The sequence below is a fragment of the Coregonus clupeaformis genome, unplaced genomic scaffold (assembly GCF_020615455.1).
Source record: "Coregonus clupeaformis isolate EN_2021a unplaced genomic scaffold, ASM2061545v1 scaf0997, whole genome shotgun sequence".
NCBI classification, from domain to species: domain Eukaryota; kingdom Metazoa; phylum Chordata; class Actinopteri; order Salmoniformes; family Salmonidae; genus Coregonus; species Coregonus clupeaformis.
The window spans coordinates 108,998-181,086 of NW_025534451.1; the positions used below are offsets into that span (position 1 = coordinate 108,998).

Here is a 72,089-nt window from a genome sequence, read left to right on the forward strand (position 1 = left end):
AACAAGACAGGTGATCAACGTCAGTGTATAACACCTCACCATCTCCACGGGAATGAACCGTCCTCTGGCTTTGGTGAAAAACCGGTAAGTATTCTGAGCCGGGAACAGGAGGACAGCCCAGTGGCCCCAGCCCCAGTCTCTCTGGGTCTGACCTGTGATCAGATCCTGTGTGTAAGAGCCTGTGTGTTACAGTTAAAGTCTCAGTGTCCGTCTCTGACTTGAGGGACAGCGTTTGGCGTTCCAATGACCTCTGTGATGCTGTGTCGGGAATACTGGACTGCGCTGGGGCGGTGTCCTCCGTGGCTACAGGGGGCGCTCCAACCGGTCCAGTCTGGATGTCTCTGCTTTGCTGTGGGTCCTCCTCTCCTTCAGTCCTCTCCTGCTTGACCCCAGGACGTGCAGCCTCTGCATCTGCAGACTGACACAAGAAGAGAGGAGGTTGTAACCAGTACATGGGTAGAATTGGATAAATGTTGTAGGGAAGTTTCACAAGCTCCCTTATGGCAGATAAATAAGGATGTACATGTAAGCAAGTGAATAGCGGAGGAGAGCCTTTCTGAAATAAAAACAGGCCACATTTGATTTACAAAGTAACTAATTTTTTTATGTAACATTATTACACTAACCTCTATCACGATAACGTGCTGGGTTGAGGTTCCACTCCTCATCAACAGTGATTGGTTGGTCATCTCTCCATGTATTGTGTCCCACTGGCTTCACAAAGCTCCTGTGGCCTCCAGTGAGATGTCCTTCACCTGAGAGTGTGATTGGGGAAAAGAGGTGGTTAGGTTAACTACTGTCAATGCTCAACGCTATATTGTACACTATTGACCGTTTTGAAACTGGCTATAATTGGCAGGTTGTAAGGTAACACTTCTCATAACTTATTGACATACTATTTATTGATAAATGTATTGTGGTCGATGCATCACATTGTTTTCATTGCGTTAATAATAGGAAATGCAGTAAATATGAACGGCGACAGACCGCGCAAGCTCGGCCTTCTGCAACATGTACAGTACCTCTTGCCATTCCTCTGTAGCGGTCGAGGATCTTGACACTACTTGGACGACTGGTGAGGACGCGCTCCCGTGCTACCTTCAGTTCCAGTAGCTGTAGTTTCCTCTGCAATGCCCTGTTTTCTTTCTGGCTTTGAGATATTTCCAAACGAAACACTGCATAGTCGTCGTCTACGAGTTTGCAGATGTCTGCCACGGCTGATTTGCTAGCACCTCCATGATGGAGGCTATTTGAGTGTGAAAAACCATACTGTTAGCCATTGTTAGTTAACGTTAGCCGCTGGCTAGCGTTACCTCGATAACATTTGTCAACGAAGTCCTGTAAGTATGTGATGCTGTGCAGTTAAATTAGTCATATTTTAAGTTCCATTATGTTAATAAACGTCTAAATAACAACAATAAAAACGCTAACGTGGAAATTGTTCTTGGTCACTGTTCATTTCCGTTTACGCTTCTTCTTCTTTGGGTTTTATGGCGAACTACATGCAAAAATGTGTATTGTCGCCACCAACTGTGCGGAATTATATAAAAGATCCCAAAAGACTAAATTGATGTGGATAAAAATACTCATACTGACTAGCCGAAAATCACTCATCAACATCCTCCTTGCTTCATCTGTTTAAATCAATAATTCATTGAATTCCTGAAAACACAGATACTTTCCTGCCGCAGCCACAATGCGTTCCAATTTCTTAGATTTCCTTTCTACTTTAGCTGTGCAGTTTAACACAGTTGCAATGAACGCCACAAAATCCACTTTCTTTACATACAGCATGTCCGGTTCTCTTGGTTGACAAATAGGCCGATTGACTATGGCCATTGGTGCATCAACTACCATTTCGTCAACTTCACTTGTTTACTCAATTATTTTGATTGCCTCCGCATAGGAGATCTGATGGACCGCCCTAACGTTTGCCACCTAAACCTCCTTCACCCTTAAAGGGCACTCCATGAACTCTGGGGCATGATCCCCACCACAATTGCAACAAGGCCATTCTTCACTCCAATCTGTATACTCCACCCGTCTGCACACACTTGAAACATGGCCAAATCCTTTACAATTTTTACACTGGCGACAAAAGCTCTTAGTGTGTAACTCATATACCCCAGCTTCACATGCGTATGGAGGTGCTCATGATCAAAAAACAATAGAACCGACAAACTTTCTTCCTTCCACCATGCGGGTCAAGCGACGGGCACTAACCACACCTGGGATTCCTGTCACAAGGTTTTCCTCCTTACCTTCCATCGACACCCTACTTCGGAGTTCAAAGCACGATACTTTGGGTGACTCGATTCTTGTGAGGCCCACTGTCCTCTTCCTCTGTTCCTCAGACACAAAATTAATTAAGCCCACTCCTGGTCACTCTGATTTATTTAACTTTTCCCAACATACGATTCACCCTCTTCGAGACCCCAAAAGGATTTCCCAGATAAACATCCTCATAAAAAAATTGCATCCCAACAATAAACAAATCCTTGTCCGATATACTATCATCTCCTTCAATTATTGACACTTTTCTTTTTCATTACATTCTTCGACACTACTGTTGTCAATTCCTCTTCTCCAACTCCACTCGACACGCTTTTCATTTCAAACTCGGCATTCACTTCTGCCATTATCGACGGCTACCTCTGTTTACTTCTTCTTCTTTGGGATTGGGTTCTTCTTCTATGATATAATGGCGGTCCGCAAACAAACATTAAAGGTGCATGCCGCCACCTACTGTGCTGATGTGTGAGGTCAATCATGGTTTACAACATTAGCTCCACATTTCTAAATCTCTACCTAACTCAGTACTTCTGAGAAAATAAAAAGAGCCTTACTAACTTCTAATAGATCCTCCCCCATCCCCCCAAATCCCTTCCAAACCCCTCCAACCCATCCAGCCTCAAGACCCTACACTTCAATCTTCCCTCTCTTCAACATACTTACAACAATATAACATCACATGCTCCATCGTTTCATTGACCATACACTCCAGACACAAACCATTCACATTCTTGCCAACCAGATGTAATGTACAATGTCCTAGGCGCAATCGAGCAAACACCACCTCTTGCTTCCTAATCTGACATTTGATTCATGGTTCACCGACCTTTCTTTGGAGGGCATATAAATGCCGCCCATCTCTTCTGCCACACATCTATCAAAATGGCTCTGATCTTACATTTGGCCTCACCTCTACCAGTGGAACATTAATATAAACTTTATCTTGTTTTAAAGCTCTTTTGGCTATCTGGTCTACAATTTCATTACCTTCCACAACCGAATGGGCCGGGACCCAGCAGAATCTCACTACTATACCCTGTCTCTCAAATCTCCATAATAATATGAATGCTCCAAATAGTAGATTACTCCTATTCGATTTGCCAGATGATAAACTATTCAATACAGACAGGAAATCTGAGCATACTATAATTCTAACAGGTTGTATGTCCTCCACCCACTGGAGGGCAACTACTATCACCAGCAGTTCTAACTGAGAATACGGACAGTTCATCTGTTAATCTTCTACATATCTGCACATCAAATTCAGGAACGTAAACGCCTGCTCCTGTGTGCCCACTATCTGGGTCCTTGGATCCATCTGTGAAAAGCGGTAAAATGCATAAAAACGTATACTAATGTAATTGTCAACTAGTTTCCTATATCACTGACTTCTGACCAATCTTTTCTTTTCCCGACCAAGGTTAGATCAACAACAGGATCTAGGAGTAACCACGGAGGAACATCACCACAGAAGGGCCAACCTCCAACTCCCTCAGACCACTCTCATCAGCAAGCTTTCCAACTGTCCAACCAACCTCACAGCCTTTCAGCCTAACACAATAATCTAATGACAGTTTTTTAAGTCATACAGTTGAAGTCGGAAGTTTACATACACCTTAGCCAAATACATTTAAACTCAGTTTTTCACAATTCCTGACATTTAATCCTTGTAAAAATTCCCTGTCTTAGGTCAGTTAGGATCACCACTTTATTTTAAGAATGTGAAATGTCAGAATAATTCTTTCATCACATTCCCAGTGGGTCAGAAGTTTACATACACTCAATTAGTATTTGGTAGCATTGCCTTTAAATTGTTTAACTTGGGTCAAATGTTTCGGGTAACCTTCCACAAGCTTCCCACAATAAGTTGGGTGAAATTTGGCCCATTCCTCCTGACAGAGCTGGTGTAACTGTGTCAGGTTTGTAGGCCTCCTTGCTCGCGCACGCTTTTTCAGTTCTGACCACAAACTTTCTATAGCATTGAAGTCAGGGCTTTGTGATGGCCACTCCAATACCTTGACTTTGTTGTCCTTAAGCCATTTTGCCACAACTTTGGAAGTATGCTTGGGGTCATTGTCCATTGGAAGACCCATTTGCAACCAAGCTTTAACTTCCTGACTGATGTCTTGAGATGTTGCTTCAATATATCCACATAATTTTCCTTCCGCATGATGCCATCTATTTTGTGAAGTGCACCAGTCCTCCTGCAACAAAGCACCCCACAGCATGATGCTGCCACGCCCGTGCTTCACGGTTGGGATAGTGTTCTTCGGCTTGCAAGTACCCCCTTTTTCCTCCAAACATAACAATGGTCATTATGGCCAAACAGTTCTATATTTGTTTCATCAGACCAGAGGACATTTCTCCAAAAAGAATGATCTTTGTCCCCATGTGCAGTTGCAAACCGTAATCTGTCTTTTTTATGGCGGTTTTGGAGCAGTGGCTTCTTCCTTGCTGGCGGCCTTTCAGGTTATGTCGATATAGGACTCGTTTTACTGTGGATATAGATACCTTTGTACCTGTTTCCTCCAGCATCTTCACAAGGTCCTTTGCTGTTGTTCTGGGATTGATTTGCACTTTTTGCACCAAAGTACATTCATCTCTAGGAGACAGAAAGCGTCTCCTTCCTGAGCGGTATGACGGCTGCGTGGTCTCATAGTGTTTATACTTGCTTACTATTGTTTGTACAGATTAACGTGATACCTTCAGGCATTTGGAAATTGCTCCCAAGGATGAACCAGACTTGTGGAGGTCTACAATTTTTTTTCTGGCGTCTTGGCTGATTTCTTTTGATTTTCCCATGATGTCATGCAAAGAGGCACTGACTTTGAAGGTAGGCCTTGAAATACATCCACAGGCACACCTCCAATTGACTCAAATGATGTCAATTAGCCTATCAGAAGCTTCTAAAGCCATGACATCATTTTCTGGAATTTTCCAAACTGTTTAAAGGCACAGTCAACATAGTGTAGGTAAACTTCTGACCCACTGGAATTGTGATACAGTGAATTATAAGTGAAATAATCTGTCTGGAAACAATTGTTGGAAAAATTACTTGGTGTCATGCACAAAGTAGACGTCCTAACCGACTTGCCAAACTATAGATTGTTAACAAGAAATGTGTGGAGTGGTTGAAAAACAAGTTTTAATGACTCCAACCTAAGTGTATGTAAACTTCCGACTTCAACTGTATATCCAAAGGCATCTCACCTGCCTCCACAAGTAAGAAACATACAGATGTTGATTTAAATGCACCAATACATATCCTTAAAGCTATATACTGGATTCTGTCCAGGCTCTGAAGCCAAGTGTTCTCCGCAGTTCCATAAACTATACACCCGTAATCAATTGTCATCCTGATCAGAGCTCTATATATATCCATCAACGATTGTCTGTCAGCACCACATTCATAACCAGAGACCGAGCGCATAAGATTCACCACCTTCTTACAGTTCGTTTCAACATCTATGACATTTCCATGTATATCGGTCATTGAACCATAGGCACACATATTTGTACTTAGAAACCCTCCTCATGGGCTGTCCATACAGAAACAACTGTATATTATCAGCAGCATTCTTCTTTGAGAAGAACATACAGCAAGACTTCGCCACTGACAATTTAAAACCCCAGTCAATCGACCATCTTTAAAAATCCACTATAGCTTGTTGAATAGATTTGGTCACGAGAGACATTCTTTCCCCTCTTCCAAATAGCTCCATCATCAGAATATAGGGAAGCCTCAATACCTCACGTACATTCGGAAACACATCGTTAATCAAATATTGAACAAAATAGGACTGATAGCACTGCCTTGAGGAATATCATTGTCAACTCCAAAGGCATCAGATAAAATTGATCCTATTTTAACTTCGAAAAGAGCGATTAAATAAGAAGGCCAAAACCCAGTTATATAATCTCCCACCAATATCTTTCCATCTTAATCAGTAGGCCTTCTCTCCACATAGTGTCGTATGCCTTTTCAATGTCAAAAAAGACAATAGCCATTACTTCATAACGAGAGTTTCTTCCAATTTCATTGCTCACCTTTACTAATGCTTCCAAAGTAGATCTACCTTTATGGAATCACTTTGACATTAACTCAATAAACCTCCATGTTCCAGGAAATATAGATATATATGATAATATTAATTATCATCGTTTCCATCAGTTTACACAAGTTAGAGGTCAGTGCTATTGGCTGTAACTATCAGCTACATGAAGGGTCCTTACCAGGCTTTTGACAAAAGGTAATACTGACGTTTCCACTAGAAGGAATAACCCCTCACTCCAAATCTTATTAAATAATCCTAGAAAAACATGATGACATCCTCAGGTAGATGTTTAAACATTACATAGCACAACTGATCATGACCTGGGGCTGTATATCCACAGCCTATTAAGGCTGAACGCATCTCATGTGCTGGTAAAAACTGCATCCAAAAATAGCCCTTTTCTATACACATTAACATGAACATTTAAAATCTCACACCTCGTTGCTTATATACTTCATCCAAAGTAACCCCACTGTATACCCTAGCAAATATCTTCCCAACAAGTCAGCTTTGTCTTTATCAGTTCTGGTCATTTTTGGACCCACAAACCAAAACTGGAATTTGAGGGACTTGCTTCTTCCAGTCATCTTCTTCAACATAGACCTATATCCTAATACCTAATTTCTACCAGCATGTTAAAATGTGCAACCAGAGGAAAAACTCTAGACCACCTTTACTCCACACAGAGACGCATACAAAGCTCTCCCTCGCCCTCCATTTGGCAAATCTGACCATAACTCTATCCTCCTGATTCTGCTTATAAGCAAAAACTAAAGCAGGAAGCACCAGTGACTCGGTTAATAAAAAAGTGGTCAGATGACGCAGATGCTAAGCTACAGGACTGTTTTGTTAGCACAGACTGGAACATGTTCCGGGATTCTTCAGATAGCATTGAGGAGTACACCACATGGCTTCAGCTTCAATAAGTGCATCGATGATGTCGTCCCCACAGTGACCGTAACGTACATACCCCAACCAGAAGCCATGGATTACAGGGAAACATCCGCACTGAGCTAAAGGGTAGAGCTGCCGCTCAAGGAGCGGACTCTAACCCGGACGCATAAGAAATCCCGCTATGCCCATGAACCATCAAACAGGCAAAGAATCAATACAGGACTAAGATTGAATCGTACTACACTGGCTCTGACGCTCGTCGGATGTGGCAGGGCTTGAAAACTATTACAGACTACAAAGGGAAGCACAGTGCGAGCTTCCCAGTGACACAAGCCTATCAGACGAGCTAAACCACTTCTATGCTCACTTGGAGGCAAGTAACACTGAAGCATGCATGAGAGCACCAGCTGTTTCAGATGACTATGTGATCACACTCTCCGTAGGCGATGTGAGTAAGACTTTTAAGCGAGGTCAACATTCACCAAGGCCGCAGGGCCAGACGGATTACCAGGACGTGTACTCTGAGCATGTGCTGACCAACTGGCAAGTGTCTTCACTGACATTTTCAACATGTCCCTGACTGAGTCTGTAATACCAACATGTTTCAAGCAGACCACCATAGTCCCCGTGCCCAAGGACACTAAGATAACCTCTAAATGACTACCAACCCGTAGCACTGACGTCTGTAGCCATGAAGTGCTTTGAAAGGCTGGTCATGGCTCACATCAACACCATATCCCAGAAACCCTAGACCCCACTCCAATTTGCATACCGCCCCAACAGATCCACACAGATGATGCAATCTCTATTGCACTCCACACTGCCCTTTTCCACCTGGACAAGAGGAACACCTACGTGAGAATGCTATTCATTGACTACAGCTCAGCATTCAACACCATAGTGCCCTCAAAGCTCATCACTAAGCTAAGGATCCTGGACTAAACACCTCCTCTGCAACTGGATCCTGGACTTCCTGACGGGCCGCCCCAGGTGGTAAGGGTAGGTAACAACACATCTGCCACACTGATCCTCAACACGTGGGGCCCCTCAGGGTGCGTGCTCAGTCCCCCCCTGTACTCCCTGTTCACCCATGACTGCATGGCCAGGCACGACTCCAACACCATCATTAAGTTTGGCGACGACACAACAGTGGTAGGCCTGATCCCCGACAACGATGAGACAGCCTATAGGAGGAGGTCAGAGACCTGGCCGTGTGGTGCCAGGATAACAACCTCTCCTCAACGTGACCAAGACAAAGGAGATGATTGTGGACTACAGGAAAAAAAAGAGGACTGAGCACGCCCCATTCTCATCGACGGGGCTGTAGTGGAACAGGTTGAGAGCTTCAAGTCCTTGGTGTCCACATCACCAACGAACTATCATGGTCCAAACACACCAAGACAGTCGTGAAGAGGGCACGACAAAGCCTATTCCCCTCAGGAGACGGAAAAGATTTGGCATGGGCCTCAGATCCTCAAAAAATTCTACAGCTGCACCATCGAGAGCATCCTGACTGGTTGCATCACCGCCTGGTATGGCAACTGCTTGGCTCCAACCGCAGAGGCACTACAGAGGGAGGCGTACGGCCCAGTACATCATGGGGCCAAGCTTCTGCATCCAGGACCTCTATACCAGGCGGTGTCAGAGGAAGGCCTCAAAATTGTCAAAGACTCCAGCCACCTAGTCAAAGACCTGTTCTCTCTGCTACCGCACGGCAACGTACCGTGCCAAGTCTAGATCCAAAAGACTTCTCAACAGCTTCTACCCCAAATCCATAAGACCTCCTGAACAATTTAACTCTACCCACATGTACATATTACTTCAACTACCTCAACTAGCCAGTGCCCCCGCACATTGACTCTGCACCGGTACCCCTGTATATATAGCCTCCCTACTGTTATTTTATTTTACTTCTGCTCTTTTTTTCTCAACACTTTTTTGTTGTTGTTTTATTTTACTTTTTTATTAAAAATAAATGCACTGTTGGTTAAGGGCTGTAAGTAAGCATTTCACTGTAATGTCTGACCTGTTTGTATTGTGCATGTGGCCAATAAAATTTGATTTGATTTGATTTGACATCCCTAGCTCAGTACCCCTGCCTATTGTAGAGCAGAACTGTCTCCATACATTTCTCCGACAGACTTACGTACTAAAGCTATTTTCCTTTGGAAATCAACTAGATTCTCAGGAGTCATATTCTACGCAACACTCGTAAGCCCTATTTCTTTCGAATAGCCGCAGTGCATCTTCAGTCCACCAATGAATCATCTTCCTTTCTCACCCACTTCGCTCACTGGTACATATACATTTGTAGCACTCAAAATCAGTGATGTCACAGAGGTAGCACATACATCAACCGGCCTCTCTAACTCTCCAACAGACTTTAAGCAATGATCAGCAAACTTTTCTCAGTCTGCTTTATGAAAGCACCATCTTCTGAATGGTATCCTCTAGAAGTAGTAACATCAAAGTTCATGGTACACGAAATCAAGAAATGATCACTTCCAACAGTAGAATCATTAATTCCATTCCATTCACACATAGATGCAATAGAGTTAGAAGCCAGTGTGAGGTCCAGGCAGGATGTAACCTCTAATAACATCAACTATTGTACCACATCCATTGTTAAGACATACTAATGCTCTTGTTCCCATCATATCTTCCAAAATAGTACCATAAGAATCTGTATGTGTGCTTCCCCATAAACTATTATGTGCATTAAAGACGCCATACCCTATCTCTCTAGAGCCCAATTCTCCTGATATTTCATCAAACATCGCAGATAGTTGACAACAAGGGTTGTAAAACAATGTGTAACTTCATAGTACTACCGCACTGTAGATTTCCACCATCACACATTCATATTCAGATGGGACAGGGACAGGGACAGTGCATTCGGAAAATATTCAGACAACTTCCCTTTTCCACATTTTGTTACGTTATAGCCTTTATTCTAAAATGGATTAACTTATTTTGTTTTCCTCATCAATCACACACAATACCCCATAATGACAAAGTGAAAACAGGTTTTTAGAAATGTTTGCAAATGTATTACATATAAAAACAGAAATACCTTATTTACATAAGTATTCAGACCCTTTGCTATGAGGCTCGTCAAATTGAGCTCAGGTGCATCCTGTTTCCATTGATCATCCTTGAGATGTTTCTACAACTTGATTCGAGTTCACCTGTGGTAAATTCAATTGATTGCACATGATTTGGAAAGGCACACACCTGTCTATATAAGGTTCCACAGTTGACAGTGCATGTCAGAGCAAAACCAAGCCATGAGGTTGAAGGAATTGTTCGTAGAACTCAGAGACAGGATTGTGTTGAGGCACAGATCTGGGGAAGGGTACCCAAAAATGTCTGCAGTATTGAAGGTCCCCAAGAACATAGTGGCCTCCATCATTCCTAAATGGAAGAAGTTTGGAACCACCAAGACCCTTCCTATGAGCTGGCCGCCCGGCCAAACAGATCGGGGGAGAAGGGGGCCTTGGTCAGGGGAGGTGACCAAGAACCTGATGGTCACTCTGACAGAGCTCCAGAGTTCCTCTGTGGAGATGGGGAGAACCTTCCAGAAGGACAACCATCTCTGCAGCACTCCACCAATCAGGCCTTTATGGTAGAGTGGACAGACGGGAAGCCACTCCTCAGTAAAAGGCACATGACAGCCCCCTGGAGTTTGCCAAAAGGCACCTGAAGGACTCCAGACCATGAGAAACAAGATTCTCTGGTCTGATGAAACCAATATTGAACTCTTTGGCCTGAATGCCAAGTGTCACATCTGGAAGAAACCTGGCACCATCCCCTATGGTGGAGCATGGTGGTGGCAGCATCATGCTGTGGGGATGTTTTTCAGTGGCAGGGACTGGGAGACTAGTCAGGATCGAGGGAAAGATGAACGGAGCTAAGTACAGAGAGGTCCTTGATGAAAACCTGCTCCAAAGCTCAGGAACTCAGACTTGGGGTGAAGGTTCACCTTCCAACAGGACAACAGACAACTAAGTACACAGCCAAGAACAATGCAGGTGTGGCTTCGGACAAGTCTCTGAATGTCCTTGAGTGGCCCAGCCAGAGTCCGACTTCAATCCGATCTAACATCTCTGGAGAGACCTGAATATAGCTGTGCAGCGTTACTCCCCATCCAACCTGACAGAGCTTGAAATAGAAATAGACCCTCTGAACCAATCACCTGTTACTACCTGTCAGGGCAAGACATTGAGGTTGCAACTTCATATAAATATTTGAATTTAATTGATGACGGCTCTCTTTTAAATTGCATATTCAACAACTTACAAAAAAATTGAAGCTGAAATTGGGATTTTATTTTAGAATAAGTACTGTTTTTTTTTTTGAAATAGAAGGAGCTAGTATCAGCTACATTTATGCCTTTTACTAGACTATGGGGATATTTTATATATGAATGCTTCCGCCTCAGTGTTTGAGATCACCTGACACTCTTTATCATGGTACTTTTGAGATTTATTTTAAACTGCAAAACCCTTACGCACCACTGTACTTTGTATACCAGGCTGGCTGGCCTCTCTCTAGTCACTCGTAGGCTCAGTCACTGGTATACCCTTATTTACAAAGCCAATTTGGGTTTAATACCTTTTTATTTGGGCATTTTTATTGTTCAGAAATGTAGGTGGATCTCTGCTCACTGGACTTTATCCTTATAACTGTTCCAAATGTCCGAACTGAATTTGGTAAAAGGTCTTATGTACTCTGCGCCATCGTCTTGGAACACCTTACAAAACAATTTTAAACTGGAAGAACTTGTCCCATTGGTGGTTTTTAAATCTCTGATGAAGGATTTTGAGGCTGATTCTTGACCTGTCAATGTCTTTAATTTGCTGTTTTTGATATTGTTATACTCTTGTGAATTCATGAATGGTTTTTATTAGATTACTTGTAGTTTTTCATGTTGTCTGTCTGTAAATTTTTGTAATGGACATGGTGTTGCCTATCTTGGCCAGGACGCTTCTTGGAAAGAGATTTTAAATTCAATGAGCCCTTCCTGGTTAAATAAAGGTTAAATAAAAATAAATAAATAAATTGAGAGGATCTACAGAGAAGAATGGAGAAACTCCCAAATACAGGTGTAACAAGTTTGTAAAGGCCATACCTAAGACGACAAGAGGCTGTAATCGCTGCCAAAGGTGCTTCAACAAAGTACTGAATAAAGGGTCTGAATACTTATGTAAATGTATATTTCAGTTTTTATTTTTGTAATAAATTTACTAGCATTTATTAAACCGGTTTGTTGTATTATGGGGTATTATGTAGATTGATGAGGGGAAAACAATTTAATCAATTTTAGAATAAGGCTGTAATGTAACAAAATGTAGAAAAAAGTAATGGGTTGAATATTTCCGACGCACTGTAGCTTAGTGTTCTCTTATATCTATTCCTGTGTGTGGTTTCCTTGATTTTATAGTACTATGGATATTGATTACTGCATTGTTGGGAAAGAGCTTGCAAGAAAGGCATTTCACAAAACTTAAACTTTAAACAATAAAGGAAATATTGATTAAATAAAATAAATGAATACAATTAATTAATTAATAAAATGAGCAGTGTAAACTTTGTGGATTTGGAAACTAGAAGTGCTCCTGAGTAGAATAGAACCCTCTTTACTTGCGATACATCGTACATAAAATGTGTACAGTGCAATAAATTATAGGAGTACACACACAATTTTAGTTATTTATCATATCTTATAGAAATAATGTACATTATTTGTATTATAACAAGTAAATTATAAAGTACACAGGTCAGGAACTTATTTGGAAGGATTTTACAAATCTGTGACCTGTAAGTACTTAGTTATTCTTGCCTGCTTCTACAGCGCTAAGAGACATTTTAAATAACCCAACCTTTCCTAACCTTAACCGATTCTCCTAACCTGCTACGCTGGCCTTCCTAACATGCTGCGTAAATTCTCCTAACCTGGGTTATGTCTAGAATGGGATACAGCTGTAATTGATGTCAAAAGTAGATTATTTTGTATTTTTTGCTAACCCTAAACCTTTCCCTAACAAGTTCTCAAAATATAATTTAAAAGTAATTTTGACAAAAGCTGTATCCCTTTCTAGACAAAAACCCCTAACCTGCTAGTGTTCCAAACAGTATACACCTGTAACATGAAAAGAGTATGCGTGTTTGGTGTATGGGGAACACGCTGTTTTTGAAACACAGTACTGTCATTAATAAATATCCCAAGTTAGCAAGAACAGAGTATAATAGAATAGAATATAATACAATATGACTTTATTCATCTACATCACCTCAGTAAGGTAAATATTAAACTGTCCTTTATCACGCCAAGGATTAATTTCTCTCTAAAAAACAGGTATTTCCAAGCACATGTTTCAAATGACAAGTTAACAAAGGGTTAATGAGGGTATGTGGTTAAATAACCTCCTAAACAGAAGTAAACAGGCTGTACACTTGACCCAGTTTGTAGAGGCCAACAGTTGGAATATCAAGTACATGTGCACTTTAGTTCATGTTTAATAGCTTAACCTCAGTCATCAAGGACTTATAGACCAGTGGTTACTAACCGTTTCTGAGTCAAGACTGCCTTTCTATAAGGTGCGGATCTAGCTCAGAATATTTTTTCAAACATGACTTAAAAAAATGCAACCTTAACTTTATTAAAAACTGTTCTGTAGGAATGAGGTTGTGCAATAGGCTTAAATATCACAGCATATTGCTATATGTCGGCTCACAATATTGTTTTATCAGACAATATCATATTTCAAAACTTGAGCTTTGATAACAAAACAGATCAGTTCTCGCAGTACTTGCTGAGCATAAATTGAAATAATTTGTAAATAATTAGCATTTTTTTATTTTACTGATGATGGTCCTAGGGAAAAAACTAGAAATAGGTAGTTTATGGAGTTAGAAAGATGATGAGTTTCCCAGTTGTCTTGGACGCACTGAAGTCTGAGATTTTCCGGAGTTCAGTTGTTTTGAAAATATTGGTGCATTAGTTGAGCGGAGGGAAGGAGAAAGCAGCAGAGGGTCTGCCTTGATCCTGCCTCTCCACTGACCAGAGAGGGGACACCGCCCTCCACCTGATGGCGAAACTCGAGTCGCACCGCATCCTACTTCTTATATATTGTTACAATATTACTTCTACAAGTAAAATTGTGTCCACCCTTTAGCCTTGTAAAGATGGCCTCTCTTCTGTCTCTTCCTGCTGTCCTCCTCCCCTCACCAACTTTACTCTGTAGCCTACTTGGAATAGATGCCTCTCCTTAGTGTCTCTGGGCAGTTCATCAGATTCTGCCATCTCTGCACCACCACTGTCCATATCATTCCCTTAGCCGCTGCCTTGCTCATGGGCACTTCACTTTCCTAACAGTAGTAGACATACTATTACCCCACATGGGCTGTGGGACACAAGCCAAACTTATTTTGTAAACCAATCTGGCTCACCTGGAATGAATCTGGAGTACCTCAGTATGGGCCCTTGTCTCCCTCCTCCGTGGGATTCAAAGGACTTCACACATCACTACTGCACACGAGTCAGAACACACAACAACCCTGCATGGCTTAATTTTCTCCACCCACTGCAAGGCCAACAGTACTGCCATCAGCTCTCCTGTGTATACAGGCAGTTGGTCTCTGTGATACGTCTGCAGATTGCCACCTAATGCTTCTTTCACTACAAGTTTGGTGGGAAAGATTGGTAAATGACCTGCAAAGCGCTTCCCACACGGGGCAGGCGTATCGGCTTGGTCGCGCCTCATTGCCTCAATGCTCGCTACGTTGTGACATCGACACCAGAGGAGGTAGAAGCAGGATTTGAGCTCCCTTCTGACCTTCCCAGCCATTGTTTGGGCATGTTGGATTGTGTGCTGTGTTATAGGCCAGGTAATTCTTGTGGTGAACGCCTCATCCTGACCTCTTAAGTCTGTATTGGTGGGAACCCGAGGCAGCTGAGGAAGGCTAGACCCAGGCCTTCTATGAACCCATTTACCAGGCATTGAGACGAGATCCTGATAGACTACTACCAGGGGGTTGCCCACCACTCCCTCTGTGAAGGCTGAAGCCCAGGTGAACTGCTCTGTTCATCATGGATACTGTGGTGTTTGTATCATAGGAACAGGAGGGTCTATTCTACCAGCCCTCAGGCCCTGCTTCATCCCTGCACTGAGACTGTGAAGAGAAGGGTCTGGGCTGCAGACTGGATCCTGACTGGAAACTCTGTCCTCTTATGACCATTTGAAGATCATGTTGTTAGCCGCACCTGTCCACTGTTTGTGTTCCCCCAGTGGTGGTGGAGTTTGTCCCGTGGTTGGGTCCGGGTTCCGACTTGGGAAGGAAGCGACCATCCGATTCAGAGGTAGTTTCCTCTCCAGCAACACCGGATATCAGTAGGTCCTCATGGACTCATAGATCAAAATACAAATTGAACAGGAAAAGCATAAAGGTTTATATATAAGAAAGTCTTTGTTGTACACACAGAAACATGACATTATAAAATGCCAACTACAGTCAAGGCCATCTCTATAACTGGCATCAAGTACTACCAATATGAGCACGATATATTATAAAAACACTTTGATAACATACATTTTAGAATATTTGAAAAGGTTTAAGATTACAAACATCTTAATGTTCTTATCTTATCTTTCTTTATCTTAACTTCATGTCATGTAAACATGAATTGTGCACATCATTTCCTCATTATAAAACACCAGCATCAAACAAACAGGACAAGGTGTACTTTTATCAGTGGGAAGCAATTTTACAGACACCATCACACCAACATCACCATATAATCTACTCTGCTTCATCATATCATTCTTTCCTCAGTTACCTCATCCAGTTCCCTACTACATCCAAAACCAACAGAATTAATCTGCTAAACCAATCCAGTACTACATTACGCTACTATAGTCTATACATGATTTGTGCATTTTCTGTTGGTGTATCCTGAGGTAGCTCCATCTCTATAGAGCGTTATGCTGTCTGACAAAATCACAATCTTAGCAGTTTTAAAGTAAATAAGGCATACTTTCTCATGACTGATGAATACTAAATATCAATCTTAGATCATGTATTTACAATTACTGTATTTGTAATGGGGTCAGTAGCCATTTAGTGTTGAGGCACTGGCATTGTCTGAGGTCTGGTTTCATATTAGGAGAGTGTGAGGAGGACGAAGGCCAGGTAGTGTCTGTGTTGTCGAGGGTCATGTTCCAGCTGATAGATCCCTACAGAAGGCAGGCTGAAGGCAGCAACTGTTAAAGACGAGTGCATAGGAATCACAACGATAGGAGCAGGAGGAGCATTAGCGAGTTATGTGTTCTCGCAAGGACACCTCCACATAGACCAAATTCACACTTCACCCTGGTCTCAGCCAGTCTGCTGCCGGGAGGACTCAAGTTTGGTTGTTGTTTTGGTAGTCAAATTGTCTGTTTCTTGGTTGTGATTAAGAGTGTTGTGGACACTGTCCCATCCACTGACCTCCGCTCATGTCGCCCGGTCCTGGCCTGCTCAGTGATGCCGCCTCGGGGTCTCTTGGCTTCACCCTCGGTCTGGGTCTGGGAATCCAAGTATGGGGGCCTGGTCTCTGTGTTAGCCTCCCAGCCAACCACCTGTAGGAAGAGTGTTGTAAACAGACTTTACAAACATGGCAGAGAAAATTGGATATGGAGATTTTTGGTTTATGTACGGTGAAAGTTCATACATTATAATGTGGGTTTTATATGTAAACATAAGTTGTATTGATTTATTTTATGAATTAAGAAAAAAAATAGCCAGGTGTATCTATATTCATTCAGATCTACTATGTATGTAGGCTTTATGTATTACCTCCCATCTTTAGTCCAGCACCAGCATCAATGATCTCTGGTCATCTTCTATAGTTTCCTTTGACTATAACAGATCAGGCTTCCCGTGCACCATGTCTACTGACTGTAAGAGATGGCAGAGGAGAGGATGTTGGAATGTGAAGAAATCTGATATAAGCAACTTGCTATGGAACACCTGTGATTGGGCAATGAGGGATTAAAAGAATATATGTAAACATGTTAGTTATTTGATAAGCCATAAAAATGTGTACATTGATTTGACTATTCTACACTCTTAAAATGGTTTGATAAATGTGCCACATAAGATCACAAAAAGAAATGCCCTTTTTGGTTTTGCTGGAATACTATGGCTAGAACAGGTTGTCCCTGTACAATAGGGGGGCGGCATTGTCCTCTCTCAAGACCTGCCTGTTTTCACACTTCGAGCAGGGGAGCATGATCTAGGATTTCATGACAATTTATTCATTATGGGATCAAAAAGGCTAAACTGATCCATAAAAATTCTACTCTGAGAGGCTATGATGGGCCCTGACCTAATACCATTCAGACAGTAGTTTATATTGGGCTCACTCCCAGTGAGACTGTGTGTGGTCCCAGGTGGTGCCCAGCTGGTTCCTCTGTGGGTTCAGGAGGAGGTGTAGTCTGGTTGTCCTCCCAAGTGAGACTATGGTCCCCTGTGCCCCCAGAACCTCCTTCACCAGCAGCACCTCTGACCCCTCCTCCTCCCGGGGTGAGACAGGTGATACAGATTACAGGGTGACATACACTTGTCGATAAATAACAGATAATAAAATACACTTTCAACATGGAGTGTTTAACCATCCCAACTACATTTGAGCTCCCATAATTGTAGTTACAGAATATTTATTGTTATGGAATAATAAGATGTGGGTGAAAATAAGTAGCTAACATAAGTAAAAGTATACTAGACAAACCTGACTAAACCAACAGACAATAGGTGTGTTAGTGTGTGGGTATGTAGTATTTAGTAAGAGTATAATGGTTATAAAGTGTGGTTGAGTGGATAGGGTTAGATGATGTATACTAAAGACAGTTTCACGAAATCTTAGAATATGTCCATTAAAGTATTAAACACAAACAAGTGTTAAATACACCATATGAAAACCACACATACACATGTCTCAACTAAAAATCTGCATGAACTTGATAAACTTAATTAATTTTCTCATTAAAAGTGTTGGGATAGAATTAAGTAATTTAATGGAAGTAATGAAATAGGCATTTGTGAAACATCATATAGCCTACACAGTACAAACACAGTAAATATTTTAAATATATATATAATAACAATGTTGGATGCAATATTCTACCCAGAATATTTACACTGAAATCTGTTACTCTCAAGAAATTCCAAAGTATCTGTGGATCTTTCAAGAAACAATGTAATTATTCTTTTCTCAATGTATAGTTTGATCTAAACCTCAGAAGCTATGGATTGGAATGGTTACTTTATATGTTGGTAGAGTGGAATGGGTTTTCTGCTGGTATCTCCTGAGGTAGCTCCTCCAGAACTCTTCCTGGCAGTGCGTACAGGCGAATGGCTCTCGGGATCTTCAGATGCATCTTCAGCTTGTCCTGGCGGGAGAACCTCTTCTCACACTGGGGGGCAGCTGTAGGGTTTCTCCTGTTCGGCTTCTTCAGTCACTGGGCCTGGGCGGCGCATGTGACGGTACAGCTGAAGGGTTTTACCCTGGTGGAACCTCTGGTGAATCTCCACCTCTGGAGGCAGCTGAATCCTTTGTTACAGAACATGCAGAGGAACCGCTTTCTTACTATGTGATGTGGTCCTCTTTCCTGAGCCTGGGCTTCCATCGCTAAGCCGTTGGAGTTCAACACTTGATCGAAAAGGCTGTGTGAAACTAGAAGGTTTCCATGATGTGGGACACTATGTATCCCTGAGCAGGAGTGGGGTTACAAGATATTTGATTTGTCTCTAAGCTTTTCCTGTAATCTAAGAAATCTCTGCCTTGTGAGTGTCCTTCTCCTAGTGACTATCTGTATTCCATGGGAGGAGATCACCCTCCACTTTCACAGTACCCCATCATCACTATAACCCCCCCTTTCTCATCTAGGGCACCTTCAGAGTATACACTACTACTGTAACGTTCAGTCCCTCTAGACAGATCAGTCTGTGTTCTAAACCTAAGGCATGTTGCCAGGGTCATCTCTGTAGTAGAACAAGAAGGATCACTAACACCAGTGTCTAACGATACCATCACCATCTCCACGAAATGAACTGGCCCTCTGGCTCTAGTGAACATCAACTAATATCTGAGCCGGAGCAGGAGGACAGCGGAGGGCTCCCAGCCCCAGTCTCTCTGGGTCTGATCTGGTGGTCAGATCCTGTGTAAGAGCTCAGTGTTTCAGTCAATGTGGTTGGTTCTGAATTGAGGGCGGAGTTGGCTGCCCACTGAATTCTCCGTGATGCTGTGTGGGTCCTGGGCTGTGCTGGGGGTAGGGTCCTCCGCTACAGGGGGCGCTCCATCCGCTGCTCCAGTCTGGATGTCTCTGTTGTGTGCCGTGGGTCCCTCTCTCCTTCAGACCTCTCCTGCTTGACCAGAGACGCTCTCCAGGACCTGCAGCCTCTGCATCTTCAGACTGACACACATGAAGTGAGGAGTCGAACACCGTATATGAGTTGAATTGGATAACAACGGCCCGTAGGGAATGCTCTCAAACCTCTATCACGATAACGTGCTGGGTTGAGGTTCACTTCCCTCATCAACAGTGATTGGTTGGTATACCATGGTGTGTCCTGCTGGTTCACAAAGCTGCTGTGGCCTCCAGTGAGATGTCTTCACCTGAGAGAGGGATTGGGGGAAAAGAGATGGTGAGGTTAGCTACTGTCAATGCTCAGCTGTATATTTATTGACACTGTCTAGAATTGGTGACGAAGTAAACTTCTAACTTCTCTGATATATAATTAAATCGAGTAAGTTATGCATACATTGTTTTCATTGAGTAGGGAATAGAAAATGCAGTAAATCAATCTGTTTAGAATATGATATTTGGTTTTTTTGCGCAAGATAGTAAGTAATCCAGGGAATTATTTCATATATAAAACTGACCAAGACTCCACCCTTCTGGGTAAATAATCTGAACACATGTGCAGAGGGGAACTTAGCAATGCTGCATTCACATCGTGACGAATTTTATTAGCCGTACGCCATCCTCACGCAATCTCATTTCGCCAATGGACGGAGACGAAGGCCTTTCTCACGATTTCTCGTCATCTCTCCTCCGTCCTCCGCCTCCTTTTGAAATGTGGCAGATCAAAGGCAATTTCCATAGGCAGCCACATAGAGAAGTCAGATTTGAAACTCCTAATAAGACACTTTAGTCCTCATCTTTGTGCACAAAACATCCATTGAATTATATTTGGAAAAATTATAATAATCACTCACAGCCAAAGATATTAACATTTTATATTCAGCCAATGTCTAGCCATGTTTTGGATGACGTGATCACGTACAAATTAAGTCGCTGCTGCAGCGCTGCTACCTGTTCGCATTGAGTGCTAAACGCATGTGATGTTAGTCTGTATAAACCGGATGCAAAACCTGGATAGACGGGGTCCCTTGAATCGGCGTATGCGGAACAGAGTTGATTACCTTAAACTACGGTCTGACATTTTAGATGCAGTCGGCAGTTCTTATTATACGTCCAGTGAATGACACGCTCCTACCACTTATCGGTTTCTGGATCACGGAAGAGACAAAGATTATGTATATACTGACAAGATACACGTCTCGCCGCCCTAACAAGGGAGTCATTGTCAACAAAGCGGCCTACGGAGGGCTGTCTAGCTCCCGCCTATCCTTTCTTTGGATTGGTGGATAAGTCTCATTATTGTAATCCATTTTTGAATATTCGATGAGGGTTGTTGACGTGAAAACCACTATTCAAATGGGAGAGAGATGCTATGCTACTAGCCTCATGTAATGAATATGCATAGCATCTCGAGAACGACTCCGGATATAAAGTGTTGCTGGGATGTCACGGGTCCTACTTACATCAGTACACTCATAACGTAAGCATTACAAAACTTGTATTGATCAAATACATTTCAACGTACCAAGTAAGCCCATAACATTTTTTTTTGTTGACCAAATTCAACACTCTCTCATTGACCCTCCCTACAAAAACTCCTTGCTTGGTGGGCGAAACAATGATAAAAAACGCCCACCTGCTGGAGGGAGACAGATTTTCCTCCGGTTGGCCTCACTCTTCCTCTTCGGGTCAGATGCCAAGCAGTTACAGTCAAGATGCTCTCAATAGTGCAGCTGTAAAACTTTGAGGATCCGAGGGCCCATGCCAAATCTTCCAGCCTCCCGAGGGGAAGAGGCGGTCGTGCCTTCTTCACGACGTGTTGGTGATGTGGACACCTGAGGTAACCCGAAGCTCTCGATCCGATCACACAGCCCTCTCCAATGGATGGGGGCGTTCTCTCCATTTCCTGTAGTCCCACGATCAGGTCTTTGCTCTTGCTGACGTTGGAGGGAGAGGTTTCCAGGTCCCGTTTTGAGGACCCATGCCAAATATTTTCAGTCTCCTGAGGGGGAGGGAAGGTGTTGTCGTGCCCTGTTCACGACTGTCTTGGTGTGTTTGGACAATGATAGTTTGTTGGTGATGTGGACACCAAGGAACTTGAAACTCTCGACCGGGTCCACTACAGCCCCGTCGATGTGAATGGGGGCATGTTCGGCCCTCCTTTTTCCTGTAGTCCACGATCATCTCCTTTGTCTTGCTCACGTTGGAGGGAGAGGTTGTTGTCCTGGCACCACACTGCCAGGTCTCTGACCTCCCCTATAGGCTGTCTCATCGTTGTCGGTGATCAGGCATACCACTGTTGTGGTCAGCAAACTTAATGATGGCGTTGGAGTCGTGCTTGGTCACGCAGTCGTGGGTGAACAGGAGTACAGGAGGACTAACACCCACCCCTGAACGGTCCCCGTGTTGAGGGTCACGTGGCGGATGTGTTGTTGCTACCTCGGATCCAGTTCAGGTCCAGTTGCAAAGGGGAGGTAATCAGTCCCCAGGGTCCTGAGCAGTGATGAGCTTGGAGGACACTATGGTGTTGAACGCAGAGGTTAGTCAATGAACAGTATTCTCACGTAGGTGTTCCTCTTGTCCAGGTGTGGGAGAGGGCAGTGGAGTAAATAGAGATTGCATCATCTTTGGATCTGTTGGGGTGGTATGAGAATTGGAGTGGGTCCAGGGTGTCTGGGATGATGGTGTTGATGTGAGCCATGACCAGCCTTTCAAGCATTTTCATGGCTACAGATGTGAGTGGTTCGGGGGTGATAGTCGTTAGAGACAGGTTGCCTTGGCATTCTTACGACGGGACTATGGTAGTCTGCTTGAAACATGTGAAGTATGACTGGGTCAGAGAGGTTGAAAATGTCAGTGAAGACACTTGACAGATGGTCGTGTGCGCATGCTCTGAGTAGGCGTCCTGGTGAGCCGTCTGGCCCACGGCCTTGTGAATGTTAACAGGTTTAAAGGTCTTACTCACATCAGCTACGAAGAGCGAGATCACACAATCATCCGGAACAGCTGGTGCGCTCATGCATAAATAATAATACATTTTATTTGGAAGCCTTTCAGGGTCCTCAAGGACATCTTACTGTAGTATAAAAAATGTATGCACTCTTACTAACTGTAAGTCGCTCTGGATAAGAGCATCTGCTAAATGACTAAAACAAAAAATGTAAATTAAAAAGTAGGCCTACATAAAAGCTAGTGCAGTACATAAAAATCAATCAAAGTAAAATGTTAATAAAAGGACCAGACGAAATAGGACAGATAAAAAGAGAGGGAGGGGTTGGGAATAGGATACAGACCCAGTTTAGGGTAAGTGGGTGTGGGTTGGGGGACACGTAGGGATGCATAGGTATACTGAGAATGCACAGAAGGAGGGGGGTAGGAGAGAGTCAATCATAAACTCAGCAAAAAAGAAACGTCCCTTTTTTCAGGACCCTGTCTTTCAAAGATAATTGCCTTAAAAATCAAAATAACTTCACAGATCTTCATTGTAATGGATTTAAACACTGTTTCCCATGCTTGTTCAATGAAAACAATTAATGAACATGCACCCTGTGGAACGTCGTTCAGCTTACGACGGTAGGCAATTAAGGTCACAGTTTTGAACACTTAGGACACTAAAGAGGCCTTTCACTGACTCTGAAAAAACACCAAAGAAAGATGCCCAGGGTCCTGCTCATCTGGAACGGCCTTAGCATGCTGCAAGGAGGCATGAGGGACTACAGATGTGGAAGCAAGTATAAATTGCAATGTCCGTACAAGTGAGACGCCCAAGACAGCGCTACAGGGAGACACAGGATGGACAGCTGATCATCCTCGCAGTGGCAGACCACGTGTAACAAAACACCTGCACAGGATCGGTACATCACATCACACATGTGGGACAGGTACAGGATGGCAACAACAACTGCCCGAGTTACACCAGGAACGCACAATCCCTCCATCAGTGCTCAGACTGTCCGCAAGCTGAGAAGCTGGACTGAGGGCTTGTAGGCCTGTTGTAAGGCAGGTCCTCACCAGACATCACCGGCAACAACGTCGCCTATGGGCACACACCCACAGTCGCTGGACCAGACAGGACTGGCAAAAGTGCTCTTCACTGAGTCACGGATTTGTCTCACCAGGGGTGATGGTCGGATTTGCGTTTATCGTCGGGAATGAGCGTTACAACGGGGCCTGTACTCTGGAGCAGGATCGATTTGGAGGTGGAGGTGGGGTCCGTCATGATCTGTGCGGTGTGTCACAGCATCATCGGACTGAGCTTGTTGTCATTGCAGGCAATCTCAACGCTGTGCGTTAGCAGGGAAGACATCCTCCTCTCTCATGTGGTACCCTTCCTGCAGGCTCATCCTGACATGACACTCCAGCATGACAATGCCACCAGCCATACTGCTGCGTTCTGTGTGTGATTTCCTGCAAGACACGAATGTCAGTGTTCTGCCATGGCCAGCGAAGAGCCCGGATCTCAATCCCATTGAGCACGTCTGGGACCTGTAGGATCGGAAGGTGAGGGCTAGGGCCATTCCCAGAAATGTCTGGGAACTTGCAGGTGCCTTGGTGGAAGAGTGGGGTAAAACCTCTCACAGCAAGAACTGGCAAATCTGGTGCAGTCCATGAGGAGGAGATGCACTGCAGTACTTAATGCAGCTAGTGGCCACACCAGATACTGACTGTTACTTTTGATTTTGAACCCCCTTTGTTCAGGGACACATTATTCAATTTCTGTTAGTCACATGTCTGTGGAACTTGTTCAGTTTATGTCTCAGTTGTTGAATCTTATGTTCATACAAATATTTACACATGTTAAGTTTGCGAAGGAGCGGCATAGACTTGGAGAAGGTCAGAGAGGTAGGTGGTTCAGTGTCGGCTTCCTCGGGGCGAGCATAGAAGGAATTAAGCTTGTCTGGTAGGCTCGCGTCCACTGGGCAGCTCACTGCTGGATTTCCCGTTGTAATCATGATAATTTGCAAGACCTGCCACATCCGGGCCAGCGTCAGTAGGATTCGATCTTAGTCCTGTATTGCACGTTTTGATGTTTGTGGCTCGTCAGAGTAATTAGCGTCCGGTTAGTGTCGCTCCTTTGGAAGCGGCAGCTCTTGCTTTGCCCAGTTCGGTTGTTACCTGTTTCCGCGGTTTCTGGTTGGGATATGTTCGTTACGGTCACTGTGGGGCCGGCCGCGTTGTCGATGCACTTATTAATGAAGCCAGTGACTGCTGTGGTAAACTCTTCAATGTTATCGGATGAATCCGAATAAATATTCCCAGTCTGTGCTAGCCAGAAACAGTCCTATAGCTTAGCATCTGCTTCACCTGACCACTTTCGTTTGGCGTGTCACCTGGTGCTTCCTGGTTGGGTTTTCTTGTAATCAGGAATCCAGGAGGATAGAGTTATGGTCAGATTTGCCATATGAAGGGCAAGGGAGATCTTTGTATGCGTCTCTGTGTGTGGAGTAAAGGTGATCTAGAGTGTTACCTCTAGTTGCACAGGTGACATGCTGGTAAAAATGAGGTAGGCCAGGATTCCAGTTTCCATGCATTAAAATACACCAGCCACTAGGGCGCACCACTTGAGTTGCATTTTGTTGTTTCTTACGATATTTTACAGCTCGTTGAGTGCGGTATTAGTGCCAGCATCGGTTTGTGGTGGTAAATAGACAGCGAAGAAAAATATAGATAAACTCTCTTGGTAAATAGTATGGTCGCAGCTTATCATGAGGTATTCTAACTCAGGTGAGCAAAACCCTCAAGACTTCCTTAACATTAGAGATTCGCTCGAGCAGTTGTTAAAAGAGACACACACCTCCCCCTTAACTCAGACTGGCCTGTGCCAGAAAGGAAAAGCTAAAAGCGTCCCACTAAATTCCTCTTGCCACAACAGCTCTATCTGACTGGGTAAATAGCTTTTTATTTTTAAGTTATATGTGGACCCAGTGACTCGGGCTTGAGCAATTGGACCAGGACTTCGGGCACTGGGACTCGGACTTCAGCCATAGGGACTCTTGACTTGACTTGTGACTCGCACAGGGGACTCTACATGGTTTAGTGACTCTACTACATCACTGGAGCTGAAACAGTCATTAGCCCCCATTCTACTTTTGGACATCAATGTGGCTGCGGCTTCTGTGTGGGCGTTGATAGCAATGTGCAGTGATGTGACCGAGTGATTGACATTGTGCAACCCATACTACTTTGCCACCAAATCGGCGCACGGATTTACTACTCTCTCTCTGCGCTTGTGTGTGTCTGTTTGTTTTGTATGTAATGTGCAATATCTATGTAGCCTGAATTATACATTTACATGGCAGATAATTTTTATATATTCAGGGGTGAAAGTAAATTTAATTTCTTCCCGGTACAGGACCTACTGTGTGTTGCACGCTTAATCATTATAATTAAATATAGAATCCCTATTAATTCAATAGGATCTCTGTGGGCCTAGTCGTAAAGATTTGCTATTTAACTTTTTTTAATGTATTACATTTTATTGTGGTATAAACACAACCAGTCATGTTTTCATCTGATCCAGTGGAGGCTCCTCAGGAGGAAGGGAGGACCATCATCCTCAGTAAATTTCATTTAAAAAAAAATGTTAAACATGAAAAAAAGTTATCCTTTTAAGATAAACTATAATAAATATATTCACATCTCACCAAATAATTGATTAAAACACACTGTTTTGCAATGAAGGTCTACAGTAGACTCAACATAACTGTAGTTTCCGTCCTCCTCTGGGTACATTGACTTCAATACAAAACCTAAGAAGCTCATGGTTCTCACACCCCTTCCATAGACTTACACAGTAATTACTTGACAACTTCCGGAGGGACGTCCCTCCAACCTATCAGAGCTCTTGCAGCATGAGCCAGCTTATATCCACCCATGCAAATCGAGAATGGCAGTCTAGTACTGAAAGCATAAGCTACAGCTAGCTAGCACTGCAGTGTATAAAATGTGTTGAGTAGTTGACTCAAAGACAAGAGAAAGACAATAGTTGAACGGTTTTGAACAAATTAATTTCTTCAAAAATGAAGGAGAAACAAGAAAGAGAAAGAGAGAGAGAAGCGAGCTATATTTCATATTTTTTCCCCCACTTTCACTTAGCTTAGCGAATGCAGCTAGCTAGTTTACTTCTCAAACACCCAGCTCAAACAGAAAGGAATGCCATGGTAGCTAGCTGGCTATGACTGCTATCCAACACTGGAAATTTTCCAAGTCAAGGTAGGCGTTTAGTTTTATTAATTTATTGCCACCGGGGGGCCAGCCAGTGTAACTGCTTGCTAACTGTACTGCATGATTGTAAGCGGGTTTACTAACATGTTAATTCTAACAGCTATGTTGACAACAATGTAGGCTGTTTGTAGCGGTTGCGGTTATGATATGAAGGTTTGGCTTGGAAAGGATTTTGTCGCCTGGTCACACAGCCTGGGTCTCAGACAGCTGATGTGTTGTGCACTAAAGCTGCAAGCGGTGCGTAGATGTGAGGAAGGAATTACAGAGAAAAGTGATCATGCTGTTTGTATCTGGCTGCTATGAAAGTGAACTGAGTTTGCGTGTGATCAAGTGTTATTCATTCTGCCACAATTCTGTTGAAAAACATTTCTTAAGCGGAAGCAAGCGGAGCGAAAGCGGGGATAAACATACCTGAATTTGGCACAATAGATGCTCTCGTTTGCAACTGTTGGATTAATGATTACACCCTAGATCAGCTAGATGTATGCGCACATGACTGTAAAGTCGCTTTGGATAAAAGCGTCTGCTTAAATGGCAATATATTATTATTTTTATTAAGAGTGTGCAAAGGCGGTATTGAATGTGTCACTGTCACCTTGTTTTACTCAAATTTTTACTCTCGACCTGTGCACCTACGTTGTAAACTTTCATTCATAGGCAAGGTTGTAGCAACCTCATGATGGGTATAGAGAAAATGTGAGTCTCATGTAGTAACCTAAACCTCTCGATGTTACATTGAGCTGAATGAAAAGGAATATGAATGACAGTCACCCAATATGTTATAAAAGAAATAAGGCAATGCTCAACAGTTTCCCGTGTGTATCAAGAATGGTCCAACCACCAACTTGACACAACTGTGGGAAACATTGGAGTCAACATGGCCAGCATCCCTGTGTGAGACGCCTGACACCTTGAGTCCATGCCCCAGCAGGTGAGAGCTGTTCTGAGGGCAAACATTTGGAAGGTGTTCCTAGTTTTGTACACTCTGTATATGTTTGTCATATTTCTGCTGTTGGGAAAAGGAAGAAGGATGTTATGCAGAAAAATATTTGGTAGGACAGGGGTATGTATGTGCGCATGGAAGTCAGTGATTTATGTTTACATATATGTTTACTATAGGTTAATGAAGCAATACAAATGTGATGTGACTAAAAATGAAAGGGCATTTAGTTGACTAAAATGGCCCACTGTTTTCGTAATTTTGACAATAACTAGACTAAATCATTATTCAAACGACAAAAATGTGACTTAATTATATTTTATAAGACTGAATGATATGTTTGCCAAAATGACTAGACTAAATCTAACATGAACACTGCTCGCGCCTGCAAAATGTACCTCCTGCCATTCCTCTGTATCGGTCGAGGATCTTGACCGACTACTGGGACGACTGACGAGACGCGGTCTTGCATTGTCCTCTCTGCGCGCTCCCGTGCCACCTTCAGTTCCAGTAGCTGTAGTTTCCTCCGCAATGCCTGTTTTCTTTCTGGCTTTTAGTTATTTCCAAACGAAACACTGCATAGTCGTCGTCTACGAGTTTACAGATGTCTGCCACGGCTGCATTCGCTAGCACTCTCCATGATGGAGGCTATTTGAGTGTGAAAAAAAACCATAGCAGTTAGCCATTGTTAGCAGTTAGATGTTCTAGGTAACGCTTGCTAGCTATCAAACCAAGTCCTGTCTCCTACGCGAATTAAACACTACTTGAGTGTAAGTACGTAATGCTGTGCAGTTAAATTAGTCATATTTTAAGTTCCAGGGTGTTAATAAACGTCTAAATAACAACAAAACCGCTTTTCGTGGAAATTGTTCTTGGTCACTGTTCACTTCCGTTTACACTGAAGTGAAAGGAACTCATGGGTTGTTGTCGTAGTGCACAGGGTGTGGTTAATTGAAAGTTATGCGCGCTGTTCTTTGATATACGAAACTGCTATTACATTGCACATCAAATCTCCTGTTCATGATCACTATCTTTCGAGCTCAGACCAGACTTGTTTAGGAAAGAACACTGTTAGCAAGAACAAAGTAGAAAACAATGACTTTATTCAGTCTACTAAGTAAAGGTAACTATTCAGTTGTGATTGAACTAGCCTAGGTTTACAGTCTCTCTAAAAACAGGTATTTACACAAACCTGTTTCAAAAATTGACAAGTTAACAAAGGGTTAATGAGGGTATGTGGTTAATTACCACTTACCCCCAAAACACTAGACATGATAACTATAATATTTTAGCTAAAGAATAGTTCCCAGAAATCCCCTGCGTACATCTCAAGCCACACTGCTATGATTTCTCCCCCCATTGTGGACACTCCTATGTCTGATAAGGCTAGTCAGGAAGGAGAAGCTCTTGTAACATAGTTTGCACTTGAAGGGCTTGTCCTTGGTGTGAACGGTTTGATGGTCTTCACATAGTTCGCATGAGCCGGCACTTCCCACACGTGGGGCAGGCGTATGGCATTTGTCGGCGTCAGTCCTAATGCTCAACTTCCCACATTGTGACGCAATGACACCAGAGGAGGTAGAAGCAGGAGCCAACCACCCCTCAGGTGGTTAGTCTTTGAGCTCCCTCCTTGACCTCTAGCCATTGTTTGGGTGTTGTTGGGATTGTGTGCTGTGTTATAGGCTAGGTACCTCTCGTGGTGAACGCCCATCATGACCCTGTCTGTATTGGTGGGGTAACCATGAGATAACTGAGAAAGGCTAGACCCAGGTCTTCCTATGAACCCAGTCACTAGGCATTAGATGAGACCCTGAAGGGAGAAAGAGGCAGACTTGCTGATAGATTGCCACCAAGGGTCTCCACCACTCTCTGTGAAGGTGAAGCCGCGTGTGACCTGCTCTGTTCATCATGGATACTGTGGTGTTTTGTATCCATAGGAACAGGAGGGTCTATCGCTATCAGCCCCAGGCCCTGCTTCATCCTTGCACTGAGACTGTGAAGAGAAGGGTCTGGGCTGCAGACTTGATCCCTGACTGGAGCCTCTGTCTCTCTGATGACCACCAGGACGGAGGTTGTTCAGTCCACCAGTCCCACTGTTGTGTTCTGTGTAGTGGTTGTGGAAGGCTCTGATCCATGGTCCTGTGCCGGGGCCAGGGTTTGTGACCAGCTGCTTCTATAGGTCCAATCTCTCCCGCCAGTGACACCGGATATCAGCAGGTCTTCATGGACTGCAGACTGCAAACAAAGATTGTTCGAAAGAGCATATAAAGGTTTATATAGGAAACTCTTTGCTGTTCTCACCGAAACATGACATGATATTATAAAATGTTAACCACAGTCAAGCCTAATTCTAACACTGTGATTCAAGAACCTAACAATATGGAGCTTTTTGGAGTTTATATATATATATATATATATATATACAGTGGGGGAAAAAAGTATTTAGTCGTCAGCCACCAATTGTGCAAGTTCTCCCACTTAAAAAGATGAGAGAAGCCTGTAATATCATAGGTACACGACAACTCCCAGGACAGAAAATTGACAAAAGTTTCTCAATACTTGTTATATACCCTTTGTTGGCAATGACACAGGTCAAACGTTTTCTGTAAGTCTTCACAAGGTTTTCACACACTGTTGCTGGTATTTTGGCCCATTCTTCCATGCAGATCTCCTCTAGAGCAGTGATATTTTTGGGGCTGTCGCTGAGCAACACGGACTTTCAACTCCCCTCCAAAGATTTTCTATGGGGGTGTGAGATCTGGAGACTGGCTAGGCCACTCCAGGACCTTGAAATGCTTCTTCCAGAAGCCACTCCTTCCGTTGCCAGTCGGGTGTGTTTGGGATCATTGTCATGCTGAAAAGACCCACACATTTCATCTTCAATGCCCTTGCTGATGGAAGGAGGTTTTCACTCAAAATCTCACGATACATGGCCCTATTCATTCTTTCCTTTACACTGCGGATCAGTCCGTCCTGGTCCCTTTGCAGAAAAAACAGCCCAAAGCATGATGTTTCCACCCCCATGCTTCACAGTAGGTATGGTGTTCTTTGGATACAACTCAGCATTCTTAGTCCTCCAAACACGATTGAGTTGAATTTTTACCAAAAGTTCTATTTTGGTTTCATCCCTGAATACGACATTCTCCCAATCCTCTTCTGGATCATCCAAATGTGCACTCTAGCAAACTTCAGACGGGCCTGGACATGTACTGGCTTAAGCAGGGACAATGTCTTGCACTGCAGGATTTGAGTCCCCTGGGCGTAGTGTGTTACTGATGGTAGGCTTTGTTACTTTGGTCCCAGCTCTCTGCAGGTCATTCACTAGGTCCCCCCGTGTGGTTCTGGGATTTTTGCTCACCTGTTCTTGTGATCATTTTGCCCCACGGGGGTGAGATCTTGTATGGAGCTCCAGATTCGAGGGAGATTATCAGTGGTCTTGTATGTCTTCCATTTCTAATAATTGCTCCCACAGTTCATTTCTTCAAACCAAGCTGCTTACCTATTGCAGATTCAGTCTTCCCAGCCTGGTGCAGGTCTGCGATTTTGTTTCTGGTGTCCTTTGACAGCTCTTTGGTCTTGGCCATAGTAGGAGTTTGGAGTGTGACTGTTTGAGGTTGTGGACAGGTGTCTTTTATACTGATAACAAAGTTCAAACAGGTGCCATTAATACCCAGGTAACGAGTGGAGGACAGAGGAGCCTCTTAGAAGAAGAAGTTCAGGTCTGTGAGAGCCAGAAATCTTGCTTGTTTGTAGGTGACCAAATACTAATTTTCCACCATAATTTGCAAATAAATTCATTAAAAATCCTACAATGTGATTTTCTGGAATTTTTTCTCTCAATTTTCTGTCATAGTTGACGTGTACCTATGATGAAAATTACAGGCCTCTCATCTTTTTTAAGTGGGAGAACTTCAGGCCAATTGGTGGCTGACTAAATGCTTTTTTCCCCCACTGTATATATAAAAAGGACAAACAGTCTCTGGCAATGATAGCAAAATAACCAAGTTAGTCAGTGAGTCAATTTAGTATTTAATCTAAACAAAATGGCATTAAATCATTTTTATTGTACAAACGATAAGCTGCTGCTACTCCTCTGTTTATTATCTATGCAGTCACTTTAACTCTACCCACATGTACATATCATACCTCGACTAACCTGTGCCCCCGCACATTGACTCTTACTGGTACCCCCTGTACTATAGCCTCCCTACTGTTATTTTATTTTACTGCTGCTCTTTCCCTATATATACAGTGGGGCAAAAAAAGTATTTAGTCAGCCACCACATTGTGCAAGTTCTCCCACTTAAAAAGATGAGGCCTGTAATTTTCATCATAGGTACACGTCAACTATGACATGACAAATTGAGAAAAAAAATCCAGAAAATCCCATTGTAGATTTTTTAATGAATTTATTTGCAAATTATGGTGGAAAATAAGTATTTGGTCACCTACAAAACAAGCAAGATTTCTGGCTCTCAGACCGTAACTTCTTCTTTAAGAGGCTCCTCTGTCCTCCACTTTACCTGTGGTTAATGGCACCTGTTTGAACTTGTTATCAGTATAAAGACACCTGTCCACAACCTCAAACAGTCACACTCCAAACCACAGATGGCCCAAGACCAAAGAGCTTTCAAAGGACACCAAAAACAAAATTGAGACCTGCACCAGGCTGGGAAGACTGAATCTCTGCAACAGGTAAGCAGCTTGGTTTGAAGAAATCAACTGTGGGAGCAATTATTAGGAAATGGAAGATACAAGACCACTGATAATCTCCCTCGATCTGGGGCTCCATGAAGATCTCACCCCGTGGGGTCAAAATGATCACAAGAACGGTGAGAAAATCCCAAGAACCACACGGGGGACCGAATGACCTCAAGCTGAGAGCTGGGACCAAAGTAACAAAGCCAACCATCAGTAACACACTACGCCGCCAGGGACTCAAATCCTAGAGTGGAGACGTGTCCCCCTGCTTAAGCCAGCATGTCCAGGCCCGTCTGAAGTGCATTTGGATGATCCAGAAGAGGATTGGGAGACAAGTCATATGATCAGATGAAACCAAAATATAACTTTTTGGTAAAAACTCAACTTCAAGTCATGTTTGGAGGACAAAGAATGCTGAGGTTGCATCCAAAGAACACCATACCTACTCTGAAGCATGGGGGGTTAGGAAAACATCATGCTTTGGGTCTCGCCTGCAAAGGGATTCAGGACGACATGATCCGTGTAAGAAGGAAAAGAGGAATGAATGGGGCCATGCATCAGTGAAGATTTTGAGTGAAACCCTCCTTTCCATCAGCAAGGGCATTGACGATGAAACGTGGCTGGGTCTTTAGCATGACAATGATCCCAAACACACGCGCTTGGAGGAGGGCTCGGTAAGAAGTACATTTCGGAAATCGCTGGAGGGTCTAGCCAGTCTCCAGATTCTCAACCCCCATAGAAATCTTTGGGAGGGAGTTGAAAGTCTGTGTTGAAGCCTAGCGACAGCCCCAAAATATCACTGCTCTAGAGGAGATCTGGCATGGAGGAATGGGCCAAAATACCAGCACACAGTGTGTGAAAACGCTTGTGAATTACACGAAAACGTTTTTAGACCGTGTCTGCCATGTATAAAAAGTATTGTGAAACTTTTTGTTATTGACCAAATACTTATTTTCCAACATCATATGCCAATAAATTCATTAAAAATCCTACAATGCTGATTTTCTGGAATTTTTTTTCTAATTTGGTCTGTCATAGTTGACGTGTACCTATGATGAAAATGACAGGCCCTCTCATCTTTTAAGTGGGAGGGAACTTGCACAATTGGTGGCTGACTAAATACTTTTTTCCCCACTGCATATTTTTTAACTTATCTATTTTTTACTTAAGACTTATTTTTCTTAACTGTATTGTTGGTTTAAGGGCTTGTAAGTAAGGTTTCACTGTAAAGGTCTATACCTGTTGTATTCGGCGCATGTGGCAGGTTACAATTTTATTTGATGTGACAAGTAGAATAACTTTGGTAACACTTGACCTTTTCTGTAAATCTGGTACCTACGCTTTGATAAAAATGAAGTTTAGAATACTTTGGAAAGGTTCAACATTACATTACACACAGCTTCATGTCACATAGAAACATGAATTAAGGCACTATGAAGGATCTAAAACGCCGAAATATCAACCTAAAGGGATAATGTGTCACTTTTCATCAGTGAAGCATTTTTACAGATAACATCACCATATCATCTACTTTGCCTCATCATACTCATTCTTTCCTCAGTTCACCTCACCCAGTTCCCTCCACATCCAATACCAACAGAATGAACTACAAAAACAAACTAGTACTATATTAAGTCCCACTACCCACCGGGCACAAACTTACGAATCAACGTTGTTTCAAACGTAATTTGTCAACATATTGTGACGTGGAATCTAATGGAAAATACATTGGATTAGAAAAAAGTGGCAACGTATAATTGTTTTTATTTTGACCTTTTGAAACAACGTCATCTTCAACGTAATATCCACTATCAGGAAAAACAACATGCTGTGCAGCACCTCCTGCTGTGGAGTTGATCTATATACAAGCCCTGCTTAACTTTGATAATTCGTCACTGACTATTACCAATGTGCTATCGTAAGAATGATTGCTGAGAAATGTCCACTTAATAGATTCACTGTTGCTATCGGGTCAATTCTAAAGCAAGATAGTTTTAACAGAGCAAAATGAAATGGTGACCATACTTCATCAATGATACTATTTAGGCCATATAGCATTTCCAGAAATATCAACACTATTGTTTCAATTCAACCTGGGTTCAACTAAAAATAGACAATACATATAGGCCTAGAGTTTTTCAAGGTTTGGTTGTTTTCAAATGGAATCTATAAGTTAATATTAAATATGTTGGATTCACATCAACCAAGAATAAAAGAAGAATAAGATTAAATCAAATATTTAAAGTGCATTATTTGATTTGATTTAGTTTCTATTTAAAAAATTATAATATATATATGTTGGCAAACTTTATAAAATAAATAAGGCATGAGAACCTGGGAATTATTGTGTGATAACTCTCTCCTAAGGGCTGTTTCCCCAGCCCTTGGTGCCTTGGGCATAAAATTATTACACGATAATCCCGGGTTCTCATGCCTTATTACTAAACAACATCTAGGTTGCTAAAATAAATATCTAAATAGTCATCACCAATCAAGTTAAAGAAGTTGTTTTATGAGATCAACAGCACAGCTCAAGAGTAATAGTGCACCACTATAGGACAAAGCAGAAGCCGATAGTGGCCGAGATCTGCACTATCGTCTAGGATTTATGTGCATTCCCGGTAATAACACTTGTTTCCCCCGTGGACCGGTCTGCGCATAAAGCATCCCTCCATTCAGGCTAGCAAAGGCATCATTTCCCTCCTTAACTAGCTTTAAATGGTGAGCCACAGGGAAAGAAACAGGTGGTGTACTGTCTTAATAAAAACAAACTGTTCACCAATTATTGACACCTTAGGATATTGCACACCTGCTGAACGCAGGTGCAACATCTTAAATTCTCAGAAAATCCAGCTCATTTGGTTGTGCTATTAGATCAATCACAGTCACTAACACATTAAGTTATTGTATAAATAAACAAAATATCTGACAATGTATTCCCATTTAAACGTTAGTGTGCTTTTAAATGGTTGAAAGTGCAGTGATAACACATTGGGAAATTCAACAAACTTTTGGCTATCTTTTTTTGAGTGGGTAAAAATTAGGTTGGAATCTCATTGACCGACGTTTCTACCAAATATTACCCAATTCTCCATGTTGAAATGACGGTGGTGTACCCAGTGGGTATACATATTCGTGGTGCGTGCATTTTCTGCTGGTGTATACTGAGGTGAAAGCTCCACTCTACAGAACCTTTTCCTGTTGCGCATACAGGTGAGCGGCCTCTCTACGCGGTGGGACCTTCAGGTGTATCTTCAAATCGCCATGCTGGGCGGAGAACCTCTTCTCACACTGGGGACAGCTTGAAGGGTTTCTCCCTGTGTGGACCCTCTGTGCCTCTTCAGGTTGGATGATTGTAGAAAACTGGCCCCGCACAGGTGGCACGAATGGTTTCTCCCCTGTGTGCATTCTCTGGTCAGGATCTCCATCTGTTTGCGGGAAACGGAAGGCTTTCCCACAGAACAGATGAACATTTTGGAGCGCTATTTTTGCCACCAGATCTACTGATAGCGTCACTACCACTGTCATTTGTCAATGGGCTTGTGTTGCCATTTTACTGTTGAGGCACTGGTATTGTCTGAGGTCTTGGTTAAACATAATGAGAGCCGGAGGAGGACGAAGGCCAGGGAGTGTCTGTGTTGTCACAGGGTCCATGTTCCAGGTTGATAGATCCTATAGAGAGGCAGACAAAGGCAGCAGCTGTTAGGGGGTTAACCTGAGGCGCCATCAGTCTCTCTGAATCACAACTATAGGAGCAGGACGGAGCATCACTTTAGCAGAGTCTCGTGTCTGTTCTCGCCGGATAACGGACACCTCCCGTACCGCAAACCAAATCTACGCCTCGCCCTGGTCTCAGCCAATCTGTTGTCATGGAGACTAAGTTCAAGTTGTTGTTTTGTGTTCAACTGTCTGTTTCTGTTTCTGCCAGATAACTGTGGAAGCACGCTGTCCCATCCACTGACCTCCACTATGTCACCTCTGGTCCTGGCCTGCTCGGCGACATTGCCCTGGGCCCTTGCCTGCACCCGTCTGGGTCTGGGAATCCAAGATGGCCGCCTCAGTCTCCTCTTTACAGCCTCCAGCCAACCACCTGCAGGAAGAGGTTACATAAAATAGACTTTACAAACATGGCAGAGAAAACTCTACATATGGAGTTTTTTTTTGTCAAGTTCATACATTATAATGTGTGTTTTTGTATGTAAACATAAGTTGTATTGATTTGATTTAATGAATGAAGAAAAAGAGGATCACTATTCCTGAAGATGTAAACTCAGCAAAAAAGAAACGTCTCACTGTCAACTGCGTTTATTTTCAGCAAACTTAACATGTGTAAATATTTGTATGAACATAACAAGAGTCAACAACTGAGATCATAAACTGAACAACTTCCACAGACATGTGACTAACATAAATGGAATAATGTGTCCCTGAACAAAGGGGGGTCAAAATCAAAAGTAAACAGTCGGGGTATCTGGTGTGGAAGCTGCTTCCATTAAGTACTGCAGTGCATCTCTCCTCTCTGGACGCACCAGATTTCCAGTTGTTGCTGTGAGATGTTACCCCAAGTTCCCAGACATTTCTGGAGGGGAATGGCCCTAGCCCTCACCCTCCGATCCAACAGGTCCCAGATGTGCTCAATGGGATTGAGATCCGGGCTCTTCGCTGGCTATGGCAGAACACTGACATTCCTTTCTTGCAGGAAATCGCGCACAGAACGAGCCATATGGCTGGTGGCATTGTCATGCTGGAGGGTCATGTCAGGATGAGCCTGCAGGAAGGGTACCACATGAGGGAGGAGGAGGTCTTCCCTGTAACGCACAGCGTTGAGATTACCTGCAATGACAACAAGCTCAGTCCGATGATGCGTGTAACACACCACCCCAGACCATGACGGACCCTCCACCTCCAAATCGATCCCACTCCAGAGTACAGGCCTCGGTGTAACGCTCATTCCTTCGACGATAAACGTAAATCCGAATAATCCACCCCTGGTGAGACAAAACCGCGACTTCGTCAGTGAAGAGCATTTTTGTTCGGATGTACCGATCACCTGTGCAGGTGTTGTTACATGTGGTCTGCCACTGCGAGGACGATCGAAGCTGTCCGTCCTGTCTCCTGTAGCGCTGTCTTAGGCGTCTTACAGTGAGCAACAGGACATTGCAATTTATTGCCCTGGCTGGCATCTGCAGTCCTCATGCCTCCTTAAAGCATGCCTAAGGCACGTTCACGCAGATGAGCAGGGACCCTGGGCATCTTTCTTTTTGGTGTTTTTCAGAGTCAGTAGAAAGGCCTCTTTAGTGTCCTAAGTTTTCATAACTGTGACCTTAATTGCCTACCGTCCTGTAAGCTGTTAGTGTCTTACCGACCGTTCCATAGGTGCATGTTCATTAATTGTTTATGGTTGCATTGAACAAGCATGGGAAACAGTGTTTAAACCTTTACAATGAAGATCTGTGAAGTTATTTGGATTTTTAAGAATTATCTTTGAAAGACAGGGTCCTGAAAAAGGGATCGTTTTTTTTTTGCTGAGTTTATTACTGTATGCTAGGCTGTATGTATTTCTCCCTAACCTTGCTCCCCCATCTTTAGTCCACTCAGCAGATCAATGCTCTCTGGTCCATCTTCTATTGTCTCCTCTTTGACCAGAAGCAGATCAGGCTTCCCATCCTCCATGTCTACTGACTTGTAGAGATGGAGGAGAGGATGTTTGATAGATTAATTTTGTATTTTAAGAATAATGATTAAAGGATTTCACCCCAAATACAGTATAAATGTGTGAACGGTGTTAGAGTATATAATGTAGTGTCAACCCACTAACAGAGGGGGAGGAGGTTAGAAACTGCTGAGAAAGCATTCCAGGGTGAAGGGGACTGAGAAGCTGTTTAAAGGTGAGGCGGAGCAAAGTGCCTTTGTGTGTCAGGGGTATAAAGGCTGTATATGTATTTTTTGTGGCAGAGCTCTCCATGATTAAAACATACAGATCATTCTTGTTGGTTGCGGACCTTCGTTTAATTCATGATTAAACCAGAGCCTTACAGCCCTCTGGGAATTATTCAAAGGATTAAGTTTGATTAATTAGAGATAGAAATTTTCGTGACAATGTTGGATCAAGAATTCTGATTGGGCAATGAGGGATTGCTAGAGTACTATGCAAACGTGTTATTTATTTATAGATTACTTGACACTCTTTAATGGTTTGATAATTCAAAGACATGGTCCCGGCACACTTAATTAAAGACAAAATTAATCAAGACCTGGGCCCGTATCCACAAAGCCTCAGCGTAGGAGTGCTGATCTAGGGATCTTTCCATATAATCTTATTCATTATGATCTAAAAGGATGAACTGATCCTAGATCAGCACTCCTACTCCGAGAGGCTTTGGTGATACGGGACCTGACCTAATACCATTCAGACAGTATTTCAGTGGGCTCACCTCACTGAGACTGTGTGTGGTCCTGTTCTGCTCAGCTGGTTCCTCAGGAGGAGGTGTAGTCTGGTTGTCCTCCATGACCATGGTCCCCTCAGGGTTCCCCAGACCCTCCTCACACCCCTCCTCCTTCACCAGCAGCACCTCTGGACCCTCCTCCTCCTGGAAGAGACAGGTGATACAGATTACACAGACATACACTCCCCGAGGTACGTACACACAGATAATAAACACACTTTAAAGATGGATGGGCCATACTTGTGAACATTAGAAACAGTTTAAATTCAAACAGTTGCTCTGTCACAAAATATGCATCAGCCAATTAAAATCGTCAATTTACTTGCACGTGATAGAATGCTGCATTGTAGCTGGTCCCATCAGATAACCTGGCACACGTTAGCCCCATGCTAACTTCACCCAGATGACTGATTATTTCCTGGAACAAAATTCACATCAGCCTATCAAAGATCTTAGACTTTATATCCACCAACAAATAGTATTTCTCCAAATTAGGTCAACCCTGGCCAAACCAGAGGGATATTTTAAACCAAAATTAAGGTTGCCTTTTGTTCCGTTGGTCTGTAACAAAATATTGTGTGCCAATATTGCATTGATGCATCCTTGACTAGGCTACTAGCTAATAGTACTAATGTTAGACAATGTTGAGCAATAAAGATGCCAGGAGGATTATAATGTTAGACAATGTTGAGCAATAAAGATGCAGGAGGGATTATACAACATGTAAGTTTATATTCATACATCATTTTTTTTTAAGTCGAAGACGCTCGTAGTCTTGTCAAATAGTTGTAATTTTACCCTTACTGCCATCACTATTGGTGGTGTGATCCACTAAGGCAGTAAGCCCAGAGACGGCAAGTACGATTTGCCGCGAGTTCTAATCCCTTCGAGGCAAGGATTTCATTTGACGACAAAAGCGCTCCACTGTGGGCCCTCGACTCAAATAATGCATATCGTGACAAAGAAGATGACTATAAAAATACATCTAAAACATTGTACATGTAAATGTAGCCTACAATGTTATGTAATATAGCGTATAGTAGCAACGATTATTTATGTAGCAGTGCCAGTAGCCTGTGTGCTCGTCAGCAAGAGGGACTGCAACAAGAAGCTACTCATAAAATGTATTGGTAATCTTCATTTACAAGGTTTTGCCTGCATTTCTCCCTCACAACACACTACCACAATTAGTGTAGGTCTAATATCTAGCTAATATTTAGCTTCTTACTGTCAGTTGTCACTATGACTATGAACACACCCCTGAAAGCACTGAATGGTCTTGTCTTACCACCTTATTTGTATTTGTATTTGTATTTATTAGGGATCCCCATTAGCTGCTGCCTTGGCAGCTACTCTTCCTGGGGTCCAACACATTAAAGCACTTACATTACATATAAAACAAAAGATAAAACAGTACATCATATAACATTATTACACCACTACATATCTACAATACAAAATGTATAATACCACCATACAACAATATTACAATGTATGCATGTGTCGGTACCTTTGTGTGTGTCTCTTCACAGTCCCCGCTGTTCCATTAGGTGTATTTTTACCTGTTTTAAAAAATCTGATTCTACTGCTTGCATCAGTTACCTGATGTGGAATAGAGTTCCATGTAGTCTTGGCTCTATGTAGTACTGTGCGCCTCCCATAGTCTGTTCTGGACTTGGGGATTGTGAAGAGACCTCTGGTGGCATGTCTTGTGGGGTATGCATGGGTGTCCGAGCTGTGTGCTAGTAGTTTAAACAGACAGCTCGGTACATTCAGCTTGTCAACACTTCCTACAAAAACAAGTAGTGATGACATCAATCTCTCTTCCACTTTGAGCCATGAGAGATTGACATGCATATCATTAGTGTTAGCTCTCCGTGTACTTTTAAGGGCCAGCCAGTGCTGTCCTGTTCTGAGCCAATTGCAGTACCTCTTTGTGGCACTGACCACACTACTGAACAGTAGTCTAGGTGCGACAAAATTAGGCCTGTAGAACCTGCCTTGTTGCTAGTGTTGTTAAGAAGGCAGAGCAGCACTTTATTATGGACAGACTTTAGCTACTGTTGTATCAATATGTTTTGACCATGACAGTTTACAATCCAGGGTTACTCCAAGCAGTGTAGTCACCCCTCAACTTGCTCAATTTCCACATTATTCATTACGAGATGTAGTTGAGGGGTTTTAGGGGTATGATTTGTCCCAAATACAATGCTTTTAATTTTTGAAATATTTAGTACTAACTTATTCCTTGCCACCCATTCTGAAACAATTGCAGCTCTTTGTTATGTGTTGCAGTCATTTCAGTTGCTGTTGTAGCTGACGTGTATAGTGTTGAGTCATCCGCATACATAGACACACTGGCTTTACTCAAAGCCAGTGGCATGTCGGTTAGTAAAGATTTAAAAAGGTAAGGGGCCTAAAACAGCTACCCTGGAGAATTCCTGATTCTACCTGGATTATGTTGGAGATGCTTCCATTAAATAACACCCTCTGTGTTCTGTTATACAAGTAACTCTTTATCCACAATATAATAATAATATAATAATAATAATATGCCATTTAGCAGACGCCTTTTATCCAAAGCTGACTTACAGTCATGTGTGCATACATTTTTAAAACGTATAAAGCAGGGTGTAAAGCCATAAAACATACTTTTTTCCAGCAGCAGACTATGATCAATAATGTCAAAAACGACACTGAAGTGTAACAAAACAGTCCCCACAATCTTTTTACATCAATTTCTCTCAGCCAATCATCAATTTGTGTAAGTGCTGTACTTGTTGAATGTCCTTCCCTATAAGCATGTTGAAAGTCTGTTGTCAATTTGTTTACTGTAAATTAGCATTGTATCTGGTGAAACACCATTTTTTCCAGAGTTTACTAAGGGTTGGTAACAGGCTGATTGGTCGGCTATTTGAACCAGTAAAGGGGGCTCTTACTATTCTTGGGTAGCGGAACTTTTGCTTTGCTCCAGGCCTGAGGGCACACACTTTACTAGGCTTAAAGTGAAGATATGGCAAATTGGAGTGGCAATATCGTCCGCTATTATCCTCAGTAATTTTCCATCCAGATTGTCAGACCCCGGTGGCTTGTCATTGTTGATAGACAACAATAATTTTTTCACCTCTTCCTTTTACGGAATTCAAAAGTACAATGCTTGTCTTTCATAATTTGGTCAGATATACTTGGATATTTAGTGTCAGCGTTTGTTGCTGGCATGTCATGCCAAAGTTTGCTTATCTTGCCAATTAAAAAGTTATTACAGTAGTTGGCAATATCAGTGGGTTTTGTAATGAATGAGCCATCTGATTCAATTAATGATGGAGCCGAGTTTGCCTTTTTCCCAAAATGTCATTTAAGGCTCTCCAAAGCTTTTACTATCATTCTTTATATTATTTATTTTTGTTTCATAGTATAGTTATTTTTACTTAGTTTAGTCACATGATTTAATTTGCAGCACATTTACATTTACATTTTCGTTATTTAGTAGACGCTCTTATCCAGAGCGGACTTACAAATTGTCATATTGGCACTGAAAGGTATAGATAGTTAGACATAGAGCTGGTGCTAAACTGTAACATCCTGCTAAGTGACCAATAAAGGAGCTGCTATAGAAGGAGAAGGGATGTTATTGGTGCCAGAAGCAGACTCAGTCAAGACAGCCAATAGGCTACAGATGGGGACATGCATGGCTGTTCAATAGTTACATTTGGTGCATTATCCCCCCTTCCCCTGTACTGCTGTTTGGGGGAAGCAGGTTGAGACTAGGTGAGCCATGCATTAGAGTCTGGATTTTGAAAACCTTAAGAAATGTTTTTTGTGAATCCAGACCCTGCAATTTTGGTATTAGGTAAGAGAATGCCACAAGGCTGGCTTGAGCAATGAACGGAAACGATGTGCAACAACTAGACAAACAGAGACACAGCCTGAGAGAAAGTCTGTTTGGGCCATCCAGACAGATCTGGGACCAGGCTACTAGAGACAGACCGGGACCAGGCAACTAGAGACAGATCTGGGACCAGGCAACTAGAGACAGATCTGGGACCAGGCAACTAGAGACAGATCTGGGACCAGGCAACTAGAGACAGATCTGGGACCAGGCAACTAGAGACAGATCTGGGACCAGGGCAACTAGAGACAGATCTGGGACCAGGCAACTAGAGACAGATCTGGGACCAGGCAACTAGAGACAGATCTGGGACCAGGCAACTAGAGACAGATCTGGGACCAGGCAACTAGAGAGATCTGGGACCAGGCAACTAGAGAGAGATCTGGGACCAGGCAACTAGAGAGAGATCTGGGACCAGGCTACTAGAGACAGATCTGGGACACAGACAACACCAGTTAGACAGTTCTCAGTAGAAACAGAGCAGATGTTCAGGCTAGTGGTCAAAATGGCACCATAATCCCTATTTTAGTGCACTACGTTTGACAAGGGCCCATTGGTGTCAGTGTGCCCCATAGGGTCAAAACTATTGCGCTATAAAGGGGATAGGGTACCATTCAGGAGGTTTAGTTTTTGGACTGTACCGCTGCTTGCCAGACTGGTTTGTTAAACACCACCAGAGCTCTCTGTTTATCTAAAGAGAACAGAAAACACACCACTGACTGATGTTACTACACCCTGTTAGCTACTACAGACGTTTGCCAATCGATTGGGCTGCCAGACTTATTTGCCATACCTTTTGCCTCATCCCTCTCAACCATACAATTTTTCAATTCCTCATCAATCCAAGGATTTAACCGTTTTACAGTGATTTTTTTATAGGATGCGTTGATCATTTGATTTACAGGTGTACTGTAGACTACAGGGCCGGTCCAAGGCATAAGCGGCATACACCCCATGGCAAAATGTGTAGAATTGCAGGAACTTTAAACCTGAAATTCTCTCTCCGCCCTCAAAGGGGGACCACTAAAGTGTTTTGCCGTGAGGTGGTGGGCCCCCAACCAAATTCTTAGGGCCCCCCCAAAAGGCTAGGGCCGGCCCTACAGAAGATAAACGATATACTTTCCTCTAGTGTGGATGCTCACCAACGTGGTTTTGAGTTTGGACTCGTGATCAACTTCTTTAAAATAACTAAAACTGTTACTGCCATCTGTAGGATGATAGAGAGTGCTTGACTTTTTAAGGTCGCTCTTATGGTAGTTTGTTCACCTCAATCTACGTCAACATTTATAATTGGCTGATGCAGAACTTGTTCCAGGAAATAATCACTGTCATCTGGTGAGGTTAGCATAGGACTAACGTGTGGCAGGTTATCTGATGGGACCTGCTACAATGTAGCCTACTATCACATGCAAGTAAATCAATGATTTTAATTGGCTAATGTGCAGAGACAGTAACTGTTTACATTTAAACGGTTTCTAACGTCTCGCAAATATGGCCCCCGGAGTGTTTACCCATCCCCACTATGTTTGAGTCCTTACTGTAATTACAGAATGACTTCATTGTTGTTAAACCCATCATGGTGGACATAAATATGATGTTGTGGGTAAAAATAAGTCAAGTCATCAGACAAACCTGACTAAACTATTTATGTGTACAGTAGGTGTTTGTTAGTGTGTGGGTATGTAGGTATATTTAGTATGTGTATGCCGAATAGAGTGAGATCAGATGTGATGTATACTAAAGAGAGTCTCAATAAAAGTCTTAGAATGAAAAGTCCCATTGTGTTTATTAAACATAAACAAGTGTTAAATACACCATATGAAAACCACACATACATATGTATCTCTGCGTGCCTGACAGACATCTCAGCTTGGATGTTAGCCCACCACCTCAAGCTCAACCCTCGACAAGACGGAACAGCTCTTCCTCCGGGAAGGCCTGCCCGCTCCAAGGTTCATGGTCCTCACACAGGAAGCGAAGCAGGCCCCCAATCCAGGCGGTTGTCATCTCCCGTTCGAGACTACTGCAACTCTCTGTTGGCTGGGCTCCCCATTTGTGCCATCAAACCCCTGCAACTTATCTAGAACGCTGCAGTCCGCCTAGTGTTCAACCTTCCCAAGTTCTCCCATGTCACCCCGCTACTCCGCACACTCCACTGGATTCCAGTCGAAGTTCGCATCCACTACAAGACCACGGTGCTTGCCTCCGTCCCCGCCCCCTACGAGGGTCAGCTCCCACTCAGCCCAGTCAAAGCTCTCCTCTGTCCTAGCACCCCCAATGATGGAACCAGCTTCCCACTGAAGCTAGAACAGCAGAGTCCCTGCCAAAAAGAATGTATCTTCCTACTAGCACTGACTTTGCTGATAAGTACTTTATTTAGGGAAAATGTACTTGCTACGACTGTGTTATGTGGTTGTTTAACCCAGCTTTCTTAAAATGAATACATTAACTGTACTTCGCTCTGGATAAGAGTGCCTGCTAAATCACTCAAATGTAAAGTCTCAATCTGTATGAACTTGATGACCTGCATTCATTTTCTCATTAAGTGTTTTGGAGAAAATAAAAAAGTAGTTGAATGGAAGTAATGAAATAGGCATTTGTGAACATCATATAGCTACAGTACAAACACAATATGTAACATACTTTTTAGGCTTATATATGCCTTATATATCACACAATGTCTGGATGCAATATTCTACACAGGAATATTCAACACTGAAATCTGTTACTCTCGTTATTCCAAATTCATCTGTGGATCTTTTCTGCTGACAAAAATGAAAATGTATCTTTGTCTTTAATGCAGGGTTTGATCTAAACGTCCGAAGCTATCGCGTGGAATGGTTACTTTCTATGTGGACCTTCAGGTGCATCTTTAGCTGGTTCTAGTCGGTGAATCTCTTCTTACACTGGGGGCAGCTTTAGGGTTTCCCCTTGTGTGGACCCTCTGGTGCCTCTTCAGGCTGGACGAGTGGGAGAAGCGCATCTGACACTGGGTACAGCTGAAGGGTTTCTCCCCTGTGTGGACCCTCTGGTGCCTCTTCAAGTCACCAGCCTGGGTGAAGCGCATGTGACACTGGGTACAGCTAAAGGGTTTCACCCCTGTGTGGACCCTCTGGTGGATCTCCACCTTCTGGAGGCAGCTGAAGCCTTTGTTACAGAACATGCAGAGGAACCGTTTTTCTTTACTATTGCCTGATGTTGCTCCCCCTCCCTGAGCCTGAGTTCTAGTCATGTCGTTTGAGTTCAATACCTGATCGAAAGGACGGCGGCCATGTGAATTGGAAGGCCCCATCAACGTGGACACTGGGTCTCGATATCTGAGCGTGTGTAAAGGGGAGTGGGTCACGTCATTTGGATTTGTCTCTAAGCTTTCCCTGTAATCTAAGAAATCTCTGCCTTGTGAGTGTCCTTCTCCTAAGTGAGTCTCATCCACATTCCATGTGGGAGGAGCGTCACCCTCCACTTTTACAGTCACTTCATCAACGACTATAACCTCGCCTTTCTTATCTAGGCACCCTTCAGAGTATACACTACTACTGTACTGGTTCCAGTCCCCCTCTAGACAGATCAGTCTGTGTCTCTAAACCCAAGGGCATGTTGCCAGGGTCCATCTCTGTAGCGTAAGAACAAGACAGATCACTGCCAGCCTCTAACGCATCACCTGAGTCTCGATGGGAATTAACTTGAACCGCCCTTGAGCACAGGTTATCACAAAGTAAATACTCTGAGCCGGGAGTAGGAGGACAGCCCAGTCGCCCCAGCCCCAGTCTCTCTGGGTCTGACCTGTGGTCAGATCCTGTGTGTAAAAGCCTTTGTGTTACAGTTAAAGTCTTGGTGTCTGTCTCTGACTTGAGGATGGCGTTCGGCGTTCCACTGACCTCCGTGATGCTGTGTCGGGTCCTGGGCTGGGGCATGGTGGCGGTGAGGTCCTCCCGTGGCAACAGGGGGCGCCACTCCAGCCGCTGCTTCAGTCTGGATGTCTCTACTGTGCTGTGGGTCCTCCTCTCCTTCAGACCTCTCCAGCTTGACCCCAGGACCTGCAGCCTCTGTATCCTGACACAAGAAGAGAGGTTATTACCGGTAAATTAGTTTAATTTGATAACAATATCTCAGGGAAGTTTCCACAAACTCCCATATGTTAGATATATAAGGATGTACATGTAAGCAAATTAATAGCTGAGGGGAGCCTTTCTGAAATAAACGGGCCACATTTGATGCACTGTAATTTCTAATGTTACACTGTGACACTAACCTCTATCACGATAGCATGCTCGGTTGAGGTTCCACTCCCCTCATCAACAGTGATTGGTTGGTCATCTCTACACGTGTTATGTCTTGCTGGCTTCACAAAGCTTCTATGGCCTCGAGTGAGATGTCCTTCACCTAAGAGAGTGATTGGGGAAAGGGGTGGTTAAATTAGGTACTGTCAATGCTATATTGTACACTATAGACACTGTCTAGGATGTAAGGTAACACTTCTTATAACTTCTTGATATACTATTTATTGATTGATTATTTTCCATGCATCAGATTATTTTAATTGAGTTTGACAATAGGACATTCAGCAAATCATGAATCTGGTTAGAATATGATTGTCTTTGTGCAAGAAGCCTGGTCAAATAAAGGTCAAATAAAAAAAATAGCAAAATGGCTAGGTAATCAAGGTAAGTATTGCATACTGTCCAAAACACTGAACAAGATCCAATTCTGGGTAACACATCTGAACACATGCGCAGAGAGGAATGGGGCGCCAACCCCCGCATTGAACAAAATCAAAATGTACCTCTTGCCAAGCCTCTATATCGGTCGAGGAGTTTGACACTACTGGGACGACTAGCAAGGGCGCGCTCTCGTGCCGTCTTCAGTTCCAGTAGCTGTAGTTTCTTCCGCAATCCCCTGTTTTCTTTCTGGCTTTGAGTTATTTCCAAACGAAACACTGCATAGTCGTCGTCTACGAGTTTACAGATCTCTTCCACGGCTGCATTCGCTAGCACCTCCATAATGGAGGCTATTTGCGTGTGAAAAACCATGCAGTTAGCCATTGTTAGCAGCTAAGTTAGCTAGCGTTACCTAGATAACATCTATCATCCACGACCTGTCTCAACGCGAATTAAAGACTACCTGGGGTAAGTATGTGATGTTGTGCAGTTAAAATATTCATATTTTGAGTTCCAGGGTGTTAATAAACGTCTAAATAACAACAAAAACGCTAACGTAAGAAATTGTTCTTGGTCAATGTTCACTTCCGTTTACACTGACGAAAAATGTTGTTTTACTTCTTCTCTGGTATAATGGCGTTCGCAACAATTGGATGTGCATGCCGCCACCTACTGTACGGGTAGATAATACTACTCTACTCGACCCACTATCAGCTTTAAACAGCACTTGCGCTTCCGCCATCACTCCAGCGTCTCACCGACGGCTTTCTTCAAGGATCTGTTGGTTGGGGTCATCATAGAGCAAAGGGTGTGGTTAAATAAAAAAAGGTATGCGCACTGTTCTTTGAAATAAAGTACTGCTTATTACATTACACATCAAACCTATTCATCAGTGTTTTAGAGAGAACAGTGTTAGCAAGAATATAGTAGAACATTTTAAAAAATTACTTTATTCCATCTAAGGTAAATATTCAACTGTAATTGTTATAGCCCAGGTTTACTGTCTCTCTAAAAACAGGTATTTACACAAGCCTGTTTCAAATGACAAGTTAATGAGGGGTATGTGTTTAATTACCCTCCTACCCCAAGACACTTCACATAACTATAATGTCAGCTAAAGAATAGTTCCCAGACATCCCCTGTGTACATCTCAAGCCACACTGCTACAATTCCTCCCCATTGTGGACATTCATATGTCTGGTAAGGCTACTCAGGAAGGAGAAGCTCTTGTAACAGTTTGCACTTGAAGGGCCTCTCCTTGGTGTGAACGGTCTGGTGCTTCTTCACATAGTTCGCCTCAGCGGCGCTTCCACACTTAGGGCAGGCATACGGCTTGACAGCGTCCGTCCAAATGCTCAGCCTCCCACGTTGTGACCCAATGACACCACAAGAAGTAGAAGCAGCAGCAATCACTTTCAGGTGGTTAGTCTTTGCGCTCCCTCCTTGACATCTAGCCATTGTTCGGGTGTTCTTTGGATTGTGTGCTGTGTTATAGGCTAGGTACCTCTTGTGGTGAACGCCCATCCTGACCCTGTCTGTATTTGTGGGGTAGCCATGCACTGAGGTTCTGGGCTGCAGACTAGATCCCTGACTGGAGCCTCTGTCTCTGTGATGACCACCAGGACTGAGGATGTTCAGTCCACCTGTCCGCTGGTTGTCTTCTTTGTGGTGGTGGTGTTGTCTCTGTCATTCGCAGTTGGGTCCTTGTTCTGACTCGGGAAGGAAGAGTGACGGCTTCTGATCCAGGGTTCTGATCTAGAGCCAGGGATTGTGACCAGCCACTTCAGAGGTCCAGTCTCTCCTGCCAGCAACACCTGATATCAGCAGGTCCTCATGGACTGCAAGACTGTAAACACAAATTGAACAGAAAAGCATAAAGGTTTGTATAAGAAACTCTTTGCTGTACACACAGAAACATGACATGATAATATAAAATGTTAACCATAGACAAGTTAATCTCTAACACTGATTGAAGTACCTTACAATATGGAGCCATTGGAGTTTATTATTAAAAAAATGGCAATGTGTTGATTCAAGAATGACATATTTTGGTAAGACTCCGATAAGAAAAACAAAAATATTCAGAGAGTCAACTTTGTATTTAAATAGTACAGTATTTTTTTATTCCACAAAACGATATAAGTAGAATAACTTTTCTCACTATGGTAACACTAGATTTTCTGTAAATCTGGTACCCTCACTTTGATAAAAATTATTTTAGAATACTTTGGAAAAGGTTACACATTACACACAGCTTCACTACTTTATGTCAAGTAAACATAAAAAGTAAGGCCCAATCATTTCCTCATTACAAAACATCATCAAACAACAGGACAAAGTTGTCACTCTTAATCAGTGAAACATTTTTACAGACACCATCACCATATCATTTCCTCTGCCTCATCATACTCATGCTTTCCTCAGTTCACCTCATCCAGTTCCCTACTACATCCAAAACCAACAGAATTAACTACAAACTAACTAGTACTACATTACATATCACTATACACTATACATGGGCCGTGTGCATTTGCTGCTGGTGTATCCTGAGGTAGCTCCTCTCTGAGAACCTCTTCCCGCAGTGCGTACAGGCGAACGGCCTCTCTCCCGTGTGGACCTTCAGGTGCACCTTCAGATGGTGCTGGTGGGAGAACCGCTTCTCACACTGGGGGGCAGCTGTAGGGTTTCTCCCCGTGTGGACTCTCTGGTGCCTCTTCAAGCTGGATGATTGTGAAAAACTGGCCCGGCACAGTTGGCAGCTGAAAGGTTTCTCCCCTGTGTGCATTCTCTGGTGGATCTCCACCTGTTTGCGGAAACTGAAGGCTTTCCCACAGAATGAACAGAAGCGCTTCTCTTTGCCACCGGATCTACTGATAGCATCACTACCACTGTCATTTGTCAATGGGCTTGTGTAGCCATTTAGTGTTGAGGCACTGGCATTGTCCGAGGTCTGGTTTAACATTAGGAGAGTGTGAGGAGGATGAAGGCCAGGAAGTGTCTGTGTTGTCACAGGGTCCATGTTCCAGTTGATAGATCCTATAGAAGGCAGGCTGAAGGCAGCACCTGTTACGGGGTTAACCTGAGGCGCCATCAGTCTCTCTGAATCACAACTATAGGAGCAGGACGGAGCATCGCTAGCCGAGTCTGTGTCTGTTCTCTCCCGCCGCATACTGACACCTCCTCGCCCTCGCAGACCAAATCTACGCCTCGCCCTGGTCTCAGCCAGTCTGTTGTCATGGAGACTAAGTTTGGTTGTTGTTTTATGTTCCACTGTCTTTTTCTGGTTGTGATTAACAGTGTTGCTCCCCAGCCCAGAGTTGAAGACGCTGTCCCATCCACTGACCTCCACTATGTCGCCTCTGGTCCTGGCCTGCTCAGTGACATTGTCCCCTGGGCCCTTGGCTGCACCTGTCTGGGTCTGGGAATCCAAGATGGCCACCCAGTCATCTGCAGGAAGAGTTTAGAAAATTGACTTTACAAACATGGTAGAGAAAACTACATATGGAGTTTTTTTTGTCAATTACCTGGTCAAGTTCATACATTATAATGTGGCGTTTTTGTATGTAAACATACGCTGTATTGATTTCATTTTATGAATTAAGAAAAAATAATAGCCAGGTGCATCACTATTCCCACTGAAGATCTATTACTGTATGTAGGCTATATGTATTTCTCCCTTACCTTGCTCCCCCATCTTTAGTCCACTCAGCAGATCAATGGTCTCTGGTCCATCTTCTATTGTCTCCTCTTTGACCAGCAGCAGATCAGGCTTCCCATCCTCCATGTCTACTGACTGTATGAGATACAGAGTAAGAGGATGTTGGATCAAGAAATCTGATATGTGCACCCTACTATGGAGCAACTTCTGATTGGGCATTGAGGGATTGCTATGAGTACTATGCAAACATGTTAGTTAATTTTATACTATGCAAAGTTGTTAGTGGATTTGATTACTTGATGTGCTGAGAAGATACATTTTACTCATACACTTATGGGTCGAAATAAAAGCTATGCATGAAGCGTCTTTAGTCATAAGAGTCCCACCTAGTCGACATATATTTAAGAGACCTCATGAGCTGTCCTTACCAGTTACCAGTCTTGGTAATAGAAAAATGCAGCGAGCCAGTGGTTCCTGAGCCACATGCAGCCACATGCAATTGCTTTGAAGTTAGTAGAATAATGTTTTGATATTGCTATATCATCTTAACCTAGAGAAGGACTATAGTATGTTTCTGTGAAAGGCCCCTTCCCTTTGTAAGCCCAGTGACCCGAACCCCCGCTCTGTTTTGCTTAACCCTGTTGTTTATTTTCCAATAACAAACATATGCAACAACCTCGACTAACGTGTACCCCCGCACATTGACTCTGTACCGGTACCCCCTGTATATAGCCTCGTTATTGTTATTTTATTACTTGATTTTTACTTTAGTTTATTTAGAAAATATTTTCTTAACTCTTATTTTTCTTAAAACTGCATTGTTGGTTAAGGGCTTGTAAGTAAGCATTTCACGGTAAGGTCTACACCTGTTGTATACGGCATGTGACAAATAAAATTAGATTTGATGTGTTCTAAAACTTACAGTAATGGTTTTACATCAATTATATCTACTGCAGATTAAATATGCTTGCCCGGCCTTTCCAAGTGTTTTATTGTTTCCCTTTTCTGTATTTTACCACTAGGTGGAGACATTGACCACAGTACCCCTCACCCTGAGGACCAACCTGTATAATCTACCACAGCCTCTCTTATTAGCGCCACCAGCTGAAGAGAGTTCTCCCTGATTGTATTCCACATGCCTTATATCAAGTGATGGGTAACTCCAGTCCTTGGGCGCCGGAGTGGTGTCACACTTTCCCCACATCTCTAGCAAACACAGCTGATTCAACTAATTGCATTCTAAACTGAAGATCATGATTAGTTGATTGTTGGAGTCAGGTGTGTTAGCTGGGGCTGTGGGAAAAGTTTGTATTATTATTATTTAATTACCTACATCATGTTATTTCAAGTAATTCCTTTGGAGCGCAACATCACGTTATAAATAAATTGGGCATGCCTATAAATTGGGCAATTGATGGCATTTAGGGCTTATGTTAACTTTGATTGTGTTCGGTGAAAATGATAAACCTTTCAAACATTATATGCAACGTTGTACGCAAACATTATCAGCAGGTGACTTGATGCCTAGGCTTCTGTGCCAAAGCAATTTAGAAAATTAAGATGTAGTCACATTCACCGCGGTTGTCTGAAGCGTGCTATATAGTTCACAGCTGGCGATGCCTCACCGCGATTGGTTATTCCCCATAATTTGCAACAATGTCAATGAGCATCATAACTCCCCAGTTCAGAGTAGGTTTTAGGATGATGTTAAGACAGTACCTAGATAAAGTCTGAGCCAGGAGTAAAACCAACTCATAAAAGTTTATATCTCAGCTGGTAATCACAACAGTTTGAGGTACCGCAAAAGGTAATATCAGTTAACCCAGAACTAAAGTCTTGCATAATTGCTCAGATGCTTGATTAAGTTCTGGGTCTATACGTGTTAAGAGAAGAGATAGAATGAGGATCGGAACCGGAACGAAGAGCTCCACCCTCTCTTTGCAAGTTATGGGTAAGTCTATGGGCCAAATGTCCCATCCACTTCCGAAATACAAAAGATGCTAACATCTGCGAAATCGTGATTTGCCTAAATAACCAGTGAGGAAAAACCCAAGCACAGGAACTACTGCTGCTGATCTCATGCATCCCATTGTACCATGACAGATCTACGGTCCCATTGAATGTTTCCGCAGTCTGTCCACTAGAGATTACACAAAGGAAAGATAATGATGACACTCATTGACATTTTTGCAAATCGCGATGTGGCGATGAGGTATTGCCAACTTTGAACTCTATAGAGCTCACCAGCTTGAGTAATAGAAAACAGAAATGAGTTACCTCTGGTTCGTTCAGCCATTGTTACAGGTGAAATGAATGGGGAAAGATTGGGTTTTATGATAAACGCAGAAAATAAGGTCTGAGGTTAACCCCCTAGAGCAGGGATGGGCAACTGGTGGCCTGACCCCCTTTCGTAGGCCTGCGGACCAATAAAAAATAATAATTGTTAGGAACTCAGTCGGGGTCTCAACATATTGTTGAGAGTTAGAATAATAGAATACACAAGGTGCAATTTCGAAATTTGGTTGTGCCTCAGCAGTCACTCAATTAGCCCATGTCAGCACTTTTTTTATTTTTTATTGGTAAATGAGTCTAGCGGCCAGCTATCTAAACTTGTAGTAAGCATGGTCGAACTACCAACCGGTGTGGGGCCCATTGATCATCAGTTATCATAATAAAATCTGCAAACATTTGCCTCCACCCTATGGTAAAATGAGTAGAATTGCATGAAATTAGTTATAAAATTGCAAAATCTTCTCTACGCTCCATGGCAAAATGTGCAGAATTACATGAAATGAACTTTAAAACTACAAATGTTTCTCTTCGCTGTCACGAGGGATGAGGGGGGCCGCTAAAATGTTTTGCTTGCAAGGTGGGGGGGGTGGGAGAGCCACTGCGGCCCCTCATGATGAGCTCAATTTTTTTGTGGCCCCCACCCCTATCAAAGTTACCCATCTCTGCCCTAGAATTGAAGTAACAAAAAAAATCCCCATCAAAATCCGTCAGTTTAAGATAGAGATACTGTATGTTTCTTTTGCATGGGCTGCGTCTCAATCCACCGCGTCTGCTTATGCCGCCCTTCGCGCAACTGCGGTGGAAAGTGGCAGAGCTACAGCGCTGTTTGTCAGACCAGGAGACATCCCAAAAATTGGTATTCTCACGAAACGTCTGTAGTATCCAAACGATTTGGCCTACAAAACTAATATGAATGAACACTCCATAGAAAGGGGGAGACTCACGATTGTGTTCTACGCTTCAAACTAATATCACCCCACTGTAGAACACGATGGTGTTCTCCATTTGGTCTACAACCCCCACAAGTGTCACGGGACTGGTCTAAAGGTAATCCATACAAATGAATGGAAGTATTGAGGTACTTTTGTGCCAACAAAAATAAGGGGTTAAATATGTGTACAAATATACACTGCTCAAAAAAATGAAGGGAACACTTAAACAACACATCCTTGATCTGAATGAATGAAATAATCTTATTAAAAAAAAAATCTTTACATAGTTGAATGTGCTGACAACAAAATCACACAAAAATTATCAATGGAAATCAAATGTATCAACCCATGGAGGTCTGGATTTGGAGTCCCCCTCAAAATTAATGTGGAAAACGGGACGGCAGGTACCTTAGTGGTTAAGAGTGTTGTGCCAGTTACCGAAAGGTCGCTGGTTCTAATCCCCGAGCCGACTAGGTGAAAAATCTGTCGATGTGCCCTTGAGCAAGGCACTTAACCCTAATTGCTCATGTAAGTCGCTCTGGATAAGAGCGTCTGCTAAATGACTAAAATGTAAATGTAAATGAAAACCACACTACAGGCTGATCCAACTTTGATGTAATGTCCTTAAAACAAGTCAAAATGAGGCTCAGTAGTGTGTGTGGCCTCCACATGCCTGTATGACCTCCCTACAACGCCTGGGCATGCTCCTGATGAGGTGGCGGATGGTCTCCTGAGGGATCTCCTCCCAGACCTGGACTAAAGCATCCGCCAACTCCTGGACAGTCTGTGGTGCAACGTGGCGTTGGTGGATGGAGCGAGACATGATGTCCCAGATGTGCTCAATTGGATTCAGGTCTGGGGAACGGGCGGGCCAGTCCATAGCATCAATGCCTTCCTCTTGCAGGAACTGCTGACACACTCCAGCCACATGAGGTCTAGCATTGTCTTGCATTAGGAGGAACCCAGGGCCAACCGCACCAGCATATGGTCTCACAAGGGGGTCTGAGGATCTCATCTCGGTACCTAATGGCAGTCAGGCTACCTCTGGCGAGCACATGGAGGGCTGTGACGGCCCCCCAAAGAAATGCCACCCCACACCATGACTGACCCACCACCAAACCGGTCATGCTGGAGGATGTTGCAGGCAGCAGAACGTTCTCCACGGGCGTCTCCAGACTCTGTCACGTCTGTCACATGTGCTCAGTGTGAACCTGCTTTCATCTGTGAAGAGCACAGGGCGCCAGTGGCGAATTTGCCAATCTTGGTGTTCTCTGGCAAATGCCAAACGTCCTGCACGGTGTTAGGCTGTAAGCACAACCCCCACCTGTGGACGTCGGGCCCTCATACCACCCTCATGGAGTCTGTTTCTGACCGTTTGAGCAGACACATGCACATTTGTGGCCTGCTGGAGGTCATTTTGCAGGGCTCTGGCAGTGCTCCTCCTGCTCCTCATTGCACAAAGGCAGAGGTAGCGGTCCTGCTGCTGGGTTGTTGCCATCCCTACGGCCTCCTCCACGTCTCCTGATGTACTGGCCTGTCTCCTGGTAGCGCCTCCATGCTCTGGACACTACGCTGACAGACACAGCAAACCTTCTTGCCACAGCTCGCATTGATGTGCCATCCTGGATGAGCTGCACTACCTGAGCCACTTGTGTGGGTTGTAGACTCCGTCTCATGCTACCACTAGTGTGAAAGCACCGCCAGCATTCAAAAAGTGACCAAAACATCAGCCAGGAAGCATAGGAACTGAGAAGTGGTCTGTAGTCACCACCTGCAGAACCACTTCTTTATTGGGGGTGTCTTGCTAATTGCCTATCATTTAGCTTATTTGATTTAGAACTTTAGGACCCCTTTAGGTATCAAACAAATGTTATAAATCAAATAGCTAAATGATCCATGATATGACCTTCTTAAAACAATTCCATATGCCAGCTTAGAACAACCCCCCTGTCTGCTCAAACGGTCAGAAACAGACTCCATGAGGGTGGTATGAGGGCCCGACGTCCACAGGTGGGGGTTAAGCTGTTGGGGGGGTTGTTCTAAGCTGGCATATGGAATTGTTTTAAGAAGGTCATATCATGGATCATTTAGCTATTGGATTTAGAACTTTAGGACCCCTTTAGGTATCAAACAAATGTTCTAAATCAAATAGCTAAATGATCCATGATATGACCTTCTTAAAACAATTCCATATGCCATCCTGGTCATGAGGTGTCCTAAATATGTCAACTAGATGTGACTTAGGACTGCAGAGGCTTCATGCATAGCTTTTATATTTACCCATTAAAGTAGGAGTAACATTTCTCTATTCTCAGCACTTACTACCAATGTTGTACTCAGAGAACCTTAGTGGAATACTATTCAGACAGTAGTTTACAGTGGGCTCACCTCAGTGAGACTGTGTGTGGTCCTGTGCCGCTCAGCTGGTTCCTCTGTGGGCTCAGGAGGAGGTGTTGTCTGGTTGTCTTCCATGACCATGGTCCCCTCAGGGTTCCCCAGACCCTCCTCACACCCCTCCTCCTTCACCAGCAGCACCTCTGGACCCTCCTCCTCCTGGAAGAGAGAGGTGATACAGATTACACAGACATACACACCCTCAGGTACGTACACACACACACAGATAATAAACACACTTTCAACATGGAGTGTTTACCCATCCCCACTACGTTTGAGTCCTTTACTGTAGTTACAGAATGACTTCATTGTTGTTAAACCCATCATGGTGGACATAAATATGATGTTGTTGGTAAATATGAGTCAGCTATGATAAAGTGAAAAGTCATCATCAGACAAACCCGACTTAACTATTTCGTAAAGTAGGTGTTTGTTAGTGTGTGTGTTATATGAAAACCACACATACACATGTATCTCTGTGTGCCTGGCAGACATCTCTGCTTTGATGTTTTTTTCAAGATGAGTGATAAGAGAATCGTCCAGCACATTGGGTATCTCACTACACCCCCATATGCCATGTCTTGATATATGCAGATAGACTGATTAAAAGTAAGTTTACATTGTAATACTTCTGACAGCCAACTTTCTAGCTCCACCCACAACTTTTGGACTTTATAGCATTCCCAAAAGCATGGATTATGGAGTCATTATTAGTTTTACACTTAAGACATGACTCTGCTGTTGTGCTGTAGAATTTGTGAATTTTGTCTTGTATAATATAGTTTATACTGGATTAACCGTACATTTTCGTTAGTTATGCTCCAACTTTCCCTCCATCTTGTGCCAACAAGTCTTGGTTCCAATAGTTTATATTTCTTTCTAAGAGATTGTCAGATGGATATGCTCTCTGCAAGGTTTTGTATATCTTCCCTATCATATGAACATCCTTTTCTGACTCGAATAAGATTCCCTTAAGGTTGCTCTGATGTCCAAAAGATTTCAAATCAAAATTGATTTGCATGTATTTGAAACTAGCTACATTGGTCAGTCCAGAATTACTTTTTCATTCTGTCAGGGACATACATTTATTTCCTGTTACCAAGTCATGTACGGTTTTCTATACCTTTTGTTTTCCATGTGGTCCAATTTATCGGTGAATTCTGAAAAGCTATCCAAGGATTGTTCCATAGGGTTGTGTTGTTAGTGAGGGATATTGGTTCTTGTAGAATACATTGAATTTTCTTCCATATTGTTATTGTGTTCTTAACTATAAAGTTGTTAAAGTTGTTAGCTTTATCCTTTGGAAATAGACACGTAAAGAGATTCTGGGGATGAGCATACCTGGCCACGGTTTCAAATGATAACTTTTTAGCATTTGTGGCACAAATCCAATGCAAGTCAATGCTAACTATATTATCATTTTTCAGCGCTCATATCCAAATCATCATATTGTTTGTGTTTTTGGGATGTCACTTCTTGCCACTGTGGGGCAGTAATATATAAGGTGATGGGTCAGGTCATAGGTTAGGTTTAAAGGGATAGTAAACCCAAATTACAAAATTACACATTGGTTTCCTTACCCTGTAAGCAGTCTATGGACAAGGTATGACGGCAATCTATGCATCTCAAAGGGTGCGTTTCTCTACTCATAGGTTGCTGACTCCTTACAACACCTGGATAGGTATTTGACGTATCAACTAACCACATCATGGTCACGTTCCCCTGCTCAGACGTTGCAAGCATCGACCAATGGTTGTGCGTAGGGCTGACTATTATGGAATTTGGGGTAACGATTATTTGTAACGCAAATGGCAACAGTTATTGTCATAATTGTCATTTTTGTTCAAATGTTTTGCGCTTGTTGCATCATAATGCCTCTTTAGAAATTAGGGAAGACATAAAGTAGGGTCCGAAATTGACACCCTTGATAAAGATGAGCAAAAATTACTATAAAATACAGTACATAATCCATATACTGAGCTATATTGTATGCAACATTTTTTGGGGAAATGTATTTTATCTTATAGAAATACAATTGCTCAGAGAAATAGATTTTCTTCAACAAGTAATATTTTTCTTTTTTTAAAACATAGGGGTCAAAATTATTGACATCCCTGTTTTCAATACCTCACCTTGAGAGGAAAATGCCACTGAGCCTTTTTCTAAAATGTTGTATGAGATTGGAGAACACATTGGGAGGGAGTTTAGACCATTCCTCCATACGGAATCTTTCCAGATCCTTGATATCCTTCGTTTGCGCTTATGGACTGCCCTCTTCAATTCAAACCACAGGTATTCAATGGGATTTGGGTCCGGAGACAGATTCTGTGGTCAATCAACTATTTATTTGTGGATTTTGATGTGTGCTTGGGGTTATTGTCTTTCTGGAAGATCCAGGTTTTTGTCTAAAATGTCCTGGTACTGGGTAAAGTTCCTGATGCCATTGACCTTAACAAGGGCCCCAGGACCAGTGAAAGCAAAACAGCCCCATAACATCAAAGATCCACCACCATATTTTACAATAGGTATGGGGTTCTTATCTGCTTATGCATTCTCATTTCAACGCCAAAGCCACCACTGGTGTGCATGGCCAAAAAGCTCAGTTCTCATCTCAGTTCTTCATCAATGATGACTTCTCCGAAAAGGTTTTTCTTTATTTTTTACTATTTTCTACATTGTCGAATAATAGTGAAGACCGCTTTGTTATGGCAAGCCTAAGTAAGTTCAGGAGTAAACATTTGCATAACCAGTCATAATAAATTGCATGGACTCTCTCTGTGTGCAATAATTTTTGAATGACTGCCTTATCTCTGTACCCCACACATACAATTAAGAATTTCAAACACAGATTCAACCACAAAGACCTGGGAGGTTTTTCAATGCCTCACAAAGAAGGGCACCTATTGGTAGACGGATAAAAAAAATTGACATTGAATATCCCTTTGAGCATGGTGAAGTTATTAATTACACCCAGTCACTACAAAGATACAGGTGTCCTTCCTAACTCAGTTGCCGGAGAGGAAGGAAATGTTTTCAAGAAGTAAAACCAATAGTCTGATCATTTACACATCAATGAAAAGTGTCTCAGCGCAACGAAATCGCCTTTGGATAAGCTCAAATGCATAAACATCGACAGATTTACGAAATGAAATATTATCCACACCAAAGACCATAACTTATTTGACAAATTATACATAGCCCAACTATAAAACGTGGGTGAGCATCCACACTGGAGGAAAGTTTATCGTTCTACAGTAGGCCTACATCTGTCATCCAACTCAGCCAGGGAAACACAAACAGTAGCCTATTATCGGTTTTCACACCTTTCATAATGTGACAATGGATAGGCTAACGGGTAGGCTACAGAATATAGCCTATTGGAATATAATCAAATGGCCAATTGCGAACATCGATGACACTAGAATATCAGCAGCTGATGTCTCGTTAAAGCATCAATATGTGCTAAATTCACCCGCACAGCTGATCTCAACACAGTGGTGAGGAGGAGTCTACCATGTCCGGAAGCGAATTCACCATTCATTTTCACTCAAACATCATTTTAAGCTTTGTTTTACTGTTGACCGTTAGCTGATTTCGGGATTGTATATCAATTTGCTCTCCTTAAATACACTACATGACCAAAAGTATGTGGACACCTGCTCGTCAAACATCTCATAAAAAAATCATGGGCATTAATATGGAGTTGGTCCCCCCTTCGCTGCTATAACAGCCTCCACTCTTCTGGGAAGGCTTTCCACTAGATGTTGGAACATTGCTGCAGGGACTTGCTTCCATTCAGCCAAAAGAGCATTAGTGAGGTCGGGCACTGATGTTGGGTGATTAGGCCTGGCTCGCAGTCGGCGTTCCAATTCATCCCAAAGGTGTTCGATGGGTTGAGGTCAGGGCTCTGTATGGATCTCGCTTTTTGCACAGGGGCATCGTCATGCTGAAACATGAAAATGCCCCCATCACTAGTCTCAACTAAAAATCTGCACAAACCCGATAAACTGTATTCATTTTCTCATTAAAAGTGTATTGGGAAAAAAAACAGTAGTTGAACAGAAGTAATGAAAAAGGCATTTGTGAACATCATATAGCCTACACAGTACAAACACAATATGTAACAGACTTTTTAGGCATTCATTTTCACACAAAGTCTGGATGCAATATTCTACCCAGGAATATATCAACACTGTTAGTCTTACGCTCATTATTCCAAATGCATCTGTTGATGTTTTCTGCTGACAATGAAAATTCATCTTTTGTCTTTAATGCAGAGATTGATCAAAATGTCAGAAGCTACCTAGTGGAATGGTTACTTTCCATGTTATAGAGTGGAATGGTTTTTCTGCTGGTGTATCCTCTCTGAGAATCTCTTCCCTCAGTGTGTACAGGTGAGCGGCCTCTATCCCGTATGGACCTTCAGGTGCATCTTCAGCTGTTCCTGGCGGGAAAACCTCTTCTCACACTGGGGGCAGCTGTAGGGTTTCTCCCCTGTGTGGACCCTCTGGTGCCTCTTCAGATGACCAGCCTGGGCAAAGCGCATGTGACACTGGGTACAGCTGTAAGGTTTCTCCCCTGTGTGGACCCTCTGGTGGATCTCCACCTTCTGGAGGCTGCTGAAGCCTTTGTTACAGAACATGCAGAGGAACCGTTTCTCTTTACTATTGCCTGATGTTGCTCCCCCTCCACAAGCCTTGGCTCTTTGGTCGTTTGAGTTCAATACCTGATCGAAAAAGACACAGCCGTGTGAATCGGAAGGTGCCATTGACGTGGTCACTGGGTTGGGATCCCTGAACTCGTGTAAAGGGGAGTGGGTGACAATATTTATATTTGTCTCTAAGCTTTCTCTGTAATGTAAGAAATCTCTGCCCTGTGAGTGTCTGTCTCCTAGGTGACTATCCGCATTCCATCTGGAAGAAGCGTTGCCCTCCTCTTTCACAGTCACCTCATCTACGACTATAACCTCCCCTTTCTTATCTAGGCACCCTTCAGAGTATACACTACTACTGTACTGGTTGCAGTCCTCTCTAGACAGAGCAGTCTGTGTCTCTAAACCCAAGGATATGTTGCCAGGGTCCATCTCTGTAGTGTAAGAACAAGACAGATCATCACCACCAGTGTCTAACGCGTCACCATCACCATGGGAATGAACAGTCCTCTGGCTCTGGTGAAATACCGGTAAATACTCTGAGCCAGGAGCAGGAGGACAGCGGAGTGGCCCCAGCCCAAGTCTGTCTGGGTCTGATCTGTGGTCAGATCCTGTGTGTAAGAGCCTGTGTGTTACAGTTAAAATGTCGGCGTCTGTCTCTGACTTGAGGACGGCGTTCTGCGTTCCACTGACCTCCGTGATGCTGCGTCGGGCGGCGGTGGTGGGGTCCTCCGTGGCTACAGGGGGTGCTCCAGTCACTCCAGTCTGGGTGTCTCTGCTGTGTTGTGGGTCCTCTACTTCAATCCTACCCTGCTTGACCCCAGGACTTGCAGCCTCTGCATCTGCAGACTGACACAAGAATAGCGGATGTTACTACCGATACTTGACTGGAATTGGATAACAATGTCATAGGGAAGTCTCACAAGCTCCCCTATGGCAGATAAATAAGGATGTACATGTAAACAAGTGAATAGCTGAGGGGAACCTTTCTGAAATAAACTGGCCACATTTGATGTACTGTAGTTTTGATGTAATACTATTACACTAACCTCTATCACAATAACATGCTGGGTTGAGGTTCCACTCCCCTCATCAACAGTGATTGGTTGGTCATCTCTCCATGTATTGTGTCCCGCTGGCTTCACAAAACTCCTGTGGCCTCCAGTGAGATGTCCTTCACCTGAGAGTGTGATTGGGGGAAAAGAGGTGGTTAGGTCAGCTACTGTCAATGCTCAACGGTATATTGTCCACTATTGACACTGTCTAGAATTGGCAAGGATGACTTCGCATAACTTCTTGATATACGATTTATAGATCGATTGATTATGTTCCATGCATCATATTGTTTTAAATGAGTAAATAATAGGAAATTCAGTAAATCAAGAATCTGGTTAGAATATGATAGTGTGTTTGTGCAAGATAGCAGTAATCAGGGGCATTATTGCATATGATCCAAAAACTGACCAAGCCCAATCAGGGCCGGATTAATGCAGGGGCTTACCGTGGCTGAAGCCCCTGGGCCCAGAACCGTGGGGGAACAAGAGGCAGCAAAAAAAAAAAAAAAAGTACAAAATATTCTATATATATATATATATATATATATATATATATATATATATATATATATATATATATATATATATATATATATATATATATATATATATACACACTATATATTATACAGTTTTAGAAATGTAGTACATCATTTTTTTTTACTGCAACTGCCAACTACAGGACGATTCAGGAGCCCGCTCTCAATAAGTGTAGACAGCCTGCTGCCGCTCTGCTAGTCGTCAGCAGGGGGGAGGAGAGGAGGTATGGGGCCCTGCTTTGATTGGGTAACTGATTCATAAAATAAAATTAACTGCATAATAAATAAATGTGACTGGTCAATTGTGTAAATCAGGGCCTGGGCCCAAACCCATAGCGGGCCCAAGACAAAAATAAATAAATCAACTTTTTTTTTTTTTTTATCCAACCACGGGAGCCTGCTCTCAATGTTCAAAATACACCAGAGAGCATAATTTAGCCACAGAGGATCAATCGTTCCTAAAAAATTAACTGTGGATAAAATGTTCTAACAAGCACATACACGTAACTGCCAAAATAAAGGAAACACCAACATAAAGAGTCTTAAAAGGGTGTTGGGCCACCTCGAATTGCCAGAACGGCTTCAATGCGCCTTACATTTTACATTTTAGTCATTTAGCAGACGCTCTTATCCAGAGCGACTTACAGTTAGTGAGTGCATACATTTTTCATACTGGCCCCCCGTGGGAATCGAACCCACAACCCTGGTGCTCTACCAACTGAGCTACAAGAGGCCTTGGCATAGATTCTACAAGTGGATTCAAACCATTCATGACTTGAATGGGAACTCCCATCTATGGATTATATTTCTATGGTTGGTTGTGGCTTTCCATTGGCCTATTGCTCATTTCAAAATACAATCGCCGGGGAAAAAAACATACAGCTTGGAAAGCAAATGCCTACTGCTGAAAAGATAAGACTAATCTGTTTTTTTGCTAACAGCAGCACTGTTTTTCAAAGTAGCTCATCTTGAGATAGGCTATTGCCAAGAGGAACGCGTCAGCCATCACTGTGAGTAGTGGCCTATGGCTTCATCTTCATCATTAGGTGAGCCTGGGCTATTTTTTTGGTTTGAATTCAAGACCAGATTGATCTCAGTTTGTCAATGTAGCCACTCATTTCGGTCATTTTTGTGAAATTAATAAAGATTTTGCTAATGTCTTCTGTCATGTAAATGAAGTAGAATAGCATGAAATGCAATTATTCCATTAACAGACGTTCCCCATGTGTGGAAATCCTAAAAACGCCTCTGCTTAACTGTAGCCTATAACACATCACAAATGGTATTATGGCTTTATTATAATGGGGCATTTTCTTCAACAGTAAATGTAACACGTCGAATTGCATCTTGGTGCACGAATTTCTTTACAAAAAAGTATGGTGTGCCTGGAAGGGCTTATATATATATATATATATATATATATATATATATATATATATATATATATATATATATATATATATATATATATATATATATATATATATATATATATATATAAAAAGTAAAGCCCCCGGCCTATGATTTCTCAATCTGGCCCTGAGCCCAATTCTAGCTAACACATATGAATACATGGGCAGAGGGTAACTGGGCGACAGCCCACACCTACTGCAAAATGTACCTCTTGCCATTCCTCTGTATCGGTCGAGGATCTTGACATTATCGGTCCCCTCTGCGCGCTCCCGTGCCACCTTCAGTTCCAATAGCTGTAGTTTCCTCCGCAATGCCCTGTTTTCTTTCTGGCTTTGAGTTATTTCCAAACGAAACACTGCATAATCGTCGTCTACGAGTTTACATATGTCTGCCACGGCTGCATTCGCTAGCAACTCCATGATGGAGGCTATTTGAGTGTGAAAAGCTGTACAGTTAGCCATTGTTAGCAGCTAGCTAGCGTTACCTAAATAACATCTATCAACCAAGTCCTGTCTCCAACGCAAATTAAACACTGCCTTGTATGTAATGCTGTGCAGTTAAATTAGTCATATGTTGAGTTCCAGGGGGTTAAATAACAATAAAAACGCTAACGCGGAAATTGTTCTCAGTCACTGTTCACTTCCGTTTACTACTTCTTCTTCGCGTGAATTTCCGGCAGACTAGACGCTATGTTGCGTATTGCTGCCCTTCGCAGGTCGGAGTCCGGATTGCACATTGGTCACAAGAAAAGAGAAGCATCCAGCGCCGAATTGTACAGTCGTGGTCAAAGGTTTTGAGAATGACACAAGTATTGGTCTCCACAAAGTTTGCTGCTTCAGTGTTCTTAGATCTTTATGTTAGTAGTTACTATGGTACACTGAAGTATAATTACAAGTATTCCATAAGTGTCAAAGGCTTTCATTGACAATAACATTGAGTTTATGCAAAGAGTCAATATTTGAAGTGTTGACCCTTCTTTTTCAAGACCTCTGCAATCCGCCCTGGCATGCTGTTAATTAACTTCTGGGCCACATCCTGACTGATGGCTGCCCATTCTTGCATAATCAATGCTTGGAGTTTGTCAGAAGTTGTGGGTTTTTGTTTGTCCACCCGCCTCTTGAGGATCTTACCACAAGTTCTCAATGGGATTAAGGTCTGGGGAGGTTCCTGGCCATGGACCCAAAATGTCGATGTTTTGTTCCCCGAGCCACTTAGTTATCACTTTTGCCTTATGACAAGGTGCTCCATCATGCTGGAAAAGGCATTGGTCGTCACCAAACTGTTCTTGGATGGTTGTGAGCTCTCGGAGGATGTGTTGGTACCATTCTTTATTCATGGCTGTGTTCTTATGCAAAATTGTGAGTGAGCCCACTCCCTTGGCTGAGAAGCAACCCCACACATGAATGGTCTCAGGATGCTTTACTGTTGGCATGACACAGGACTGATGGAAGCGCTCACCTTGTCTTCTCCGGACAAGGTATTTTCCGGATTTCCCAAACAATCGGAAAGGGGATTCATCAGAGAAAATGACTCTACCCCAGTCCTCAGCATTCCAATCCCTGTACCTTTTGCAGAATATCAGTCTGTCCCTGTAGTTTTTCCTGGAGAGGAAGTGGCTTCTTGCTGCCCTTCTTGACACCAGGCCATCCTCCAAAAGTCTTCGCCTCACTGTGCGTGCAGATGCACTCACACCTGCCTGCTGCCATTCCTGAGCAAGCTCTGCACTGGTGGTGCCCCGATCCTGCAGCTGAATCAACTTTAGGAGACGGTCCTGGTGCTTGCTGGACTTTCTTGGGCGCCCTGACGCCTTCTTCACAACAATTGAACCTCTCTCCTTGAAGTTCTTGATGATCCGATAAATGGTTGATTTAGGTGCAATCTTACTAGCAGCAATATCCTTGCCTGTGAAGCCCTTTTTGTGCAAAGCAATAATGACGGCACGTGTTTCCTTGCAGGTAACCGTGGTTGACAGAGGAAGAACAATGATTTCAAGCACCACCCTCCTTTTAAAGCTTCCAGTCTGTTATTCTGACTCAATCAGCATGACAGAGTGATCTCCAGCCTTGTCCTCATCAACACTCTCACTTGTGTTAACGAGACAATCACTGACATGATGGCAGCTGGTCCTTTTGTGGCAGGGCTGAAATGCAGTGGAAATGTTTTTTTGGGATTAAGTTCATTTTCATGAAGCTGCCAGGGACTTTGCAATTAATTGCAATTCATCTGATCACTCTTCATGACATTCTGGAGTATATGCAAATTGCCATCATCAAGCACTGAGGCAGCAAACTTTGTGGAGACCAATACTTGTGTCATTCTCAAAACTTTTGACCACGACTGTATTAGTTGAAAACAAGACTGTTGTCAGGGCAGACCTGGTTGTAGCTAGATATTTTTGAGTAGCGTCTTGGATATTTTTAGCTATCCCTTTCCTTAACCTTAACCTAATTATCCTAACCTGCTATGAAAAGTCACTTAGTCACCGGTAGACCTGCCCTGAAAGTATCCACTAATGCTGCAGATTATGCGCGCTGATACCATGTGGTCTGCGGACCTCAAAGCGCATGCGCGTGCGTCTCTGATGGTAATTTTGCGTCTCAAATGGTATGTGTGCACGCAACCTGTAGACGTTTCTGAAGTCCCACACGGAGATGGAAGTCATCATGTCGGAGGACCGGGCGAGGAAGAGGGCAGATGGCGAGAAGAAACGAAGCAGAAAGAAGGGTGCAAGGTGCAAACCTGAACCGACTGCGAAATACAAGCTGAGTACTTTCTCCTTTGGGTCAAGTACAGGAGAGAAAAATGCACGTTACGTGTCTGAAGACCCTGAGTAGTCGACGGATAGTGAACTTGAAATTGATTCTGACAAAAGTGAGGAGAAATAACTTGCATCGTCAGGTGAGGTGAAGGCTTCCGAGCCTCACCCCAATGATCAGGAAAATGCCATAGATTTCTCTGGCCCAGTGGGAGTACAATTCGTGGAGAAAGTGGATCCATGCCTTTTGGCCGATTCGTTTGTGGTATCAGGCTGGTTGAAGAAGGAGTTGGGTTCTGTCAATTCGATCAAAGTATCCAGAGGTGGACTTGTGTTGATTTTTTGGTATGTCTGCTGCTCAGAGGGAGACAGTGCTGCGCGTTTCGAGACTCGGGATGAAAGCGGTGTCCTGCTTTGCTCTCTGGAGCACAGCGCCGCTGAAAGGAGTGATAACTGGGGTGGGGTTGAGTGTTAAGGTGGATCAACTGAAGTTGGGGATCCCCGTTGTCTGTGATACATGCCGTCTGGTGCGCAGACCCTGTGGCAAGCGCGAGACTGAGGAGACCCTGTCTGTCGTTCTGAATTTTGATTCAGAGTATTTGCCGGATAAAGTCATGCTAGGGTATATAACTTATCCCGTGAGAGCTTTTGTTACGAACCCACTACCGTGTTTCAGGTGTCGAGTTTATGGTCATGTTGCAGCTGTATGTAGGAGGGAGATTCCGAGGTGTGAGAAGTGTGCTGGAGGGGATGGGACAAACGAGTGTGTCGTTTCGATGGAACAGGTGGAGTGTGTCAATTGTGGGGGTGGCCATGTTGCTGGGGATCAATAATGTCCTGTGCGAGTGAGACAGATTTAAGTATCCAGGGTGAAAGCAGTGCAGAAAGTGTGGGAAAAGGGTGAGGGAGCCTGAGAAGATCCCTGTGACTAGTAGGCCAGTACAGAGTGACCCGCACAGTTTGTGCTTTAGTAAGGTTGGCTTCTTGCCATTTATTGCTATTTTCATTAATTGCACCGCACAGATGGAACGGAAGTCCCAGAAGATTGAATTGGTAGTAGCAGTAGTAGAGAAGTTTTTGGGTATCAGAGATTTTGGTGCAGAAGAACTACAGGGGCTTTTGAGAGAAGGGTTTCCAGCCTCCCAGGCTGACGGCCTGGTGTAGGACCTGTTGGGGCCAAAGTAGTGGGAAGGGGTGCAGAAACACCTTTGGCAGTGATTAAAGCTGTGAGTCTTTTTGAGTACGTCTCTATGAGATTTGCACACCTGAACTGTACAATATTTGTCCATTATTCTTTTACAAATTCTTCAAGCTCTGTCAAGTTGGTTGTTGAACATTGCTAGACAGCCATTTTCAAGTCTTCCCATAGACTCTCAAGCCGATTTAAGTCAAAACTGTAACTAATCCACTCAGAAACATTCAATGTCGTCTTGGTAAGCAACTCTAGCGTAGATTTGGCCTTGTGTTTTAGGTTATTGTCCTGCAGAAAGGTGAATTTGTCTCCCAGTGTATGTTGGAAAGCAGACTGAACTAGGTTTTCCTCTAGGATTTTGCCTGTGCTTAGCTGTATTCCATTTCTGTTTATCCCAAAAAAAACTCTCTAGTCCTTGGTGATGACAAGCATACCCATAATATGATGCAGCCACCACCATGCTTGAAAATATGAAGAGTGGTACTCAGTAATGTGTTATGTTGGATTTTCCCCAAACATAACGCTTTGTATTCAGGACATAAAGTTAATTTCTTTGCCACATTGTTTGCCTTGTTGCAAACAGGATGCATGTTTTGGAATATTTTTATTCTGTACAGGTTTCCTTCTTTTCACTTTGTCATTTAGGTTAGTATTGTGGAGTAATTACAATGTTGTTGATCCATCCTCAGTTCTCTCATATCACAACCATTAAACTCTGTAACTGTTTTAAAATCACCATCGGCCTCATGGTGAAATCCCTTAGCAGTTTCCTTCCTATCTGACGCCTGTATCTTTGTAGTGACTGGCATTTATACACCATCAAAAGCCTAATTTACTAACTTCACCATGCTCAAAGGGAGTTTTATTTTATTCATTTTTTTACAAATCGTTGCCGTTCTTTGCGAGGCATTGAAAAACCTCCCTGGTCTTTGTGGTTCAATCTGTGTTTGAAATTCACTACTTGATTGAAGGAACTTACAGATAATTGTATTCAAGAGCATGTTGTGTCTCAACCGATGGCGGGCAAAACACAAAAACCTCAGATGAAAAAACCCAGCTTTTACACGTTTTTAGATCATTGACGTTAAATTTTATTTTGGCATCATATCAATCTCAACCGTTTATATTTTCCAGTGATGAAGACATGGATGTCTCATAGTGTGGTGGGATGTGCAAAATGGGTCAACTTTAAGCACCTTTATCTCGTGAATATTTTGACATTCAGGTCCAAAAAGTCAAGTTCTGAGCAATTCTACAATGGGTAAATATCTATGGAAGGTTTCGTTCAAAAAGTGATTGAATTAAAATTGATTTACTTACCCTATGTGTAATGATGTCATTGCATAGTGTTGTGTGAGCCAGGGGAGAGTTGGTAGATAATTGGTTTGGTGTCACAGTCTTTTTTCCTTATGTCAAAGGAGATTACTGATATTGATCTTAGAAATGATTGATGGACAGGATATATGACTTGGGGGTAAAGAGTAATAACATCAAAGAGAAGGGAGTGCCCATGATGGGTACCAGATGTTAGTGAAGAGACTTGTAACAGAGTGTATATAAGCTGAGGGATCTCTTTGTTCTGGAGTTAGGAAGATGGCAGAGGCAGGGCCATGTCCTTCGTCTGTTATAACTAACCATGGTACCATATTAAATATCTTATATGAACTCCCCATCAAAAGTGTCTAAGTATATCATTACATTCTTAATTACTTGATACCCTAGAAACTCATCATAACAGATTGGCGTCTAAACGAACAGGATGCAGTTCACAGCCAAACTAACAGGTAAGCAGACTTTCATTTTTGGGGGATTATGTCAAATTCTGCTTATCTGTGGTAAAGCTAAGCTGTAACGAACATTTACAATTCTATATTTTAAAGGGGGACGATGAGTGGTGTTGAGTTATGTAAGGGATGTAGGGAGAATATCAAATAGGACTATGACATGGTGTTATGATTCAAAAATAGGGTGTGTTCAAAGTACTGAGTAAAGGCAACAGAGGACAAACGAGTGGGCGCAGGGCATCCATTATGTAAAAGTACATCATAAAGAGTGGGTATTATTCCCTTAAAGGTACATTAGAAATGAAAATGAGTGCAGGGCACCATTGATGTAAGATACATCATAAAGAGAGTGGGCAAGGCACTCTTGATGTAAGATACATCATAAAATGATGCACCCTTGATGCAAGATGCATCATAAAGAGAGTGGGCAGGTATAGAGAGACTCTATAACAGGTATAGAGAGACGATTGCGTGGTAGTCATATTTTTTTTGGCATTCACTAAGGGTTGGCTAGATTAAACGATTGAGAATGGTGGCGTAATGTCTATAAATAAATTGGATATTGATAATATGGATAAATTAAATATATGATGGTAAAATACAGCAAGTGTTTGGTCTTACTTGTAGCCTCCTTAGAAAGGACAGACCTACATCTGCTGTATTCTAATAATGGCGGTTTGGTGGTTTCATAAGAGTTGTGGCTATGATCTTAGTTGATTAAAGGGGAAATATAATGTAGTTTAGGACGCACAGAGAAGCGAATGTCTTATCTTCATGGGAAGTGAAATAGGGGAATTAGGAGAATAAAAGGAAATATAACATTGACTGAGGACTATGGCAACTTTTGGTTGAGGTCAATACAGAAGTATTATGGACATACTATTGTAATAGATAAACTGAACCAAACATGACGTTACTACAGCAATTTAGGATGGTTAATGGCATATTATTAATGTTGTTACGTTAGTTTTTAAACCCTATGGTAGAGATAAATGCAGAACGCTGTTTGAGAATGTGTTATTTTGTCTACTAGTAAAAAAATTGAAGAATTTACATGTTTTTGTCTGTGGGTGTTAAACATTGGGGCTCGCTGAAACGTGAGAGCGCTGCAAGGGACATTATGGGTTACGTTAGGTGTACAAGGATCAGTGGTTGCTGTGGAGAAGGAAGTCATAGGGGGTTGAATGTTTGGTGTGAAAGGGCTAGCTAGTTAGTGGTGAGAACTAGTGACATTGAGAGTGGTGACGTAACTTGCTATGCGACGTGGAAGTAGTTGTTTAACGTGCTTTGCAAGGACCGTAGATTTTGTGGCGCGACGGGTAATGGTGTTTCGAGAGTGGTTGTTGTCGATGTGTACAGAGGGTTCCTGGTTCAAGACCAGGTAGGGACAGAAAGTAAAACTTTTACATTGATGCTATTGACCTAGATCACTAGGTGACTTGATAACATTATGTGGAAGAGATTGTCTTACCAACACATAGCGGATAGTATAACATAGTAATTAAAGTTGCATATCTGTGAATATATGTTTTGTTGGTTTTGACTATAATTTAGGAATAATATAATTAGGTAAATGAAAATATGTTATTAGGTAGTAGTGCTTTGTGGAGACAATTTACTAATGACATGATTTCGTAAGAGGGGTGAAAGGAAGTAGTGATAGTGGGCTATATTGACATGTCTATTTGTAAGTCGCTCTGGATAAGAGCGTCTGCTAAATGACGTAAATGTAAATGTAAATATGTTGGACGCATTGGGATAATGTGAAGAACATATCTAGAGAGTTGAATATGGAACGTTCTTTAACAATTCTTTATTATTATTATTAAATTCTATAGTTTGTTTAAACAACAGTGAGTTATGCAGACAGTTCATTAATTCTAAAAACGATAATCTGTTTATGGTATGTTGAACAATG

General features: G+C 42.8%; 2 protein-coding genes across 2 annotated transcripts; both read right to left on the minus strand.

Annotated features, from left to right (window-relative positions):
* Positions 1-16,403: 16,403 nt before the first annotated feature.
* Positions 16,404-47,963, minus strand: LOC123486092. Its single transcript, XM_045217287.1, has 6 exons — positions 47,632-47,963; positions 47,101-47,231; positions 46,727-46,901; positions 36,476-36,603; positions 16,731-16,861; positions 16,404-16,491 (listed from the first exon to the last, which is right to left on the minus strand). Exons 1-6 carry the CDS (start codon positions 47,888-47,890, stop codon positions 16,404-16,406), a joined length of 912 nt encoding a protein of 303 aa, XP_045073222.1. The 5' UTR covers positions 47,891-47,963.
* A 1,761-nt stretch (positions 47,964-49,724) lies between these two features.
* LOC121563425 (zinc finger protein 768) lies at positions 49,725-62,518 on the minus strand. The gene is made up of 5 exons (XM_045217286.1): positions 62,483-62,518; positions 62,127-62,282; positions 56,777-56,941; positions 51,188-51,299; positions 49,725-50,953 (listed from the first exon to the last, which is right to left on the minus strand). Exons 3-5 carry the CDS (start codon positions 56,864-56,866, stop codon positions 50,016-50,018), a joined length of 1,140 nt encoding a protein of 379 aa, XP_045073221.1. The 5' UTR covers positions 56,867-56,941; positions 62,127-62,282; positions 62,483-62,518; the 3' UTR covers positions 49,725-50,015.
* Positions 62,519-72,089: the final 9,571 nt, after the last annotated feature.

Excerpts from the sequence above, each read along its gene's own strand:
- LOC123486092 (XM_045217287.1), bottom strand. The coding sequence starts at position 47,890 with ATGGCTAACTGCATGGTTTTTCACACGCAAATAGCCTCCATTATGGAG. Across the intron at positions 47,232-47,631 it reads ATATAGAGGCTTGGCAAGAG|GTGAAGGACATCTCACTCGA; the intron begins GTACATTTTGAT and ends TCACTCTCTTAG. Across the intron at positions 46,902-47,100 it reads AGCATGCTATCGTGATAGAG|GATACAGAGGCTGCAGGTCC; the intron begins GTTAGTGTCACA and ends TTCTTGTGTCAG.
- LOC121563425 (XM_045217286.1), bottom strand. The coding sequence starts at position 56,866 with ATGGTCATGGAAGACAACCAGACAACACCTCCTCCTGAGCCCACAGAG. Across the intron at positions 51,300-56,776 it reads CCACACACAGTCTCACTGAG|TCAGTAGACATGGAGGATGG; the intron begins GTGAGCCCACTG and ends TATCTCATACAG. Across the intron at positions 50,954-51,187 it reads ACTAAAGATGGGGGAGCAAG|ATGACTGGGTGGCCATCTTG; the intron begins GTAAGGGAGAAA and ends CTCTTCCTGCAG.